This window comes from Ascaphus truei, unplaced genomic scaffold (assembly GCF_040206685.1).
Source record: "Ascaphus truei isolate aAscTru1 unplaced genomic scaffold, aAscTru1.hap1 HAP1_SCAFFOLD_1387, whole genome shotgun sequence".
Lineage (NCBI taxonomy): Eukaryota > Metazoa > Chordata > Amphibia > Anura > Ascaphidae > Ascaphus > Ascaphus truei.
In genome coordinates this window covers 1-71,126 of record NW_027454267.1, presented here as the reverse complement: position 1 = coordinate 71,126, position 71,126 = coordinate 1, and the positions used below count along the sequence as shown (strand labels likewise).

Genomic DNA, 71,126 nt, shown 5'->3' with positions numbered 1-71,126 from the left:
CGCCCCATTCCCCCCGCACATTCCCCCCCGCACATTCCCCCCCCACATTCCCCCCCGCACATTCCCCCCCGCACATTCCCCCCGCACATTCCCCCCCCACATTCCCCCCGCACATTCCCCCCGCACATTCCCGCCCCACATTCCCCCCGCACATTCCCCCCGCACATTCCCCCCCCACATTCCCGCCCCACATTCCCCCCCCACATTCCCCCCGCACATTCCCCCCGCACATTCCCCCCGCACATTCCCCCCGCACATTCCCCCCCCACATTCCCGCCCCACATTCCCCCCCCACATTCCCGCCCCACATTCCCCCCGCACATTCCCCCCCCACATTCCCCCCCACATTCCCCCCCCACATTCCCCCCCGCACATTCCCCCCGCACATTCCCCCCGCACATTCCCCCCGCACATTCCCCCCCCCCCGCACATTCCCCCCGCACATTCCCCCCGCACATTCCCCCCGCACATTCCCGCCCCACATTCCCGCCCCACATTCCCCCCGCACATTCCCCCCGCACATTCCCCCCGCACATTCCCCCCGCACATTCCCCCCGCACATTCCCCCCGCACATTCCCCCCGCACATTCCCCCCCACATTCCCGCCCCACATTCCCGCCCCACATTCCCCCCACACATTCCCCCCGCACATTCCCCCCGCACATTCCCGCCCCACATTCCCCCCGCACATTCCCCCCGCACATTCCCCCCGCACATTCCCGCCCCACATTCCCCCCGCACATTCCCGCCCCACATTCCCCCTGTGTTCTGTGTTCCCTCTCTTGTGGGTGAGGATAGCGTTGGCATTACTGATTGGCCTGTAGTCCTTGAGGTCTGTGCCCCCTCTCTTGTGGGTGGGAGTAACGTTGGCATTACTGATTGGCCTGTAGTCCTTGAGGTCTTTGTCCCCTCTCTTGTGGATGGGGATAGCGTTGGCATTACTGATTGGCCTGTAGTCCTTGAGGTCTGTGTCCCCTTTCTTGTGGGTGGGGATAACGTTGCCATTACTGATTGGCCTGTAGTCCTTGAGGTCTGTGTTCCCTCTCTTGTGGGTGAGGATAGCGTTGGCATTACTGATTGGCCTGTAGTCCTTGAGGTCCGTGTCCCCTCTCTTGTGGGTGGGGATAGCGTTGGCATTACTGATTGGCCTGTAGTCCTTGAGGTCCGTGTCCCCTCTCTTGTGGGTGAGGATAGCGTTGGTATTACTGATTGGCCTGTAGTCCTTGAGGTCCGTGTCCCCTCTCTTGTGGGTGGGGATAGCGTTGGCATTACTGATTGGCCTGTAGTCCTTGAGGTCCGTGTCCCCTCTCTTGTGGGTGAGGATAGCGTTGGTATTACTGATTGGCCTTTAGTCCTTGAGGTCTTTGTCCCCTTTCTTGTGGGTGGGGATAGCGTTGGTATTACTGATTGGCCTGTAGTCCTTGAGGTCCGTGTCCCCTCTCTTGTGGGTGAGGATAGCGTTGGTATTACTGATTGGCCTGTAGTCCTTGAGGTCCGTGTCCCCTCTCTTGTGGGTGGGGATAGCGTTGGCATTACTGATTGGCCTGTAGTCCTTGAGGTCCGTGTCCCCTCTCTTGTGGGTGAGGATAGCGTTGGCATTACTGATTGGCCTGTAGTCCTTGAGGTCTTTGTCCCCTCTCTTGTGTGTGGGATAACGTTGGCATTACTGATTGGCCTGTAGTCCTTGAGGTCTGTGTTCCCTCTCTTGTGGGTGAGGATAGCGTTGGCATTACTGATTGGCCTGTAGTCCTTGAGGTCCGTGTCCCCTCTCTTGTGGGTGAGGATAGCGTTGGCATTACTGATTGGCCTGTAGTCCTTGAGGTCTGTGTCCCCTCCCTTGTGGGTGGGATAACGTTGGCATTACTGATTGGCCTGTAGTCCTTGAGGTCTTTGTCCCCTCTCTTGTGGGTGAGGATAGCGTTGGCATTACTGATTGGCCTGTAGTACTTGAGGTCCGTGTCCCCTCTCTTGTGGGTGGGATAACGTTGGCATTACTGATTGGCCTGTAGTCCTTGAGGTCTGTGTCCCCTCTCTTGTGGGTGGGATAGCGTTGGCATTACTGATTGGCCTGTAGTCCTTGAGGTCTGTGTCCCCTTTCTTGTGGGTGGGGATAACGTTGCCATTACTGATTGGCCTGTAGTCCTTGAGGTCTGTGTTCCCTCTCTTGTGGGTGAGGATAGCGTTGGCATTACTGATTGGCCTGTAGTCCTTGAGGTCTGTGTCCCCTCTCTTGTGGGTGAGGATAGCGTTGGTATTACTGATTGGCCTGTAGTCCTTGAGGTCCGTGTCCCCTCTCTTGTGGGTGAGGATAGCGTTGGTATTACTGATTGGCCTGTAGTCCTTGAGGTCCGTGTCCCCTCTCTTGTGGGTGGGGATAGCGTTGGCATTACTGATTGGCCTGTAGTCCTTGAGGTCCGTGTCCCCTCTCTTGTGGGTTAGGATAGCGTTGGTATTACTGATTGGCCTGTAGTCCTTGAGGTCTTTGTCCCCTTTCTTGTGGGTGGGGATAGCGTTGGCATTACTGATTGGCCTGTAGTCCTTGAGGTCTTTGTCCCCTCTCTTGTGTGTGGGATAACGTTGGCATTACTGATTGGCCTGTAGTCCTTGAGGTCTGTGTTCCCTCTCTTGTGGGTGAGGATAGCGTTGGCATTACTGATTGGCCTGTAGTCCTTGAGGTCCGTGTCCCCTCTCTTGTGGGTGAGGATAGCATTGGCATTACTGATTGGCCTGTAGTCCTTGAGGTCTGTGTCCCCTCCCTTGTGGGTGGGATAACGTTGGCATTACTGATTGGCCTGTAGTCCTTGAGGTCTTTGTCCCCTCTCTTGTGGGTGAGGATAGCGTTGGCATTACTGATTGGCCTGTAGTCCTTGAGGTCCGTGTCCCCTCTCTTGTGGGTGGGGATAGCGTTGGCATTACTGATTGGCCTGTAGTCCTTGAGGTCTGTGTTCCCTCTCTTGTGGGCGAGGATAGCGTTGGCATTACTGATTGGCCTGTAGTCCTTGAGGTCCGTGTCCCCTCTCTTGTGGGTGAGGATAGCGTTGGCATTACTGATTGGTCTGTAGTCCTTGAGGTCCGTGTCCCCTCTCTTGTGGGTGAGGATAGCGTTGGCATTACTGATTGGCCTGTAGTCCTTGAGGTCTTTGTCCCCTCTCTTGTGGGTGAGGATAGCGTTGGCATTACTGATTGGCCTGTAGTCCTTGAGGTCCGTGTCCCCTCTCTTGTGGGTGGGGATAGCGTTGGCATTACTGATTGGCCTGTAGTCCTTGAGGTCTGTGTTCCCTCTCTTGTGGGCGAGGATAGCGTTGGCATTACTGATTGGCCTGTAGTCCTTGAGGTCCGTGTCCCCTCTCTTGTGGGTGAGGATAACGTTGGTATTACTGATTGGCCTGTAGTCCTTGAGGTCCGTGTCCCCTCTCTTGTGGGTGGGGATAGCGTTGGCATTACTGATTGGCCTGTAGTCCTTGAGGTCTGTGTTCCCTCTCTTGTGGGCGAGGATAGCATTGGCATTACTGATTGGCCTGTAGTCCTTGAGGTCTTTGTCCCCTCTCTTGTGGGTGGGGATAGCGTTGGCATTACTGATTGGCCTGTAGTCCTTGAGGTCTGTGTCCCGTCCCTTGTGGGTGGGGATAACGTTGGCGTTACTGATTGGCCTGTAGTCCTTGAGGTCCGTGCCCCCTCTCTTGTTGGTGGGGATAGCGTTGGTATTACTGATTGGCCTGTAGTCCTTGAGGTCCGTGCCCCCTCTCTTGTGGGTGGGGATAGCGTTGGTGTTACTGATTGGCCTGTAGTCCTTGAGATCTTTGTCCTGTCCCTTGTGGGCGAGGATAGCGTTGGCATTACTGATTGGCCTGTAGTCCTTGAGGTCTGTGTTCCCTCTCTTGTGGGCGAGGATAGCGTTGGCATTACTGATTGGCCTGTAGTCCTTGAGGTCTTTGTCCCCTCTCTTGTGGGTGGGGATAGCGTTGGCATTACTGATTGGCCTGTAGTCCTTGAGGTCTGTGTCCCCTCTCTTGTGGGTGGGGATAGCGTTGGTATTACTGATTGGCCTGTAGTCCTTGAGGTCTGTGTCCCGTCCCTTGTGGGTGGGGATAACGTTGGCGTTACTGATTGGCCTGTAGTCCTTGAGGTCCGTGCCCCCTCTCTTGTGGGTGGGGATAGCGTTGGTATTACTGATTGGCCTGTAGTCCTTGAGGTCCGTGCCCCCTCTCTTGTGGGTGGGGATAGCGTTGGTGTTACTGATTGGCCTGTAGTCCTTGAGATCTTTGTCCTGTCCCTTGTGGGCGAGGATAGCGTTGGCATTACTGATTGGCCTGTAGTCCTTGAGGTCTGTGTTCCCTCTCTTGTGGGCGAGGATAGCGTTGGCATTACTGATTGGCCTGTAGTCCTTGAGGTCTGTGTTCCCTCTCTTGTGGGTGGGGATAACGTTGGTATTACTGATTGGCCTGTAGTCCTTGAGGTCTGTGTCCCGTCCCTTGTGGGTGGGGATAACGTTGGTATTACTGATTGGCCTGTAGTCCTTGAGGTCTGTGTCCCGTCCCTTGTGGGTGGGATAACGTTGGCGTTACTGATTGGCCTGTAGTCCTTGAGGTCTGTGTCCCATTCCTTGTGGGTGGGGATAGCGTTGGCATTACTGATTGGCCTGTAGTCCTTGAGGTCTGTGTCCCCTCTCTTGTGGGTGGGTATAGCATTGGTATTACTGATTGGCCTGTAGTCCTTGAGGTCTGTGTCCCCTCTCTTGTGGGTGGGGATAGCGTTGGTATTACTGATTGTCCTGTAGTCCTTGAGGTCTGTGCCCCCTCTCTTGTATGCGGGGATAGCGTTGGCATTACTGATTGGCCTGTAGTCCTTGAGGTCTATGTCCCCTCTCTTGTGAGTGGGGATAGCGTTGGCATTACTGATTGGCCTGTAGTCCTTGATCTCTGTCCCCTCTCTTGTGGGTGAGGATAACGTTGGCATTACTGATTGGTCTGTAGTCCTTGAGGTCTGTGTCCCCTCTCTTGTGGGTGGGATAACGTTGGCATTACTGATTGGCCTGTAGTCCTTGATCTCTGTCCCCTCTCTTGTGGGTGAGGATAACGTTGGCATTACTGATTGGCCTGTAGTCCTTGAGGTCTGTGTCCCCTCCCTTGTGGGTGAGGATAGCGTTGGCATTACTGATTGGTCTGTGTCCCTTCTCTTGTGGGTGGGATAACGTTGGCATTACTGATTGGCCTGTAGTCCTTGAGGTCTGTGTCCCCTCTCGTGTGTGAGGATAGCGTTGGCATTACTGATTGGCCTGTAGTCCTTGAGGTCTGTGCCCCGTCTCTTGTGGGTGGGGATAGCGTTGGCATTACTGATTGGCCTGTAGTCCTTGAGGTCTGTGCCCCCTCTTGTGTGTGGGATAACGTTGGCATTACTGATTGGCCTTTAGTCCTTGAGGTCTGTGTCCCCTCTCTTGTGGGTGGGGATAACGTTGGCATTACTGATTGGCCTTTAGTCCTTGAGGTCTGTGTCCCATCTCTTGTGGGTGGGGATAGCGTTGGTGTTACTGATTGGCCTGTAGTCCTTGAGATCTTTGTCCTGTCCCTTGTGGGTGGGGATAGCGTTGGCGTTACTGATTGGCCTGTAGTCCTTGAGGTCTGTGTCCCGTCCCTTGTGGGTGGGATAACGTTGGTATTACTGATTGGCCTGTAGTCCTTGAGGTCTGTGTCCCCTCTTGTGTGTGGGATAACGTTGGCATTACTGATTGGCCTGTAGTCCTTGAGGTCTGTGTCCCCTCTCGTGTGTGAGGATAGCGTTGGCATTACTGATTGGCCTGTAGTCCTTGAGGTCTGTGTCCCCTCTCTTGTGGGTGGGGATAGCGTTGGCATTACTGATTGGCCTGTAGTCCTTGAGCTCTTTGTCCCCTCCCTTGTGGGTGGGGATAGCGTTGGAATTACTGATTGGCCTGTAGTCCTTGAGGTCTGTGTCCCCTCTCTTGTGGGTGGGGATAGCGTTGGTATTACTGATTGGCCTGTAGTCCTTGAGGTCTTTGTCCCCTCTCTTGTGGGTGAAGATAGCGTTGGCATTACTGATTGGCCTGTAGTCCTTGAGGTCTGTGTCCCCTCTCTTGTGGGTGGGATAACGTTGGCATTACTGATTGGCCTGTAGTCCTTGAGGTCTGTGTCCCCTTTCTTGTGGGTGGGATAACGTTGGCATTACTGATTGGCCTGTAGTCCTTGAGGTCTGTGTCCCCTCTCTTGTGGGTGGGATAACGTTGGCATTACTGATTGGCCTGTAGTCCTTGAGGTCTGTGTCCCCTTTCTTGTGGGTGGGATAACGTTGGCATTACTGATTGGCCTGTAGTCCTTGAGGTCTGTGTCCCCTCCCTTGTGGGTGAGGATAGCGTTGGCATTACTGATTGGCCTGTAGTCCTTGAGGTCTTTGTCCCCTCTCTTGTGGGTGAGGATAGCGTTGGCATTACTGATTGGCCTGTAGTCCTTGAGGTCTGTGTCCCCTCCCTTGTGGGTGAGGATAGCGTTGGCATTACTGATTGGCCTGTAGTCCTTGAGGTCTGTGTCGCCTCTCTTGTGGGTGGGATAGCATTGGCATTACTGATTGGCCTGTAGTCCTTGAGGTCTTTGTCCCCTCCCTTGTGGGTGAGGATAGCGTTGGCATTACTCCAAAATAAACAATACAAATCGGCGCCGATATAGTCCAAAGGTGGAAATAAATGTCCAATGGTATTAGAGTCTCTAAGGGTGGATATCTGTTTGTAAGGCTTCCCAGCTTTTCCTCAGAATGTCACTCCATACATGCAGAAAAGTGTTACCCCGAGATAGATAGTAGCTAGTGATTTGTATCTTGAGTGTTGTATGTTGTGTATGTTAGGTTGTTGTGTGCGATAGGGTCGTTACATTTACCTATCACTGGACGAAGTTTTATGGAGAATCATTATTCTCATCACAAGAGATAAGTGCTAGTGATACGGGTTCTGCATTTCTCTCTGCTCACCCCCCTTATATACCCCTTATATGCACCCGTCCCCCCCATATTACAGGCAGATGCGAGAGCTCGTCCCCCATATCCCCTTAGATATCGGTCTTTATTGTATGAACACTCATTGTAAATTACATGGACTTTGAATGCAGTATGTTGCTTTATCATGATAATTTGTTATTAAAGACACCAGTCATTGATTAAGGATGTCGTGTGTGTGTGTGTGTGTTTTCAAGCTAAATGTTCACTTAGAACAGTGTTTATAAACCAGGGTTCCAAGGCACCCTTAAAGGGTTCCCTGTAATTTTGGGGTAATTTCAAAATTGTACCAAATACAGAAGAATTTACAATGCTATTAGAGAGGGTTGGGGTTCCTTACAATGCATCGGATCTCAGGCGCGCTATTAGAGAGGGTCGGGGTTCCTTACAATGCATCGGATCTCAGGCGCGCTATTAGAGAGGGTCGGGGTTCCTTACAATGCATCTGATCTCAGACACGCTATTAGAGAGGGTTGGGGTTCCTTACACTGCATCTGATCTCAGAAGCGCTATTAGAGAGGGTTGGGGTTCCTTACAATGCATCTGATCTCAGACGCGCTATTAGAGAGGGTTGGGGTTCCTTACAATGCATCTGATCTCAGACGCGCTATTAGAGAGGGTTGGGGTTCCTTACAATGCATCTGATCTCAGACGCGCTATTAGAGAGGGTTGGGGTTCCTTACAATGCATCTGATCTCAGACGCGCTATTAGAGAGGGTCGGGGATCCTTACAATGCATCTGATCTCAGACGCGCTATTAGAGAGGGTCGGGGTTCCTTACAATGCATCTGATCTCAGACGCGCTATTAGAGAGGGTCGGGGTTCCTTACAATGCATCTGATCTCAGACGCGCTATTAGATAGGGTCAGGGTTTCTTACAATGCATCTGATCTCAGACGCGCTATTAGAGGGGGTTGGGGTTCCTTACAATGCATCTGATCTCAGACGCGCTATTAGAGAGGGTTGGGGTTCCTTACAATGCATCTGATCTCAGACGCGCTATTAGAGAGGGTTGGGGTTCCTTACAATGCATCTGATCTCAGACGCGCTATTAGAGAGGGTCGGGGTTCCTTACAATGCATCTGATCTCAGACGCGCTATTAGAGAGGGTCGGGGTTCCTTACAATGCATCTGATCTCAGACACGTTATTAGAGAGGGTTGGGGTTCCTTACAATGCATCTGATCTCAGACGCGCTATTAGAGAGGGTTGGGGTTCCTTACAATGCATCTGATCTCAGCCGCGCTATTAGAGAGAGTTGGGGTTCCTTACAATGTATCTGATCTCAGACGCGCTATTAGAGAGGGTTGGGGTTCCTTACAATGCATCTGATCTCAGACGCGCTATTAGAGAGGGTTGGGGTTCCTTACAATGCATCTGATCACAGACGCACTATTAGAGAGGGTTGGGGTTCCTTACAATGCATCTGATCACAGACGCACTATTAGAGAGGGTTGGGGTTCCTTACAATGCATCTGATCTCAGACGCGCTATTAGAGAGGGTTGGGGTTCCTTACAATGCATCTGATCTCAGACGCGCTATTAGAGAGAGTTGGGGTTCCTTACAATGCATCTGATCTCAGACGCGCTATTAGAGAGGGTTGGGGTTCCTTACAATGCATCTGATCACAGACGCGCTATTAGAGAGGGTTGGGGTTCCTTACAATGCATCTGATCACAGACGCGCTATTAGAGAGGGTTGGGGTTCCTTACAATGCATCTGATCACAGACACACTATTAGAGAGGGTTGGGGTTCCTTACAATATATCTGATCTCGGACGCGCTATTAGAGAGGGTTGGGGTTCCTTACAATGCATCTGATCACAGACGCGCTATTAGAGAGGGTTGGGGTTCCTTACAATGCATCTGATCACAGACGCGCTATTAGAGAGGGTCGGGGTTCCTTACAATGCATCTGATCTCAGACGCGCTATTAGAGAGGGTTGGGGTTCCTTACATCTGATCTCAGATGCGCTTTTAGAGAGGATTGGGGTTCCTTACAATGCATCTGATCACAGACGAGCTATTAGAGAGGGTTGGGGTTCCTTACAATGTATCTGATCTCAGACGCGCTATTAGAGAGGGTTGGGGTTCCTTACATCTGATCTCAGACGCGCTATTAGAGAGGGTTGGGGTTCCTTACAATGTATCTGATCTCAGATGCGCTATTAGAGAGGGTTGTTTTTTTTTACAATGCATCTGATCTCAGACGCGCTATTAGAGAGGGTTGGGGTTCCTTACAATGTATCTGATCTCAGACGCGCTATTAGAGAGGGTCGGGGTTCCTTACAATGCATCTGATCTCAGACGCGCTATTAGAGAGGGTTGGGGTTCCTTACATCTGATCTCAGACGCACTATTAGAGAGGGTTGGGGTTCCTTACAATGCATCTGATCTCAGACGCGCTATTAGAGAGGGTTGGGGTTCCTTACAATGCATCTGATCTCAGACACGCTGTTAGAGAGGGTCGGTGCTCCTTACAATGTATCTGATCTCAGACGCGCTATTAGAGAGGGTCGGGGTTCCTTACAATGCATCTGATCTCAGACGCGCTATTAGAGAGGGTTGGGGTTCCTTACAATGTATCTGATCTCAGACGCGCTATTAGAGAGGGTCGGGGTTCCTTACAATGCATCTGATCTCAGACGCGCTATTAGAGAGGGTTGGGGTTCCTTACAATGTATCTGATCTCAGACGCGCTATTAGAGAGGGTTGGGGTTCCTTACAATGCATCTGATCACAGACGAGCTATTAGAGAGGGTTGGGGTTCCTTACAATGTATCTGATCTCAGACGCGCTATTAGAGAGGGTTGGGGTTCCTTACATCTGATCTCAGACGCGCTATTAGAGAGGGTTGGGGTTCCTTACAATGTATCTGATCTCAGATGCGCTATTAGAGAGGGTTGTTTTTTTTTACAATGCATCTGATCTCAGACGCGCTATTAGAGAGGGTTGGGGTTCCTTACAATGTATCTGATCTCAGACGCGCTATTAGAGAGGGTCGGGGTTCCTTACAATGCATCTGATCTCAGACGCGCTATTAGAGAGGGTTGGGGTTCCTTACATCTGATCTCAGACGCACTATTAGAGAGGGTTGGGGTTCCTTACAATGCATCTGATCTCAGACGCGCTATTAGAGAGGGTTGGGGTTCCTTACAATGTATCTGATCTCAGACGCGCTATTAGAGAGGGTCGGGGTTCCTTACAATGCATCTGATCTCAGACGCGCTATTAGAGAGGGTTGGGGTTCCTTACAATGTATCTGATCTCAGACGCGCTATTAGAGAGGGTCGGGGTTCCTTACAATGCATCTGATCTCAGACGCGCTATTAGAGAGGGTTGGGGTTCCTTACAATGTATCTGATCTCAGACGCGCTATTAGAGAGGGTTGGGGTTCCTTACAATGCATCTGATCTCAGACGCGCTATTAGAGAGAGTTGGGGTTCCTTACAATGCATCTGGTCTCAGACGCGCTATTAGAGAGGGTTGGGGTTCCTTACAATGCATCTGATCACAGACGCGCTATTAGAGAGGGTTGGGGTTCCTTACAATGCATCTGATCACAGATGCGCTATTAGGGTTGGGGTTCCTTACAATGCATCTGATCACAGACGCGCTATTAGAGAGGGTTGGGGTTCCTTACAATGCATCTGATCTCAGACGCGCTATTAGAGAGGGTTGGGGTTCCTTACAATGCATCTGATCACAGACGCGCTATTAGAGAGGGTTGGGGTTCCTTACAATGCATCTGATCACAGATGCGCTATTAGGGTTGGGGTTCCTTATAATGCATCTGATCACAGACGCGCTATTAGAGAGGGTTGGGGTTCCTTACAATGCATCTGATCACAGATGCGCTATTAGGGTTGGGGTTCCTTACAATGCATCTGATCACAGACGCGCTATTAGAGAGAGTTGGGGTTCCTTACAATGCATCTGGTCTCAGACGCGCTATTAGAGAGGGTTGGGGTTCCTTACAATGCATCTGATCACAGACGCGCTATTAGAGAGGGTTGGGGTTCCTTACAATGCATCTGATCACAGATGCGCTATTAGGGTTGGGGTTCCTTACAATGCATCTGATCACAGACGCGCTATTAGAGAGGGTTGGGGTTCCTTACAATGCATCTGATCACAGACGCGCTATTAGAGAGGGTTGGGGTTCCTTACAATGCATCTGATCACAGACGCGCTATTAGAGAGGGTTGGGGTTCCTTACAATTTATCTGATCTCAGACTCGCTATTAGAGGGGGTTGGGGTTCCTTACAATGCATCTGATCTCAGGCGCGCTATTAGAGGGGGTTGGGGTTCCTTACACTGCATCTGATCACAGACGCGCTATTAGAGAGGGTTGGGGTTCCTTACAATGCATCTGATCACAGACGCGCTATTAGAGAGGGTTGGGGTTCCTTACAATTTATCTGATCTCAGACTCGCTATTAGAGGGGGTTGGGGTTCCTTACAATGCATCTGATCTCAGGCGCGCTATTAGAGGGGGTTGGGGTTCCTTACACTGCATCTGATCTCAGGCGCGCTATTAGAGGGGGTTGGGGTTCCTTACACTGCATCTGATCTCAGGCGCGCTATTAGAGGAGGTTGGGGTTCCTTACAATGTATCTGATCTCAGACGCGCTATTAGAGGGGGTTGGGGTTCCTTACAATGCATCTGATCTCAGACGCGCTATTAGAGAGGGTTGGGGTTCCTTACAATGCATCTGATCTGATATGGGATTAATCCAATTGCCAATTCTTGGAGTCAGGAAAGAATTAATTTTTCCCCTTAATGGGTTTTTTTTGTTTGCCTTCCTCTGGATCAATAAGTAAGTATAGATATAGGATAAAGTATCTGTTGTCTAAATTTAGCATAAGTTGAACTTGATGGACCTACGTCTTTTTTTCAACCTCATCTACTATGTAACTACGATATGTAGTGTGTGCAGCATGGGATCTGGTATGTAGTGTGTGCAGCGTGGGATCTGGTATGTAGTGTGTGCAGCGTGGGATCTGGTATGTAGTGTGTGCAGCATGGGATCTGATATGTAGTGTGTGCAGCGTGGGATCTGGTATGTAGTGTGTGCAGCGTGGGATCTGGTATGTAGTGTGTGCAGCGTGGGATCTGGTATGTAGTGTGTGCAGCATGGGATCTGATATGTAGTGTGTGCAGCGTGGGATCTGGTATGTAGTGTGTGCAGAGTGGGATCTGATATGTAGTGTGTGCAGCATGGGATCCGATATGTAGTGTGTGCAGCGTGGGATCTGGTATGTAGTGTGTGCAGCGTGGGATCTGATATGTAGTGTGTGCAGCGTGAGTAATATGCAGTGTGTGCAGCATGGGATCTGATATGTAGTGTGTGCAGCGTGGGATCTGGTATGTAGTGTGTGCAGCGTGGGATCTGGTATGTAGTGTGTGCAGCGTGGGATCTGGTATGTAGTGTGTGCAGCGTGTGATCTGGTATGTAGTGTGTGCAGCGTGGGATCTGGTATGTAGTGTGTGCAGCGTGGGATCTGGTATGTAGTGTGTGCAGCGTGGGATCTGGTATGTAGTGTGTGCAGCGTGGGATCTGGTATGTAGTGTGTGCAGCGTGGGATCTGGTATGTAGTGTGTGCAGCGTGGGATCTGGTATGTAGTGTGTGCAGCGTGGGATCTGGTATGTAGTGTGTGCAGCGTGGGATCTGGTATGTAGTGTGTGCAGCGTGGGATCTGGTATGTAGTGTGTGCAGCGTGGGATCTGGTATGTAGTGTGTGCAGCGTGGGATCTGGTATGTAGTGTGTGCAGCGTGGGATCTGGTATGTAGTGTGTGCAGCGTGGGATCTGGTATGTAGTGTGCAGCGTGGGATATGATATGTAGTGTGTGCAGCGTGGGATCTGATATGTAGTGTGTGCAGCGTGGGATCTGGTATGTAGTGTGTGCAGCGTGGGATCTGATATGTAGTGTGTGCAGCGTGGGATCTGGTATGTAGTGTGTGCAGAGTGGGATCTGATATGTAGTGTGTGCAGCATGGGATCCGATATGTAGTGTGTGCAGCGTGGGATCTGGTATGTAGTGTGTGCAGCGTGGGATCTGATATGTAGTGTGTGCAGCGTGAGTAATATGCAGTGTGTGCAGCATGGGATCTGATATGTAGTGTGTGCAGCGTGGGATCTGGTATGTAGTGTGTGCAGCGTGGGATCTGGTATGTAGTGTGTGCAGCGTGGGATCTGGTATGTAGTGTGTGCAGCGTGGGATCTGGTATGTAGTGTGTGCAGCGTGGGATCTGGTATGTAGTGTGTGCAGCGTGGGATCTGGTATGTAGTGTGTGCAGCGTGGGATCTGGTATGTAGTGTGTGCAGCGTGGGATCTGGTATGTAGTGTGTGCAGCGTGGGATCTGGTATGTAGTGTGTGCAGCGTGGGATCTGGTATGTAGTGTGTGCAGCGTGGGATCTGGTATGTAGTGTGTGCAGCGTGGGATCTGGTATGTAGTGTGCAGCGTGGGATATGATATGTAGTGTGTGCAGCGTGGGATCTGATATGTAGTGTGTGCAGCGTGGGATCTGGTATGTAGTGTGTGCAGCGTGGGATCTGATATGTAGTGTGTGCAGCGTGGGATCTGATATGTAGTGTGTGCAGCGTGGGATCTGATATGTAGTGTGTGCAGCGTAGGATCTGGTATGTAGTGTGTGCAGCGTGGGATCTGATATGTAGTGTGTGCAGCGTGGGATCTGATATGTAGTGTGTGCAGCGTAGGATCTGGTATGTAGTGTGTGCAGCGTGGGATCTGATATGTAGTGTGTGCAGCGTGGGATCTGGTATGTAGTGTGTGCAGCGTGGGATCTGGTATGTAGTGTGTGCAGCGTGGGATCTGATATGTAGTGTGTGCAGCGTGGGATCTGGTATGTAGTGTGTGCAGCGTGGGATCTGGTATGTAGTGTGTGCAGCGTGGGATCTGGTATGTAGTGTGTGCAGCGTGGGATCTGGTATGTAGTGTGTGCAGCGTGGGATCTGGTATATAGTGTGTGCAGCGTGGGATCTGGTATGTAGTGTGTGCAGCGTGGGATCTGGTATGTAGTGTGTGCAGCGTGGGATCTGGTATGTAGTGTGTGCAGCGTGGGATCTGGTATGTAGTGTGTGCAGCGTGGGATCTGGTATGTAGTGTGTGCAGCGTGGGATCTGGTATGTAGTGTGTGCAGCGTGGGATCTGGTATGTAGTGTGTGCAGCGTGGGATCTGGTATGTAGTGTGTGCAGCGTGGGATCTGGTATGTAGTGTGTGCAGCGTGGGATCTGGTATGTAGTGTGTGCAGCGTGGGATCTGGTATGTAGTGTGTGCAGCGTGGGATCTGGTATGTAGTGTGTGCAGCGTGGGATCTGGTATGTAGTGTGTGCAGCGTGGGATCTGGTATGTAGTGTGCAGCGTGGGATATGATATGTAGTGTGTGCAGCGTGGGATCTGATATGTAGTGTGTGCAGCGTGGGATCTGGTATATAGTGTGTGCAGCGTGGGATCTGGTATATAGTGTGTGCAGCGTGGGATCTGGTATATAGTGTGTGCAGCGTGGGATCTGATATGTAGTGTGTGCAGCGTGGGATCTGATATGTAGTGTGTGCAGCGTGGGATCTGGTATGTAGTGTGTGCAGCGTGGGATCTGGTATGTAGTGTGTGCAGCGTGGGATCTGGTATGTAGTGTGTGCAGCGTGGGATCTGGTATGTAGTGTGTGCAGCGTGGGATCTGATATGTAGTGTGTGCAGCGTGGGATCTGGTATGTAGTGTGTGCAGCGTGGGATCTGATATGTAGTGTGTGCAGCGTGGGATCTGATATATAGTGTGTGCAGCGTAGGATCTGGTATGTAGTGTGTGCAGCGTGGAATCTGATATGTAGTGTGTGCAGCGTGGGATCTGATATGTAGTGTGTGCAGCGTAGGATCTGGTATGTAGTGTGTGCAGCGTGGGATCTGATATGTAGTGTGTGCAGCGTGGGATCTGGTATGTAGTGTGTGCAGCGTGGGATCTGGTATGTAGTGTGTGCAGCGTGGGATCTGATATGTAGTGTGTGCAGCGTTGGATCTGATATGTAGTGTGTGCAGCGTTGGATCTGATATGTAGTGTGTGCAGCGTGGGATCTGATATGTAGTGTGTGCAGCGTGGGATCTGGTATGTAGTGTGTGCAGCGTGGGATCTGGTATGTAGTGTGTGCAGCGTGGGATCTGATATGTAGTGTGTGCAGCGTTGGATCTGATATGTAGTGTGTACAGAGTGGGATCTGGTATGTAGTGTGTGCAGCGTGGGGTCTATGTAGTGTGTGCAGCGTGGGATCTGATATTTAGTGTGTGCAGCGTGGGATCTGGTATGTTGTGTGTGCAGCGTGGGATCTGGTATGTTGTGTGTGCAGCGTGGGATCTACGATATGTAGTGTGTGCAGCGTGGGATCTGATATGTAGTGTGTGCAGAGTGGGATCTGGTATGTAGTGTGTGCAGTGTGGGGTCTATAGTGTGTGCAGCGTGGGATCTGGTATGTAGTGTGTGCAGCGTGGGGTCTATAGTGTGTGCAGCGTGGGATCTGATATGTAGTGTGTGCAGCGTGGGATCTGGTATGTAGTGTGTGCAGCGTGGGATCTGGTATATAGTGTGTGCAGCGTGGGATCTGGTATGTAGTGTGTGCAGCGTGTGATCTGGTATGTAGTGTGTGCAGCGTGGGATCTGGTATGTAGTGTGTGCAGCGTGGGATCTGGTATGTAGTGTGTGCAGCGTGGGATCTGGTATGTAGTGTGTGCAGCGTGGGATCTGGTATGTAGTGTGTGCAGCGTGGGATCTGGTATGTAGTGTGTGCAGCGTGGGATCTGGTATGTAGTGTGTGCAGCGTGGGATCTGGTATGTAGTGTGTGCAGCGTGGGATCTGGTATGTAGTGTGTGCAGCGTGGGATCTGGTATGTAGTGTGTGCAGCGTGGGATCTGGTATGTAGTGTGTGCAGCGTGGGATCTGGTATGTAGTGTGTGCAGCGTGGGATCTGGTATGTAGTGTGTGCAGCGTGGGATCTGGTATGTAGTGTGTGCAGCGTGGGATCTGGTATGTAGTGTGCAGCGTGGGATATGATATGTAGTGTGTGCAGCGTGGGATATGATATGTAGTGTGTGCAGCGTGGGATCTGGTATGTAGTGTGTGCAGCGTGGGATCTGGTATATAGTGTGTGCAGCGTGGGATCTGGTATGTAGTGTGTGCAGCGTGGGATCTGATATGTAGTGTGTGCAGCGTGGGATCTGGTATATAGTGTGTGCAGCGTGGGATCTGGTATGTAGTGTGTGCAGCGTGGGATCTGGTATGTAGTGTGTGCAGCGTGGGATCTGGTATGTAGTGTGTGCAGCGTGGGATCTGGTATGTAGTGTGTGCAGCGTGGGATCTGGTATGTAGTGTGTGCAGCGTGGGATCTGATATGTAGTGTGTGCAGCGTGGGATCTGATATGTAGTGTGTGCAGCGTAGGATCTGGTATGTAGTGTGTGCAGCGTGGGATCTGATATGTAGTGTGTGCAGCGTGGGATCTGATATGTAGTGTGTGCAGCGTAGGATCTGGTATGTAGTGTGTGCAGCGTGGGATCTGATATGTAGTGTGTGCAGCGTGGGATCTGGTATGTAGTGTGTGCAGCGTGGGATCTGGTATGTAGTGTGTGCAGCGTGGGATCTGATATGTAGTGTGTGCAGCGTTGGATCTGATATGTAGTGTGTGCAGCGTTGGATCTGATATGTAGTGTGTGCAGCGTGGGATCTGATATGTAGTGTGTGCAGCGTGGGATCTGGTATGTAGTGTGTGCAGCGTGGGATCTGGTATGTAGTGTGTGCAGCGTGGGATCTGGTATGTAGTGTGTGCAGCGTTGGATCTGATATGTAGTGTGTACAGAGTGGGATCTGATATGTAGTGTGTACAGAGTGGGATCTGGTATGTAGTGTGTGCAGCGTGGGGTCTATGTAGTGTGTGCAGCGTGGGATCTGATATTTAGTGTGTGCAGCGTGGGATCTGGTATGTTGTGTGTGCAGCGTGGGATCTGGTATGTTGTGTGTGCAGCGTGGGATCTACGATATGTAGTGTGTGCAGCGTGGGATCTGATATGTAGTGTGTGCAGAGTGGGATCTGGTATGTAGTGTGTGCAGCGTGGGGTCTATAGTGTGTGCAGCGTGGGATCTGGTATGTAGTGTGTGCAGCGTGGGGTCTATAGTGTGTGCAGCGTGGGATCTGATATGTAGTGTGTGCAGAGTGGGATCTGGTATGTAGTGTGTGCAGCGTGGGATCTGGTATGTAGTGTGTGCAGCGTGGGATCTGGTATGTAGTGTGTGCAGCGTGGGATCTGGTATGTAGTGTGTGCAGCGTGGGATCTGGTATGTAGTGTGTGCAGCGTGGGATCTGGTATGTAGTGTGTGCAGCGTGGGATCTGGTATGTAGTGTGTGCAGCGTGGGATCTGGTATGTAGTGTGTGCAGCGTGGGATCTGGTATGTAGTGTGTGCAGCGTGGGATCTGGTATGTAGTGTGTGCAGCGTGGGATCTGGTATGTTGTGTGTGCAGCGTGGGATATGATATGTAGTGTGTGCAGCGTGGGATCTGATATGTAGTGTGTGCAGCGTGGGATCTGGTATATAGTGTGTGCAGCGTGGGATCTGGTATGTAGTGTGTGCAGCGTGGGATCTGATATTTAGTGTGTGCAGCGTGGGATCTGGTATATAGTGTGTGCAGCGTGGGATCTGGTATGTAGTGTGTGCAGCGTGGGATCTGATATGTAGTGTGTGCAGCGTGGGATCTGGTATGTAGTGTGTGCAGCGTGGGATCTGGTATGTAGTGTGTGCAGCGTGGGATCTGGTATGTAGTGTGTGCAGCGTGGGATCTGGTATGTAGTGTGTGCAGCGTGGGATCTGATATGTAGTGTGTGCAGCGTGGGATCTGATATGTAGTGTGTGCAGCGTGGGATCTGGTATGTAGTGTGTGCAGCGTGGGATCTGGTATGTAGTGTGTGCAGCGTGGGATCTGGTATGTAGTGTGTGCAGCGTGGGATCTGGTATGTAGTGTGTGCAGCGTGGGATCTGGTATGTAGTGTGTGCAGCGTGGGATCTGGTATGTAGTGTGTGCAGCGTGGGATCTGGTATGTAGTGTGTGCTGCGTGGGATCTGGTATGTAGTGTGTGCAGCGTGGGATCTGGTATGTAGTGTGTGCAGCGTGGGATCTGGTATGTAGTGTGTGCAGCGTGGGATCTGGTATGTAGTGTGTGCAGCGTGGGATCTGGTATGTTGTGTGTGCAGCGTGGGATATGATATGTAGTGTGTGCAGCGTGGGATCTGATATGTAGTGTGTGCAGCGTGGGATCTGGTATATAGTGTGTGCAGCGTGGGATCTGGTATGTAGTGTGTGCAGCGTGGGATCTGATATGTAGTGTGTGCAGCGTGGGATCTGGTATGTAGTGTGTGCAGCGTGGGATCTGGTATGTAGTGTGTGCAGCGTGGGATCTGATATGTAGTGTGTGCAGCGTGGGATCTGGTATGTAGTGTGTGCAGCGTGGGATCTGATATGTAGTGTGTGCAGCGTGGGATCTGGTATGTAGTGTGTGCAGCGTGGGATCTGGTATGTAGTGTGTGCAGCGTGGGATCTGGTATGTAGTGTGTGCAGCGTGGGATCTGATATGTAGTGTGTGCAGCGTGGGATCTGGTATGTAGTGTGTGCAGCGTGGGAACTGATATGTAGTGTGTGCAGCGTGGGATCTGGTATGTAGTGTGTGCAGCGTGGGATCTGGTATGTAGTGTGTGCAGCGTGGGATCTGGTATGTAGTGTGTGCAGCGTGGGATCTGGTATGTAGTGTGTGCAGCGTGGGAACTGATATGTAGTGTGTGCAGCGTGGGATCTGGTATGTAGTGTGTGCAGCGTGGGATCTGGTATGTAGTGTGTGCAGCGTGGGATCTGGTATGTAGTGTGTGCAGCGTGGGATCTGGTATGTAGTGTGTGCAGCGTGGGATCTGGTATGTAGTGTGTGCAGCGTGGGATCTGGTATGCAGTGTGTGCAGCGTGGGGTCTGATATGTAGTGTGTGCAGCGTGGGGTCTGATATGTAGTGTGTGCAGCTTGGGATCTGGTATGTAGTGTGTGCAGCGTGGGAACTGATATGTAGTGTGTGCAGCTTGGGATCTGGTATGTAGTGTGTGCAGCGTGGGATCTGATATGTAGTGTGTGCAGCGTGGGATCTGGTATGCAGTGTGTGCAGCGTGGGGTCTGATATGTAGTGTGTGCAGCGTGGGGTCTGATATGTAGTGTGTGCAGAGTGGGATCTGATATGTAGTGTGTGCAGCGTGGGATCTGATATGTAGTGTGTGCAGCGTGGGATCTGATATGTAGTGTGTGCAGCGTGGGATCTGGTATGTAGTGTGTGCAGCGTGGGATCTGGTATGTAGTGTGTGCAGCGTGGGATCTGGTATGTAGTGTGTGCAGCGTGGGATCTGGTATGTAGTGTGTGCAGCGTGGGATCTGGTATGTAGTGTGTGCAGCGTGGGATCTGGTATGTAGTGTGTGCAGCGTGGGATCTGGTATGTAGTGTGTGCAGCGTGGGATCTGGTATGTAGTGTGTGCAGCGTGGGATCTGGTATGTAGTGTGTGCAGCGTGGGATCTGGTATGTAGTGTGTGCAGCGTGGGATCTGGTATGTAGTGTGTGCAGCGTGGGATCTGGTATGTAGTGTGTGCAGCGTGGGATCTGGTATGTAGTGTGTGCAGCGTGGGATCTGGTATGTAGTGTGTGCAGCGTGGGATCTGGTATGTAGTGTGTGCAGCGTGGGATCTGGTATGTAGTGTGTGCAGCGTGGGATCTGGTATGTAGTGTGTGCAGCGTGGGATCTGATATGTAGTGTGTGCAGCGTGGGATCTGGTATATAGTGTGTGCAGCGTGGGATCTGGTATGTAGTGTGTGCAGCGTGGGATCTGGTATATAGTGTGTGCAGCGTGGGATCTGGTATGTAGTGTGTGCAGCGTGGGATCTGATATGTAGTGTGTGCAGCGTGGGATCTGGTATATAGTGTGTGCAGCGTGGGATCTGGTATGTAGTGTGTGCAGCGTGGGATCTGGTATGTAGTGTGTGCAGCGTGGGATCTGGTATGTAGTGTGTGCAGCGTGGGATCTGGTATGTAGTGTGTGCAGCGTGGGATCTGGTATGTAGTGTGTGCAGCGTGGGATCTGGTATGTAGTGTGTGCAGCGTGGGATCTGATATGTAGTGTGTGCAGCGTGGGATCTGGTATGTAGTGTGTGCAGCGTGGGATCTGATATGTAGTGTGTGCAGCGTGGGATCTGATATGTAGTGTGTGCAGCGTGGGATCTGATATGTAGTGTGTGCAGCGTGGGATCTGATATGTAGTGTGTGCAGCGTAGGATCTGGTATGTAGTGTGTGCAGCGTGGGATCTGGTATGTAGTGTGTGCAGCGTGGGATCTGATATGTAGTGTGTGCAGCGTGGGGTCTATGTAGTGTGTGCAGCGTGGGATCTGGTATGTAGTGTGTGCAGCGTGGGATCTGGTATGTAGTGTGTGCAGCGTGGGATCTGGTATGTAGTGTGTGCAGCGTGGGATCTGGTATGTAGTGTGTGCAGCGTGGGATCTGATATGTAGTGTGTGCAGCGTGGGATCTGGTATGTAGTGTGTGCTGCGTGGGATCTACGATATGTAGTGTGTGCAGCGTGGGATCTGATATGTAGTGTGTGCAGAGTGGGATCTGGTATGTAGTGTGTGCAGCGTGGGGTCTATAGTGTGTGCAGCGTGGGATCTGGTATGTAGTGTGTGCAGCGTGGGATCTGGTATGTAGTGTGTGCAGTGTGGGATCTGGTATGTAGTGTGTGCAGCGTGGGATCTGGTATGTAGTGTGTGCAGCGTGGGATCTGATATGTAGTGTGTGCAGAGTGGGATCTGGTATGTAGTGTGTGCAGCGTGGGATCTGGTATGTAGTATGTGCAGCGTGGGATCTGGTATGTAGTATGTGCAGCGTGGGATCTGGTATGTAGTGTGTGCAGCGTGGGATCTGATATGTAGTGTGTGCAGCGTGGGATCTGATATGTAGTGTGTGCAGCGTGGGGTCTATGTAGTGTGTGCAGCGTGGGATCTGGTATGTAGTGTGTGCAGCGTGGGATCTGATATGTAGTGTGTGCAGCGTGGGATCTGATATGTAGTGTGTGCAGCGTGGGGTCTATGTAGTGTGTGCAGCGTGGGATCTGGTATGTAGTGTGTGCAGCGTGGGATCTGGTATGTAGTGTGTGCAGTGTGGGATCTGGTATGTAGTGTGTGCAGCGTGGGATCTGGTATGTAGTGTGTGCAGTGTGGGATCTGGTATGTAGTGTGTGCAGAGTGGGATCTGGTATGTAGTGTGTGCAGCGTCGGATCTGGTATGTAGTGTGTGCAGCGTGGGATCTGGTATGTAGTGTGTGCAGCGTGGGATCTGGTATGTAGTGTATGTAGTGTGTGCAGCGTGGGATCTGATATGTAGTGTGTGCAGCGTGGGATCTGATATGTAGTGTGTGCAGCGTGGGATCTGGTATGTAGTGTGTGCAGCGTGGGATCTGGTATGTAGTGTGTGCAGCGTGGGATCTGATATGTAGTGTGTGCAGCGTGGGATCTAGTATGGAGTGTGTGCAGAGTGGGATCTGGTATGTAGTGTGTGCAGAGTGGGATCTGGTATGTAGTGTGTGCATCGTGAGTAATATGTAGTGTGTGCAGCGTGGGATCTGGTATGTAGTGTGTGCAGAGTGGGATCTGGTATGTAGTGTGTGCATCGTGAGTAATATGTAGTGTGTGCAGCGTGGGATCTGGTATGTAGTGTGTGCAGCGTGGGATCTGATATGTAGTGTGTGCAGCGTGGGGTCTGATATGTAGTGTGTGCAGCGTGGGATCTAGTATGGAGTGTGTGCAGAGTGGGATCTGGTATGTAGTGTGTGCAGAGTGGGATCTGGTATGTAGTGTGTGCATCGTGAGTAATATGTAGTGTGTGCAGCGTGGGATCTGGTATGTAGTGTGTGCAGCGTGGGATCTGGTATGTAGTGTGTGCCGCGTGGGATCTGATATGTAGTGTGTGCAGCGTGGGATCTGATATGTAGTGTGTGCAGCGTGGGATCTGGTATGTAGTGTGTGCAGCGTGGGATCTGATATGTAGTGTGTGCAGCATGGGATCTGGTATGTAGTGTTTGCAGCGTGGGATCTGGTATGTAGTGTGTGCAGCGTGGGATCTGGTATGTAGTGTGTGCAGCGTGGGATCTGATATGTAGTGTGTGCAGCGTGGGATCTGATGTGTAGTGTGGGATCTGATATGTAGTGTGTGCAGCGTGGGATCTGGTATGTAGTGTGTGCAGCGTGGGATCTGATATGTAGTGTGTGCAGCGTGGTATCTGGTATGTAGTGTGTGCAGCGTGGTATCTGGTATGTAGTGTGTGCAGCGTGGGATCTGGTATGTAGTGTGTGCAGCGTGGGATCTGATGTGTAGTGTGGGATCTGGTATGTAGTGTGTGCAGCGTGGGATCTGGTGTGTAGTGTGTGCAGCGTGGGATCTGGTATGTAGTGTGTGCAGCGTGGGATCTGGTATGTTGTGTTTGCAGCGTGGGATCTGGTATGTAGTGTGTGCAGCGTGGGATCTGGTATGTAGTGTGTGCAGCGTGGGATCTGATATGTAGTGTGTGCAGCGTGGGATCTGATATGTAGTGTGTGCAGCGTGGGATCTGATGTGTAGTGTGGGATCTGATATGTAGTGTGTGCAGCGTGGGATCTGGTATGTAGTGTGTGCAGCGTGGGATCTGATATGTAGTGTGTGCAGCGTGGTATCTGGTATGTAGTGTGTGCAGCGTGGTGTCTGGTATGTAGTGTGTGCAGCATGGGATCTGGTATGTAGTGTGTGCAGCGTGGGATCTGGTATGTAGTGTGTGCAGCGTGGTATCTGGTATGTAGTGTGTGCAGCGTGGGATCTGATGTGTAGTGTGGGATCTGATATGTAGTGTGTGCAGCGTGGGATCTGGTATGTTGTGTTTGCAGCGTGGGATCTGGTATGTAGTGTGTGCAGCGTGGGATCTGGTATGTAGTGTGTGCAGCGTGGGATCTGATGTGTAGTGTGGGATCTGATATGTAGTGTGTGCAGCGTGGGATCTGGTATGTAGTGTGTGCAGCGTGGGATCTGGTATGTAGTGTATGTAGTGTGTGCAGCGTGGGATCTGATATGTAGTGTGTGCAGCGTGGGATCTGATATGTAGTGTGTGCAGCGTGGGATCTGGTATGTAGTGTGTGCAGCGTGGGATCTGATATGTAGTGTGTGCAGCGTGGGGTCTGATATGTAGTGTGTGCAGCGTGGGATCTGGTATGGAGTGTGTGCAGAGTGGGATCTGGTATGTAGTGTGTGCAGAGTGGGATCTGGTATGTAGTGTGTGCATCGTGAGTAATATGTAGTGTGTGCAGCGTGGGATCTGGTATGTAGTGTGTGCAGCGTGGGATCTGGTATGTAGTGTGTGCAGCGTGGGATCTGATATGTAGTGTGTGCAGCATGGGATCTGGTATGTAGTGTTTGCAGCGTGGGATCTGGTATGTAGTGTGTGCAGGGTTGGATCTGGTATGTAGTGTGTGCAGCGTGGGATCTGATATGTAGTGTGTGCAGCGTGGGATCTGATGTGTAGTGTGGGATCTGATATGTAGTGTGTGCAGCGTGGGATCTGGTATGTTGTGTTTGCAGCGTGGGATCTGGTATGTAGTGTGTGCAGCGTGGGATCTGGTATGTAGTGTGTGCAGCGTGGGATCTGATATGTAGTGTGTGCAGCGTGGGATCTGATGTGTAGTGTGGGATCTGATATGTAGTGTGTGCAGCGTGGGATCTGGTATGTAGTGTGTGCAGCGTGGGATCTGATATGTAGTGTGTGCAGCGTGGTATCTGGTATGTAGTGTGTGCAGCGTGGGATCTGATATGTAGTGTGTGCAGCGTGGTATCTGGTATGTAGTGTGTGCAGCGTGGTATCTGGTATGTAGTGTGTGCAGCGTGGGATCTGATATGTAGTGTGTGCAGCGTGGTATCTGGTATGTAGTGTGTGCAGCGTGGGATCTGGTATGTAGTGTGTGCAGCGTGGGATCTGGTATGTAGTGTGTGCAGCGTGGGATCTGATATGTAGTGTGTGCAGCGTGGGATCTGGTATGTAGTGTGTGCAGCGTGGGATCTGGTATGTAGTGTGTGCAGCGTGGGATCTGATATGTAGTGTGTGTGCAGCGTGGGATCTGGTATGTAGTGTGTGCAGCGTGGGATCTGATATGTAGTGTGTGTGCAGCGTGGGATCTGGTATGTAGTGTGTGCAGCGTGGGATCTGGTATGTAGTGTGTGCAGCGTGGGATCTGATATGTAGTGTGTGCAGCGTGGGATCTGATATGTAGTGTGTGCAGCGTGGGATCTGATATGTAGTGTGTGCAGCGTGGGATCTGATATGTAGTGTGTGCAGCGTGGGATCTGATATGTAGTGTGTGCAGCGTGGGATCTGATATGTAGTGTGTGCAGCGTGGGATCTGGTATATAGTGTGTGCAGCGTGGGATCTGGTATGTAGTGTGTGCAGCGTGGGATCTGATATGTAGTGTGTGCAGCGTGGGATCTGGTATGTAGTGTGTGCAGCGTGGGATCTGGTATGTAGTGTGTGCAGCGTGGGATCTGGTATGTAGTGTGTGCAGCGTGGGATCTGGTATGTAGTGTGTGCAGCGTGGGATCTGGTATGTAGTGTGTGCAGCGTGGGGTCTATAGTGTGTGCAGCGTGGGATCTGGTATGTAGTGTGTGCAGCGTGGGATCTGATATGTAGTGTGTGCAGCGTGGGATCTGGTATGTAGTGTGTGCAGTGTGGGATCTGATATGTAGTGTGTGCAGCGTGGGATCTGATATGTAGTGTGTGCAGCGTGGGATCTGGTATGTAGTGTGTGCAGCGTGGGATCTGATATGTAGTGTGTGCAGCGTGGGATCTGGTATGTAGTGTGTGCAGCGTGGGATCTGGTATGTAGTGTGTGCAGCGTGGGGTCTATAGTGTGTGCAGCGTGGGATCTGGTATGTAGTGTGTGCAGCGTGGGATCTGATATGTAGTGTGTGCAGCGTGGGATCTGGTATGTAGTGTGTGCAGCGTGGGATCTGATATGTAGTGTGTGCAGCGTGGGATCTGATATGTAGTGTGTGTGCAGCGTGGGATCTGGTATGTAGTGTGTGCAGCGTGGGATCTGGTATGTAGTGTGTGCAGCGTGGGATCTGGTATGTAGTGTGTGCAGCGTGGGATCTGGTATGTAGTGTGTGCAGCGTGGGATCTGGTATGTAGTGTGTGCAGCGTGGGATCTGATATGTAGTGTGTGCAGCGTGGGATCTGGTATATAGTGTGTGCAGCGTGGGATCTGGTATGTAGTGTGTGCAGCGTGGGATCTGATATGTAGTGTGTGCAGCGTGGGATCTGGTATGTAGTGTGTGCAGCGTGGGATCTGGTATGTAGTGTGTGCAGCGTGGGATCTGGTATGTAGTGTGTGCAGCGTGGGATCTGGTATGTAGTGTGTGCAGCGTGGGATCTGGTATGTAGTGTGTGCAGCGTGGGATCTGATATGTAGTGTGTGCAGCGTGGGATCTGGTATGTAGTGTGTGCAGCGTGGGATCTGGTATGTAGTGTGTGCAGCGTGGGATCTGGTATGTAGTGTGTGCAGCGTGGGATCTGGTATGTAGTGTGTGCAGCGTGGGATCTGGTATGTAGTGTGTGCAGCGTGGGATCTGGTATGTAGTGTGTGCAGCGTGGGATCTGGTATGTAGTGTGTGCAGCGTGGGATCTGATATGTAGTGTGTGCAGCGTGGGATCTGATATGTAGTGTGTGCAGCGTTGGATCTGATATGTAGTGTGTGCAGCGTGGGATATGATATGTAGTGTGTGCAGAGTGGGATCTGGTATGTAGTGTGTGCAGCGTGGGATCTGATATGTAGTGTGTGCAGCGTGGGATCTGGTATGTAGTGTGTGCAGCGTGGGATCTGGTATGTAGTGTGTGCAGCGTGGGATCTGGTATGTAGTGTGTGCAGCGTGGGATCTGGTATGTAGTGTGTGCAGCGTGGGATCTGGTATGTAGTGTGTGCAGCGTGGGATCTGGTATGTAGTGTGTGCAGCGTGGGATCTGGTATGTAGTGTGTGCAGCGTGGGATCTGGTATGTAGTGTGTGCAGCGTGGGATCTGATATGTAGTGTGTGCAGCGTGGGATCTGATATGTAGTGTGTGCAGCGTGGGATCTGGTATGTAGTGTGCAGCGTTGGATCTGATATGTAGTGTGTGCAGCGTGGGATCTGGTATGTAGTGTGTGCAGCGTTGGATCTGATATGTAGTGTGTGCAGCGTGGGATCTGATATGTAGTGTGTGCAGAGTGGGATCTGGTATGTAGTGTGTGCAGCGTGGGGTCTGATATGTAGTGTGTGCAGAGTGGGATCTGGTATGTAGTGTGTGCAGCGTGGGGTCTGATATGTAGTGTGTGCAGAGTGGGATCTGGTATGTAGTGTGTGCAGCGTGGGATCTGATATGTAGTGTGTGCAGAGTGGGATCTGGTATGTAGTGTGTGCAGCGTTGGGTCTGGTATGTAGTGTGTGCAGTGTGGGATCTGATATGTAGTGTGTGCAGCGTGGGATCTGATATGTAGTGTGTGCAGCGTGGGATCTGGTATGTAGTGTGTGCAGCGTGGGATCTGATATGTAGTGTGTGCAGCGTGGGATCTGGTATGTAGTGTGTGCAGCGTGGGATCTGGTATGTAGTGTGTGCAGCGTGGGATCTGGTATGTAGTGTGTGCAGCGTGGGATCTGGTATGTAGTGTGTGCAGCGTGGGATCTGGTATGTAGTGTGTGCAGCGTGGGATCTGGTATGTAGTGTGTGCAGCGTGGGATCTGGTATGTAGTGTGTGCAGCGTGGGATCTGGTATGTAGTGTGTGCAGCGTGGGATCTGATATGTAGTGTGTGAAGCGTGGGATCTGATATGTAGTGTGTGCAGCGTGGGATCTGGTATGTAGTGTGTGCAGCGTGGGATCTGATATGTAGTGTGTGAAGCGTGGGATCTGGTATGTAGTGTGTGCAGCGTGGGATCTGGTATGTAGTGTGTGCAGCGTGGGATCTGGTATGTAGTGTGTGCAGCGTGGGATCTGATATGTAGTGTGTGCAGCGTGGGATCTGATATGTAGTGTGTGCAGCGTGGGATCTGGTATGTAGTGTGTGCAGCGTGGGATCTGGTATGTAGTGTGTGCAGCGTGGGATCTGATATGTAGTGTGTGCAGCGTGGGATCTGGTATGTAGTGTGTGCAGCGTGGGATCTGATATGTAGTGTGTGCAGCGTGGGATCTGATATGTAGTGTGTGCAGCGTGGGATCTGGTATGTAGTGTGTGCAGCGTGGGATCTGATATGTAGTGTGTGCAGAGTGGGATCTGGTATGTAGTGTGTGCAGCGTGGGATCTGGTATGTAGTGTGTGCAGCGTGGGATCTGGTATGTAGTGTGTGCAGCGTGGGATCTGGTATGTAGTGTGTGCAGCGTGGGGTCTGGTATGTAGTGTGTGCAGCGTGGGATCTGGTATGTAGTGTGTGCAGCGTGGGATCTGGTATGTAGTGTGTGCAGCGTTGGGTCTGGTATGTAGTGTGTGCAGCGTGGGATCTGGTATGTAGTGTGTGCAGCGTGGGATCTGGTATGTAGTGTGTGCAGCGTTGGGTCTGGTATGTAGTGTGTGCAGCGTGGGATCTGGTATGTAGTGTGTGCAGCGTGGGATCTGGTATGTAGTGTGTGCAGCGTGGGGTCTGGTATGTAGTGTGTGCAGCGTGGGATCTGGTATGTAGTGTGTGCAGCGTGGGGTCTGGTATGTAGTGTGTGCAGCGTGGGATCTGGTATGTAGTGTGTGCAGCGTGGGATCTGGTATGTAGTGTGTGCAGCGTGGGATCTGGTATGTAGTGTGTGCAGCGTGGGATCTGGTATGTAGTGTGTGCAGCGTGGGATCTGGTATGTAGTGTGTGCAGCGTGGGATCTGGTATGTAGTGTGTGCAGCGTGAGTAATATGTACTATAGCGGCTGGGGACCTCCTGCTTCATCTCTCTCACCTCAGCCATATGAGCCACTTCCAGGTATTCTGTTGAGACCTCTGACAAGTAAACTCTCTTTCTCCTGGAAATGGCGTCCTCCAGCAGGATAAGGGACTTGCTGGGAGGTCTCCTCTCCTGCAGGTTCTGACCCGGTATGTCTCTCCTGCAGGTTCTGACCCGGTATGTCTCTCCTGCAGGTTCTGACCCGGTATGTCTCTCCTGCAGGTTCTGACCCGGTATGTCTCTCCTGCAGGTTCTGACCCGGTATGTCTCTCCTGCAGGTTCTGACCCGGTATGTCTCTCCTGCAGGTTCTGACCCGGTATGTCTCTCCTGCAGGTTTTGACCCGGTATGTCTCTCCTGCAGGTTCTGACCCGGTATGTCTCTCCTGCAGGTTCTGACCCGGTATGTCTCTCCTGCAGGTTCTGACCCGGTATGTCTCTCCTGCAGGTTCTGACCCGGTATGTCTCTCCTGCAGGTTCTGACCCGGTCTGTCTCTCCTGCAGGTTCTGACCCGGTATGTCTCTCCTGCAGGTTCTGACCCGGCCCGTCCACCCATGGAGCAGTCCATTCTCAGTCGTTGTGTGGCCTCTCTGCAGCTCTGTCATCACTGGCTGAGGAGCCGCACTCAACACCACGTGGCAATGGGAGCCCCCGGCCCTCTACTACTGCTCACCCACGGAGACCTGCCTGTGAGTAACACACACACACACACACACACACACAGACCTGCCTGTGAGTAACACTGTTCTCTGTCTTTGATACTCTACTCAGACCACCCTCAGCTGCCTCTCCTTCCTCCATCTCCGCTCAGGACTTTGCTGACTATTTTAAGGAAAAGGTGGAATCCATACGTCAGAACATGCCCTCTGTTTCTTCCCCCCATCCTACACCTCTTCCTAACTCTCCTCCTTTCTTCCTTGATTCTTTTTCCACTGTCTCAGAGGAGGATGTGTCGCTGTTGATCGCCACTTCTCCCTCTACCACTTGCCCTCTTGACCCCATTCCCTCCCATCTCATAAAACCTCTAGCTCCTACTATAATCCCTACGCTCACACACATGTTTAACACCTAACTCTATTCTGGAACCTTTCCATCCTCCTTCAAACATGCAACAGTCATACCATTACTCAAAAACAGCAAGCTTGACCCTACCTGTCTTTCTAACTATCGACCTGTCTCCCTCCTGCCTTTTGCCTCTAAACTCCTTGAACGTCTTGTATTCTCTCGCTTGCTCCATTTTCTCAACACCTATTCTCTCCTAGACCCTCTACAATCTGGCTTCCGCACTGCTCACTCCACGGAAACAGCCCTCACTAAAATAACTAATGACCTCCATGCTGCCAAAGACAGAGGTCATTACACTCTGCTCATATTACTCGACCTCTCTGCAGCATTTGACACCGTGGACCACCCTCTTCTCCTTCACATTCTCCATACTCTTGGTATTCGGAACAAAGCTCTATCCTGGATCTCATCCTACCTCTCCCATCGTACTTTCAGTGTCTCTTCTGCTAACACCTCCTCCTCCTCTATTGATCTCTCTGTGGAGGTACCCCAGGGCTCTGTCCTGGGACCTCTTCTCTTTTCTCTGTACACACTCTCTCTAGGTGACCTAATAACATCTTTTGGGTTTAATTATCACCTCTATGCTGACGACACACAAATATACTTTTCAACACCTGACCTTACACCTGCTATACAGACCAAAGTTTCTGAATGTCTCTCTGCTATATCATCCTGGATGGCCCTCCGTCGCCTTAAACTCAACATGGCTAAAACAGAGCTCCTCATACTACCTCCCAAACCTGACCCTACTACCTCCTTCCACATTAATGTTGGAACTACGATCATCCACCCAGTAGCCCAAGCACGCTGCCTAGGGGTCACACTCGACTCCTCTCTCTCATTCGCCCCTCACATTCAAAACATTTCTAAAACTTGTTGCTTTTTCCTCCGAAATATAAAACAAAGATACGCCCTTTCCTCTGTTGCTCGACTGCTAAAACTCTGACTCAGGCCCTCATTCTCTCCCGTCTTGATTACTGTAACCTCCTGCTGTCCAGCCTTCCTGCCTCTCACCTGTCTCCCCTACAATCTATCCTAAACGCTGCTGCCAGAATCACTCTACTCTTTCCTAGATCTGTCTCAGCATCTCCCCTCATGAAATCCCTCTCCTGGCTTTCAATCAAATCCCGCATCTCACACTCCATTCTTCTCCTCACTTTTAAAGCTTTACATTCTTCTCCCCCTCCTTACATCTCAGCCCTAATTTCTCGCTATGCACCATCCAGACTCTTGCGTTCTGCTCAAGGATGTCTTCTTTCTACCCCCTTTGTATCTAAAGCCCTCTCCCGCCTTAAACCTTTTTCACTGACTGCCCCACACCTCTGGAATGCCCTTCCCCTCAGTACCCGACTAGCACCCTCTCTATCCACCTTTAAGACCCACCTTAAGACACACTTGCTTAAAGAAGCATACGAATAGCACTGTGGATATTCTGAACACAGGATACATAAAGCTTGGCCCCCTGCAGATGCACTTACCAGAACTCCCTCCTACTGTCTCTGTACGTTCTCCCTACCTACCAATTAGACTGTAAGCTCCTCGGGGCAGGGACTCCTCTTCCTTAATGTTACGTTTATGTCTAAAGCACTTATTCCCATGATCTGTTATTTATATTATCTGTTATTTATTTGATTACCACACGTATTACTACTGTGAAGCGCTATGTACATTAATGGCGCTATATAAATAAAGACACACAATACAATACAACACACACACACTCAATACCACGTGTCAATGGGAGCCCCCGGCCCTCTACTACTGCTCACCCACGGAGACCTGCCTGTGAGTAACACACACACCACACACCACACACCACACACACACACACACACCTGCCTGTGAGTAGCACACACACCACGTGGCAATGGGATCTTTCGGCCCTCTACTACTGCTCACCCACGGAGACCTGCCTGGGAGTAGCACACACACACACCACGTGGTAGTGGGAGCACTCGGCCCTCTACTACTGCTCACACACGGAGACCTGCCTGTGAGTAGCACACACACACCACGTGGCAGTGGGATCTTCTGGCCCTCTACTACTGCTCACCTACGGAGACCTGCCTGTGAGTTACACACACACACACACACACACCACACACACCACACACACCACACACACACACACACCACGTGTCAATGGGAGCACTCGGCCCTCTACTACTGCTCACACACGGAGACCTGCCTGTGAGTTACACACACACACACACACCACGTGGCAGTGGGAGTACTCGGCCCTCTACTACTGCTCACCCACGGAGACCTGCCTGTGAGTAGCACACACACCACGTGGCAATGGGATCTTTTGGCCCTCTACTACTGCTCACACACGGAGACCTGCCTGGGAGTAGCACATAGATCTGCCTGTGTGGAGCACACACACACAGGTATCTGCCTGTGAGGAGCGCACACACACACTCATACACACACAGGGATCTGCCTGTGAGGAGCACACACACACAGGGATCTGCCTGTGAGGAGCACACACACACACACACACAGATCTGCCTGTGAGGAGCGCACACACACACTCATACACACACGGGGATCTGCCTGTGAGGAGCACACACACACAGGGATCTGCCTATGAGGAGCACACACACACAGGTATCTGCCTGTGAGGAGCGCACACACACACTCATACACACACAGGGATCTGCCTGTGAGGAGCACACACACACACAGGGATCTGCCTGTGAGGAGCACACACACACACACACACAGATCTGCCTGTGAGGAGCACACACACACAGATCTGCCTGTGAGGAGCACACACACACAGATCTGTCTGTGAGGAGCAAGCACACACACACACACACACACACAGAGATCTGCCTGTGAGGAGCACACACACAGGGATATGCCTTTGAGGAGCACACACACACACAGTGATCTGCCTGTGAGGCGCGCACACACACACACACACACACACACACACCTGCCTGCCTGCCTGTGAGGCGCGCACACACACACAGGGACCTGCCTGTGAGGAGCACACACACACAGATCTGTCTGTGAGGAGCAAGCACACACACACACACACACACACACACACAGAGATCTGCCTGTGAGGAGCACACACACAGGGATATGCCTTTGAGGAGCGCACACACACACACAGGGATCTGCCTGTGAGGAGCACACACACAGGGATATGCCTTTGAGGAGCACACACACACACAGTGATCTGCCTGTGAGGCGCGCACACACACACACACACACACACACCTGCCTGCCTGTGAGGCGCGCACACACACACAGGGACCTGCCTGTGAGGAGTGTGTTTATCCTCCTGTGTAACGTCTGTCGTCTTCTTGGTCTTTTAATCTCTCTTAGAATCCACTCGCGTTCCATCCTTGTCCAACAATGATAATTTCTTCTTGTGATGTGTCCAGCTCACCGCCATTTTAGTTTCTTCACCTGTTTCAGACCCATTCATTCTTTTTCCTGACTCTTCGGGTGTCACGGTAGGGTCAGGGTTATAATACACACCTTCTAATCCGGGTTGAATTGAATGAGACTGTAATATAATAAAGAGATTTTATTCCTTACAGTTCAGGTGGACACACAAGGCACGAAATACAGTAAACCTACAACAATTTATACATATTAAAATATTCTGTTCGGTTAATCTGAGAGGGCTGAAAATTACCATGCCATCATGCCGGAGGCATAACTACATGGTGTCCAAATTTCAGCCTTCCAGCTATCACCGAACCAGAGATCGCAATATTGGGTTTTAGAACCTCATGTTACACAAACCACATTTCTCCGCCATTGGAGTCAATGGCGACAACCACACTTTATACAGTTAACCATACTCCGTTTGATTAGCCTGAGAGGGCTGGGAATGGCCATGCAACCATGCTGGAGGTGTGACTACCTGATGGCCAAATCTCAGTCCTCTAGCCCTCACCTAACCGGAGATAAGGATTTCTGTTTTTATACAATATTTTAAACCGGCATCCTATTTTCCCTCATGGCGGCCAATAGCGACGACCGTAACTATATACATATGAAATACCCTCCGTTCGGTTAGTCTGAGAGGGCTGGAAACTGCCATGCAATCATGCCGGAGGCATGACTACCCGGTGGCCAAATTCCAGCCTTCCAGCTATCGCCGAACCAGAGACAGGAATATCAGGTTTTAAACATATTTTAAACCTAGCATTTTTTTTCCGCCATTGATGTCAATGGCAGCGACCATCATGGCGGGTGCGACCCTTTCTCGCGGACTTTGCCCGTCGGACCTGGTTGGGGTCGAGAGAGGGGTTACCCACAAGCTAGGGGCAGAAAGAATTTTATCGCTAGCTGCCCCAGAACCAAAGTTATAAACTTTAATAGGTGTTGAACTTGGCAGTAACCGAGTTCTCACGGCAATTGAGTGATCAAAGCTCCTTCCATGAAACAGTAGCGGCACTCGGATGCTGTGGTTTTGGCCGCCAGCCAACACCGCTACATTAGGGCTTCCCCTGACTCGCTACAGTTACCAGCGGCCATTTCTAGGAATCCTAAGATTAATGGAGAGAGGTGGAACGAGAGTAACGGAGAGAGGGGGAACGAGAGTAACGGAGAGGGGGGGAACGAGAGTAACGGAGAGGGGGGGAACGAGAGTAACGGAGAGGGGGGGAACGAGAGTAACGGAGAGGGGGGGAACGAGAGTAACGGAGAGGGGGGGAACGAGAGTAACGGAGAGGGGGGGAACGAGAGTAACGGAGAGGGGGGGAACGAGAGTAACGGAGAGGGGGGGAACGAGAGTAACGGAGAGGGGGGGAACGAGAGTAACGGAGAGGGGGGGAACGAGAGTAACGGAGAGGGGGGGAACGAGAGTAACGGAGAGAGGGGGAACGAGAGTAACGGAGAGAGGTGGAACGAGAGTAACGGAGAGGGGGGGAACGAGAGTAACGGAGAGGGGGGGAACGAGAGTAACGGAGAGGGGGGGAACGAGAGTAACGGAGAGGGGGGGAACGAGAGTAACGGAGAGGGGGGGAACGAGAGTAACGGAGAGGGGGGGAACGAGAGTAACGGAGAGGGGGGGAACGAGAGTAACGGAGAGGGGGGGAACGAGAGTAACGGAGAGGGGGGGAACGAGAGTAACGGAGAGGGGGGGAACGAGAGTAACGGAGAGGGGGGGAACGAGAGTAACGGAGAGGGGGGGAACGAGAGTAACGGAGAGGGGGGGAACGAGAGTAACGGAGAGAGGTGGAACGAGAGTAACGGAGAGAGGTGGAACGAGAGTAACGGAGGGAGGGGGAACGAGAGTAACGGAGAGGGGGGGAACGAGAGTAACGGAGAGGGGGGGAACGAGAGTAACGGAGAGGGGGGGAACGAGAGTAACGGAGAGGGGGGGAACGAGAGTAACGGAGAGGGGGGGAACGAGAGTAACGGAGAGGGGGGGGAACGAGAGTAACGGAGAGGGGGGGGAACGAGAGTAACGGAGAGGGGGGGGAACAAGAGTAACGGAGAGGGGGGGGGGAACGAGAGTAACGGAGGGGGGGGGGAACGAGAGTAACGGAGGGGGGGGGGAACGAGAGTAACGGAGAGGGGGGGGGGAACGAGAGTAACGGAGAGGGGGGGGAACGAGAGTAACGGAGAGAGGGGGGGGGGGAACGAGAGTAACGGAGAGGGGGGGGGGGAACGAGAGTAACGGAGGGGGGGGGGGAACGAGAGTAACGGAGGGGGGGGGGAACGAGAGTAACGGAGAGGGGGGGGAACGAGAGTAACGGAGAGGGGGGGGGAACGAGAGTAACGGAGAGGGGGGGAACGAGAGTAACGGAGAGGGGGGGAACGAGAGTAACGGAGAGGGGGGGGGGAACGAGAGTAACGGAGGGGGGGGGGGAACGACGAGAGTAACGGAGGGGGGGGGGGGAACGAGAGTAACGGAGGGGGGGGGAACGAGAGTAACGGAGGAGGGGGGGGAACGAGAGTAACGGAGGAGGGGGGGGAACGAGAGTAACGGAGAGGGGGGGGAACGAGAGTAACGGAGAGGGGGGGAACGAGAGTAACGGAGAGGGGGGGGAACGAGAGTAACGGAGAGGGGGGGGGAACGAGAGTAACGGAGAGGGGGGGAACGAGAGTAACGGAGAGGGGGGGAACGAGAGTAACGGAGAGGGGGGGAACGAGAGTAACGGAGAGGGGGGGGAACGAGAGTAACGGAGAGGGGGGGGAACGAGAGTAACGGAGAGGGGGGGAACGAGAGTAACGGAGAGGGGGGGAACGAGAGTAACGGAGAGAGGGGGGAACGAGAGTAACGGAGAGGGGGGGAACGAGAGTAACGGAGAGGGGGGGAACGAGAGTAACGGAGAGGGGGGGAACGAGAGTAACGGAGAGGGGGGGGAACGAGAGTAACGGAGAGGGGGGGGAACGAGAGTAACGGAGAGGGGGGGAACGAGAGTAACGGAGAGGGGGGGAACGAGAGTAACGGAGAGGGGGGGAACGAGAGTAACGGAGAGGGGGGGGAACGAGAGTAACGGAGAGGGGGGGGAACGAGAGTAACGGAGAGGGGGGGAACGAGAGTAACGGAGAGGGGGGGAACGAGAGTAACGGAGAGGGGGGAACGAGAGTAACGGAGAGAGGTGAACGAGAGTAACGGAGGAGGGGGGAACGAGAGTAACGGAGAGGGGGGGAACGAGAGTAACGGAGAGGGGGGGAACGAGAGTAACGGAGAGGGGGGGAACGAGAGTAACGGAGAGGGGGGGGAACGAGAGTAACGGAGAGGGGGGGAACGAGAGTAACGGAGAGGGGGGGGAACGAGAGTAACGGAGAGGGGGGAGGGGGGGAACGAGAGTAACGGAGAGGGGGGGGAACGAGAGTAACGGAGAGGGGGGGGGAACGAGAGTAACGGAGAGGGGGGGGGGAACGAGAGTAACGGAGGGGGGGGGGAACGAGAGTAACGGAGAGGGGGGGGAACGAGAGTAACGGAGAGGGGGGGAACGAGAGTAACGGAGAGGGGGGGAACGAGAGTAACGGAGAGGGGGGGAACGAGAGTAACGGAGAGGGGGGGGGGGAACGAGAGTAACGGAGAGGGGGGGGGGGAACGAGAGTAACGGAGGGGGGGGGGAACGAGAGTAACGGAGAGGGGGGGGAACGAGAGTAACGGAGAGGGGGGGGAACGAGAGTAACGGAGAGGGGGGGAACGAGAGTAACGGAGAGGGGGGGAACGAGAGTAACGGAGAGGGGGGGAACGAGAGTAACGGAGGGGGGGGGGGAGGGAACGAGGAGTAACGGAGGGGGGGGGGGGGGAACGAGAGTAACGGAGGGGGGGGGGAACGAGAGTAACGGAGGGGGGGGAACGAGAGTAACGGAGGGGGGGGGGAACGAGAGTAACGGAGGGGGGGGGGAACGAGAGTAACGGAGAGGGGGGGGAACGAGAGTAACGGAGAGGGGGGGAACGAGAGTAACGGAGAGGGGGGGAACGAGAGTAACGGAGAGGGGGGGAACGAGAGTAACGGAGAGGGGGGGGAACGAGAGTAACGGAGAGGGGGGGGAACGAGAGTAACGGAGAGGGGGGGAACGAGAGTAACGGAGAGGGGGGGAACGAGAGTAACGGAGAGGGGGGGAACGAGAGTAACGGAGAGGGGGGGAACGAGAGTAACGGAGAGGGGGGGAACGAGAGTAACGGAGAGGGGGGGAACGAGAGTAACGGAGGGGGGGGGGGAACGAGAGTAACGGAGGGGGGGGGGGAACGAGAGTAACGGAGAGGGGGGGAACGAGAGTAACGGAGAGGGGGGGAACGAGAGTAACGGAGAGGGGGGGAACGAGAGTAACGGAGAGGGGGGGGAACGAGAGTAACGGAGAGGGGGGGGAACGAGAGTAACGGAGAGGGGGGGGAACGAGAGTAACGGAGAGGGGGGGAACGAGAGTAACGGAGAGGGGGGGGAACGAGAGTAACGGAGAGGGGGGGGAACGAGAGTAACGGAGAGGGGGGGAACGAGAGTAACGGAGGGGGGGGGGAACGAGAGTAACGGAGGGGGGGGGGAACGAGAGTAACGGAGAGGGGGGGGAACGAGAGTAACGGAGAGGGGGGGAACGAGAGTAACGGAGAGGGGGGGAACGAGAGTAACGGAGAGGGGGGAACGAGAGTAACGGAGAGGGGGGGGAACGAGAGTAACGGAGAGGGGGGGGAACGAGAGTAACGGAGAGGGGGGGAACGAGAGTAACGGAGAGGGGGGGGAACGAGAGTAACGGAGAGGGGGGGAACGAGAGTAACGGAGAGGGGGGGAACGAGAGTAACGGAGAGGGGGGGAACGAGAGTAACGGAGAGGGGGGGAACGAGAGTAACGGAGGGGGGGGGGGAACGAGAGTAACGGAGGGGGGGGGGGAACGAGAGTAACGGAGGGGGGGGGAACGAGAGTAACGGAGAGGGGGGGAACGAGAGTAACGGAGAGGGGGGGGAACGAGAGTAACGGAGAGGGGGGGAACGAGAGTAACGGAGAGGGGGGGAACGAGAGTAACGGAGAGGGGGGGAACGAGAGTAACGGAGAGGGGGGGAACGAGAGTAACGGAGAGGGGGGGAACGAGAGTAACGGAGAGGGGGGGAACGAGAGTAACGGAGAGGGGGGGAACGAGAGTAACGGAGAGGGGGGGAACGAGAGTAACGGAGAGGGGGGGAACGAGAGTAACGGAGAGGGGGGGAACGAGAGTAACGGAGAGGGGGGGAAGAGAGTAACGGAGGGGGGGGAACGAGAGTATCGGGAGAGAGGGGGAACGAGAGTATCGGAGAGAGGGGGAACGAGAGTATCGGAGAGAGGGGGAACGAGAGTATCGGAGACAGGGGGAACGAGAGTATCGGAGAGGGGGGGAACGAGAGTATCGGAGAGGGGGGAGTGTATGATTGTTAGAAAAAATCTATTGGGTATAACATTTACATTTTTCAGTTAGATAGAAAAAAAATCTGAAAGTAAATTGTGGGGGAAAGGGTGTGGGAGAGGGGCAAGCAGAAGGTTCGCCTAGGGCGCCAAATGGCCGTGCACCGGCCCTGTGAGTGCGCCAGGAGACACCGTCACCAAAGCTTGTCACTGCCACAATTGAAGAATTGTTCAAGACATTGGATTGGGAAGAAAAAGGAATAAAAAACAATGGTGAATATTTGAGTCATTTACGATTTGCAGAAGACATTGTTATTTTTGCCACAAGTCCAGAAGTCCTCCAGCAACAACTCAGAGAAGTCGCCGAAGCAAGTAAGCATGGGGCCTCCATAAGAATCTCAGCGAGACCAAAGTGATGTTCAACAAATGTGTCAAACCTGCAAAGATCGAAATAATAAGTGGAATACAACTAGAAGAAGTGGAAGTTTATGTCTACCTTGGCCGGCAAATAACAGTGGATGGGACACTCTTGAATGAAATCAGTCGGAGAATGAAGATGGGATGGAGGCATTTGGAAGAAATAAGATCATATTTCAAGGGAACCTTTCACAGCCTCAGGAATAAGGTTTTTGACCTGTGTAACCTTCCCGTGTTCACGTATGTGAAACTTGGACCCTAAATGCGAAGATAATTCAGAAGCTTCAGACAACGCAAAGAGTATGGAGCGATGCATGCTGGGTATTACCCGAAGAGACAGGAAAAAGAATGAATGTGTTCAAAACCAAACAAAAGTCTGTGACATCATTTCATGAGTCAAGAAATTAAAATGGCGGTGGGCCAGACATATCGCAGGAAGAAATGACCATCGTTGGACAAAGATGGTGCACGACTGGATTCCAAGAGAGATTAAAAGACCAAGACAATGACCAAAAGTAAGATGGGAGCGAGGTGGAGAAGAGAGGCTGTAACCGCAGGGCATGGGAGATCACTGGGGAGACTTCATCCAGCAGTGGGGAGACACGGGCTGGAGAGGATGGGATGAGGGAATGTGTGGGAGCGACGTGAAGAAGAGAGGCTGTAACCGCAGGACCTGGGAGATCACTGGGGAGGCTTCATCCAGCAGTGGGGAGACACGGGCTGGAGAGGATGGGATGAGGGAATGTGTGGGAGCGACGTGAAGAAGAGAGGCTGTAACCGCAGGACCTGGGAGATCACTGGGGACGCTTCATACAGCAGTAGCGAGACACGGGCTGGAGAGGATGGGATGAGGGAATGTGTGGGAGCGATGTGGAGAAGAGAGGCTGTAACCGCAGGACCTGGGAGATCACTGGGGAGGCTTCATCCAGCAGTGGGGAGACACGGCTGGAGAGGATGGGATGAGGGAATGTGTGGGAGCGACGTGGAGAAGAGAGGCTGTAACCGCAGGACCTGGGAGATCACTGGGGAGGCTTCATCCAGCAGTGGGGAGACACAGGCTGGAGAGGATGGGAGGAGGGAATGTGTGGGAGCGACTTGGAGAAGAGAGTCTGTAACCGCAGGACGTGGAAGATCACTGGGGAGGCTTCATCCAGCAGTGGGGAGACACGGGCTGGGGAGGATGGGATGAGGGAATGTGTGGGAGCGATGTGGAGAAGAGAGGCTGTAACTGCAGGCCCTGGGAGATCACTGGGGAGGCTTCATCCAGCAGTGGGGAGACACGGGCTGGGGAGGATGGGATGAGGGAATGTGTGGGAGCGACGTGGAGAAGAGAGACTGTAACCGCAGGACCTGGGAGATCACTGGGGAGGCTTCATCCAGCAGTGGGGAGACACGGCTGGAGAGGATGGGATGAGGGAATGTGTGGGAGCGATGTGGAGAAGAGAGGCTGTAACCGCAGGACCTGGGAGATCACTGGGGAGGCTTCATCCAGCAGTGGGGAGACACAGGCTGGAGAGGATGGGAGGAGGGAATGTGTGGGAGCGACGTGGAGAAGAGAGGCTGTAACCGCAGGACCTGGAAGATCACTGGGGAGGCTTCATCCAGCAGTGGGGAGACACGGGCTGGGGAGGATGGGATGAGGGAATGTGTGGGAGCGATGTGGAGAAGAGAGGCTGTAACCGCAGGCCCTGGGAGATCACTGGGGAGGCTTCATCCAGCAGTGGGGAGACACGGGCTGGGGAGGATGGGATGAGGGAATGTGTGGGAGCGACGTGGAGAAGAGAGACTGTAACCGCAGGACCTGGGAGATCACTGGGGAGGCTTCATCCAGCAGTGGGGAGACACGGGCTGGAGAGGATGGGATGAGGGAATGTGTGGGAGCGACGTGGAGAAGAGAGGCTGTAACCGCAGGACCTGGGAGATCACTGGGGAGGCTTCATCCAGCAGTGGGGAGACACGGGCTGGAGAGGATGGGATGAGGGAATGTGTGGCAGCGAAGTGGAGAAGAGAGGCTGTAACCGCAGGACCTGGAGATCATTGGGGAGGCTTCATCCAGCAGTGGGGAGACACGGGCTGGAGAGGATGGGATGGGGGAATGTGTGGGAGCGACGTGGAGAAGAGAGGCTGTAACCGCAGGCCCTGGAGATCATTGGGGATGCTTCATCCAGCAGTGGGGAGACACGGGCTGGAGAGGATGGGATGAGGGAATGTGTGGGTGCGACGTGGAGAAGAGAGGCTGTAACCGCAGGACCTGGGAGATCACTGGGGAGGCTTCATCCAGCAGTGGGGAGACACGGGCTGGAGAGGATGGGATGAGGGAATGTGTGGGAGCGATGTGGAGAAGAGAGGCTGTAACCGCAGGACCTGGGAGATCACTGGGGAGGCTTCATCCAGCAGTGGGGAGACACGGGCTGGGGAGGATGAGGGAATGTGTGGGAGCGACGTGGAGAAGAGAGGCTGTAACCGCAGGACCTGGGAGATCACTGGGGAGACTTCATCCAGCAGTGGGGAGACACGGGCTGGAGAGGATGGGATGAGGGAATGTTTGGCAGCGAAGTGGAGAAGAGAGGCTGTAACCGCAGGACCTGGGGGATCACTGGGGAGGCTTCATCCAGCAGTGGGGAGACACGGGCTGGAGAGGATGGGATGAGGGAATGTGTGGGAGCGACGTGGAGAAGAGAGGCTGTAACCGCAGGACCTGGGGGATCACTGGGGAGGCTTCATCCAGCAGTGGGGAGACACGGGCTGGGGAGGATGGGATGAGGGAATGTGTGGGAGCGACGTGGAGAAGAGAGGCTGTAACCGCAGGACCTGGGGGTCACTGGGGAGGCTTCATCCAGCAGTGGGGAGACACGGGCTGGAGAGGATGGGATGAGGGAATGTTTGGCAGCGAAGTGGGGAAGAGAGGCTGTAACCGCAGGACCTGGGGGATCACTGGGGAGGCTTCATCCAGCAGTGGGGAGACACGGGCTGGGGAGGATGGGATGAGGGAATGTGTGGGAGCGACGTGGAGAAGAGAGGCTGTAACCGCAGGACCTGGGAGATCACTGGGGCGGCTTCATCCAGCAGTGGGGAGACACGGGCTGGAGAGGATGGGATGAGGGAATGTTTGGCAGCGAAGTGGGGAAGAGAGGCTGTAACCGCAGGACCTGGGAGATCACTGGGGAGGCTTCATCCAGCAGTGGGGAGACACGGGCTGGAGAGGATGGGATGAGGGAATGTGTGGGAGCGACGTGGAGAAGAGAGGCTGTAACCGCAGGACCTGGGAGATCACTGGGGCGGCTTCATCCAGCAGTGGGGAGACACGGGCTGGAGAGGATGGGAGGAGGGAATGTGTGGGAGCGACGTGGAGAACAGAGGCTGTAACCGCAGGACCTGGGAGGTCACTGGGGAGGCTTCATCCAGCAGTGGGGAGACACGGGCTGGGGGGGATGGGATGGGGGAATGTGTGGGAGCGACGTGGAGAAGAGAGGCTGTAACCACAGGACCTGGGAGATCACTGGGGAGGCTTCATCCAGCAGTGGGGAGACACGGGCTGGGGAGGATGGGATGAGGGAATGTGTGGGAGCGACGTGGAGAAGAGAGGCTGTAACCGCAGGACCTGGGAGATCACTGGGGAGACTTCATCCAGCAGTGGGGAGACACGGGCTGGAGAGGATGGGATGAGGGAATGTGTGGGAGCGACGTGGAGAAGAGGGGCTGTAACCGCAGGACCTGGGAGATCACTGGGGAGACTTCATCCAGCAGTGGGGAGACACGGGCTGGAGAGGATGGGATGAGGGAATGTGTGGGAGCGACGTGGAGAAGAGAGGCTGTAACCGCAGGACCTGGGAGATCACTGGGGAGACTTCATCCAGCAGTGGGGAGACACGGGCTGGAGAGGATGGGATGAGGGAATGTGTGGGAGCGACGTGGAGAAGAGGCTGTAACCGCAGGAACTGGGAGATCACTGGGGCGGCTTCATCCAGCAGTGGGGAGACACGGGCTGAAGGTGATTATATATGTACACATGTACTGTAGCGCCGACGAGTATTCTAAAACAAATCTGGGGCAATCACCAACAAACCCAGGTACATGCTGCAACATTTCCCTGACATTTCTGCAGACAGACTAATGGCCCATTGGATTAACAGCGGGAGTCCCTGGCAGTCCCATTCAAAGGCCCTGGTGTGTTAATTTGATGGGTCATTAGTCTGTCTGCAGAAATGTCACTGAAATGTACCCAGCATGTACCCAGGGAAAACAAAAACAGAGCAGCGCCCAAAATAGTAATGAAATGTCCACTGAGTCCAAGATATAGCCCAGTCAGTGGTGATGTATGGTCAGGCTCCACTTAGTAGATTGGTCCCATGCAGAAAGATGAAAAGAAAATAATCATAGTCTGTATTGTCAACACAACAGACAAAAAAACAATACTAACAACAAATAACACACAACATGTAACACAGAAACTGATGACATATAAACTAATTTATTTAAACAAGGATGCCTGTTGCAGCGGATCATCAGGGGTTAAAACCCAAAACCCTACTTACAACAGGACCGGAAAAACAAGCGTGTGAACACCAGGCAATGGCCAATCCCTCCGGACGAAGAAAGTCCTCTGCAGACACCTGCACAAGTGGGGGGTAGCAGCGCCCTCCTCCCGCTGGCCACAAGGAACCCAACGAATAGCCCAGCAACACACAGGGACCGTTCACCGACCTTAAACTTGAGTCAGCCCAGGAACCCACAACATAATAGTCTTCAATTTTTGCACCATCAAAAAAAAGCCAAAAAGGTGGAACAAAACACTGAGCATCTTTCAGTAGCTACTAGTAATCAATACCATATATTGTCAGAAATAGAATCAGAGAGTGAAATTGAAAGCACAGGGTATACCCCCCCCTCCCAACCCCTAGAGTAAAGAGGCCTTCTCTTTTTTAGAGTGGAGGAGGGAGAGGGAGCATCTCTTTCCAGAGATAGAGATTCAGAATCCCCCTTTAGATTTACAGCCCCTAAATCTGAAAGAAAGAACGAACTAGAGGGAAAAGAGGGGGAGCTAGAAGAAGAAAGAAGGAACTAGAGGGAAAAGAGGGGGGAGCTAGAAGAAGAAAGAACGAACTAGAGGGAAAAGAGGGGGAGCTAGAAGAAGAAAGAGAAATGGTTCAGAGCACCATGTAAGTATCTTCCATATCAGTAGCCACGAACTAACTGCCGCTGAAAGAAAAGTGCTTGGCAAAGGTCTGACTTTTGCACCTGTTTGTGACCCGAATAATTTTAATTTGTATATTAATGTTCACAGATTCGCGAGAAAATGGCTCTCAAAAAATACTTTGTAAGAGATGCTCCTACTATCCAAGCAAGTCCATCTGCTGAGGGTATAACTAAACACAACCAAGGAAAATGTTTTCAAAAATCAGTCCACGGTTTATCCCAAACATATACAGGGACAGGGACATCTAGTGAATACATTTGTTGAAATGGTTACTAAGGACCTTGAGGAATCAAGTCGGACATTCAAAATCTGGCATGACAATTTGAGTAAAATAGAAAAAGACGCCTTGATCCAGCTAGAGGGCAACGAAAATATAGTGATCAAACCCGCCGATAAGGGGGGGGGGGGGCATTGTAATAATGGATCAGGTGTTTTACGTCCAGGAGTCTCTTCGACTCCCGAGCGACACCAACACTTACCTCCCCCTTTTAGGCGATCCCTTAATTCAATTTAAGCAAGAGATGTTGGCTTTGTTGAATAAAGGGTTGGCCAATCTAGCTATTACTGCCGATGAGTTCGATTTTTTAAGGATAGCATTCCCACGCACGCCTTTATTTTATTCCGAAAATTCACAAGCACCTCACTCAACTACCGGATAGACCTATTATTTCTGGGATTAAATCACTTACTTCTAATTTATCACAGTTTATTGATTTTCCTCTTCAACCGTTTGTATGCACTAATAAATCTCATTTACGTGACACTACACATGTCTTACATGTACTTCGAGATGTAGAATGGCGGCCCGGGTACATTTGGGTGACAGCAGATGTAACTTCTTTGTATACCGTCATCCAGCATGACCTCGGCTGCCAGGCTGTATCTCGAGTACTGGACTCTGACACCGATATGGCACCAGGTTTGAAAATGTTTTTGTTGGAAAGTATTCAGCATATTCTTACGCACAATTATTTTTGTTTTGATTCACAGTTTTTCTTACAAGTATGTGGGACGGCCATGGGCACGAGATTTGCACCAAGTTATGCTAACCTCTTCATGGGCATGTGGGAGAGGATTACATATGGAACTGCCCACTTGGTGCTATGGCGTCGCTACATCGACGACGTGGTGTTTATTTGGTCTGGGGGTGTCCAATTATTGGATGAGTTCATCATATATTTAAATAATAATGACAGAAATTTAAAGTTTTCCTGTCACTATGATGAACAACAAGTTAATTTTTTGGATTTAAATTTGTATATTGTTAATGATATGATCCAAACTAAAACTTTCTTCAAACCTGTCCAGGCCAATAACTATCTAATGGCAGACAGCCACCATAATCCCCAGGGGATCAGAAATATACCCAAGGGGCAGCTCACACGCCTGAAGCGTAACTGTTCTGACCCTCAGGCATTTGCCAGTCAGGCTGAAGAGCTGAAACAAAAGTTTGTTCAACGAAAATACCCTGCCGAGCAGTTAGATCATGTTATGGAACAGGGTGACCGCACGGATAGATCTGCACTGCCGAGCAGTTAGATCATGTTATGGAACAGGGTGACCGCACGGATAGATCTGCACTGCCGAGCAGTTAGATCATGTTATGAACCAGGCTGACCGCACGGATAGATCTGCACTGCCGAGCAGTTAGATCATGTTATGGAACAGGCTGACCGCACGGATAGATCTGCACTGCCGAGCAGTTAGATCATGTTATGGAACAGGGTGACCGCACGGATAGATCTGCACTGCCGAGCAGTTAGATCATGTTATGGACCAGGCTGACCGCACGGATAGATCTGCACTGCCGAGCAGTTAGATCGTGTTATGGAACAGGCTGACCGCACGGATAGATCTGCACTGCCGAGCAGTTAGATCGTGTTATGGAACAGGCTGACCGCACGGATAGATCTGCACTGCCGAGCAGTTAGATCGTGTTATGGAACAGGCTGACCGCACGGATAGATCTGCACTGCCGAGCAGTTAGATCGTGTTATGGAACAGGCTGACCGCACGGATAGATCTGCACTGCCGAGCAGTTAGATCGTGTTATGGAACAGGCTGACCGCACGGATAGATCTGCACTGCCGAGCAGTTAGATCGTGTTATGGAACAGGCTGACCGCACGGATAGATCTGCACTGCCGAGCAGTTAGATCGTGTTATGGAACAGGCTGACCGCACGGATAGATCTGCACTGCCGAGCAGTTAGATCATGTTATGGAACAGGCTGACCGCACGGATAGATCTGCACTGCCGAGCAGTTAGATCATGTTATGGAACAGGCTGACCGCACGGATAGATCTGCACTGCCGAGCAGTTAGATCGTGTTATGGAACAGGCTGACCGTACGGATAGATCTGCACTGCCGAGCAGTTAGATCGTGTTATGGAACAGGCTGACCGCACGGATAGATCTGCACTGCCGAGCAGTTAGATCGTGTTATGGAACAGGCTGACCGCACGGATAGATCTGCACTGCCGAGCAGTTAGATCGTGTTATGGAACAGGCTGACCGCACGGATAGATCTGCACTGCCGAGCAGTTAGATCATGTTATGGAACAGGCTGACCGCACGGATAGATCTGCACTGCCGAGCAGTTAGATCATGTTATGGACCAGGCTGACCGCACGGATAGATCTGCACTGCCGAGCAGTTAGATCGTGTTATGGAACAGGCTGACCGCACGGATAGATCTGCACTGCCGAGCAGTTAGATCATGTTATGGAACAGGCTGACCGCACGGATAGATCTGCACTGCCGAGCAGTTAGATCGTGTTATGGAACAGGCTGACCGCACGGATAGATCTGCACTGCCGAGCAGTTAGATCGTGTTATGGAACAGGCTGACCGCACGGATAGATCTGCACTGCCGAGCAGTTAGATCATGTTATGGAACAGGCTGACCGCACGGATAGATCTGCCCTGCCGAGCAGTTAGATCGTGTTATGGAACAGGCTGACCGCACGGATAGATCTGCACTGCCGAGCAGTTAGATCATGTTATGGAACAGGCTGACCGCACGGATAGATCTGCACTGCCGAGCAGTTAGATCGTGTTATGGAACAGGGTGACCGCACGGATAGATCTGCACTGCCGAGCAGTTAGATCGTGTTATGGAACAGGCTGACCGCACGGATAGATCTGCACTGCCGAGCAGTTAGATCGTGTTATGGAACAGGCTGACCGCACGGATAGATCTGCACTGCCGAGCAGTTAGATCATGTTATGGAACAGGCTGACCGCACGGATAGATCTGCACTGCCGAGCAGTTAGATCATGTTATGGAACAGGGTGACCGCACGGATAGATCTGCACTGCCGAGCAGTTAGATCGTGTTATGGACCAGGCTGACCGCACGGATAGATCTGCACTGCCGAGCAGTTAGATCGTGTTATGGAACAGGCTGACCGCACGGATAGATCTGCACTGCCGAGCAGTTAGATCGTGTTATGGACCAGGCTGACCGCACGGATAGATCTGCACTGCCGAGCAGTTAGATCATGTTATGGACCAGGCTGACCGCACGGATAGATCTGCACTGCCGAGCAGTTAGATCATGTTATGGAACAGGGTGACCGCACGGATAGATCTGCACTGCCGAGCAGTTAGATCGTGTTATGGACCAGGCTGACCGCACGGATAGATCTGCACTGCCGAGCAGTTAGATCGTGTTATGGAACAGGGTGACCGCACGGATAGATCTGCACTGCCGAGCAGTTAGATCGTGTTATGGAACAGGCTGACCGCACGGATAGATCTGCACTGCCGAGCAGTTAGATCATGTTATGGACCAGGGTGACCGCACGGATAGATCTGCACTGCCGAGCAGTTAGATCATGTTATGGAACAGGCTGACCGCACGGATAGATCTGCACTGCCGAGCAGTTAGATCGTGTTATGGAACAGGCTGACCGCACGGATAGATCTGCACTGCCGAGCAGTTAGATCGTGTTATGGAACAGGCTGACCGCACGGATAGATCTGCACTGCCGAGCAGTTAGATCGTGTTATGGAACAGGGTGACCGCACGGATAGATCTGCACTGCCGAGCAGTTAGATCGTGTTATGGAACAGGCTGACCGCACGGATAGATCTGCACTGCCGAGCAGTTAGATCGTGTTATGGAACAGGGTGACCGCACGGATAGATCTGCACTGCCGAGCAGTTAGATCGTGTTATGGACCAGGGTGACCGCACGGATAGATCTGCACTGCCGAGCAGTTAGATCGTGTTATGGAACAGGGTGACCGCACGGATAGATCTGCACTGCCGAGCAGTTAGATCGTGTTATGGAACAGGCTGACCGCACGGATAGATCTGCACTGCCGAGCAGTTAGATCATGTTATGGACCAGGCTGACCGCACGGATAGATCTGCACTGCCGAGCAGTTAGATCGTGTTATGGAACAGGCTGACCGCACGGATAGATCTGCACTGCCGAGCAGTTAGATCATGTTATGGAACAGGGTGACCGCACGGATAGATCTGCACTGCCGAGCAGTTAGATCATGTTATGGAACAGGCTGACCGCACGGATAGATCTGCACTGCCGAGCAGTTAGATCATGTTATGGAACAGGCTGACCGCACGGATAGATCTGCACTGCCGAGCAGTTAGATCGTGTTATGGAACAGGCTGACCGCACGGATAGATCTGCACTGCCGAGCAGTTAGATCGTGTTATGGAACAGGCTGACCGCACGGATAGATCTGCACTGCCGAGCAGTTAGATCATGTTATGGAACAGGCTGACCGCACGGATAGATCTGCACTGCCGAGCAGTTAGATCATGTTATGGACCAGGCTGACCGCACGGATAGATCTGCACTGCCGAGCAGTTAGATCATGTTATGGACCAGGCTGACCGCACGGATAGATCTGCACTGCCGAGCAGTTAGATCGTGTTATGGAACAGGCTGACCGCACGGATAGATCTGCACTGCCGAGCAGTTAGATCATGTTATGGAACAGGCTGACCGCACGGATAGATCTGCACTGCCGAGCAGTTAGATCGTGTTATGGAACAGGCTGACCGCACGGATAGATCTGCACTGCCGAGCAGTTAGATCATGTTATGGAACAGGCTGACCGCACGGATAGATCTGCACTGCCGAGCAGTTAGATCGTGTTATGGACCAGGCTGACCGCACGGATAGATCTGCACTGCCGAGCAGTTAGATCGTGTTATGGAACAGGCTGACCGCACGGATAGATCTGCACTGCCGAGCAGTTAGATCATGTTATGGACCAGGCTGACCGCACGGATAGATCTGCACTGCCGAGCAGTTAGATCGTGTTATGGAACAGGCTGACCGCACGGATAGATCTGCACTGCCGAGCAGTTAGATCATGTTATGGAACAGGCTGACCGCACGGATAGATCTGCACTGCCGAGCAGTTAGATCATGTTATGGAACAGGCTGACCGCACGGATAGATCTGCACTGCCGAGCAGTTAGATCGTGTTATGGAACAGGCTGACCGCACGGATAGATCTGCACTGCCGAGCAGTTAGATCATGTTATGGACCAGGCTGACCGCACGGATAGATCTGCACTGCCGAGCAGTTAGATCGTGTTATGGAACAGGCTGACCGCACGGATAGATCTGCACTGCCGAGCAGTTAGATCATGTTATGGACCAGGCTGACCGCACGGATAGATCTGCACTGCCGAGCAGTTAGATCGTGTTATGGAACAGGGTGACCGCACGGATAGATCTGCACTGCCGAGCAGTTAGATCGTGTTATGGAACAGGCTGACCGCACGGATAGATCTGCACTGCCGAGCAGTTAGATCGTGTTATGGAACAGGGTGACCGCACGGATAGATCTGCACTGCCGAGCAGTTAGATCGTGTTATGGAACAGGCTGACCGCACGGATAGATCTGCACTGCCGAGCAGTTAGATCATGTTATGGAACAGGCTGACCGCACGGATAGATCTGCACTGCCGAGCAGTTAGATCATGTTATGGAACAGGCTGACCGCACGGATAGATCTGCACTGCCGAGCAGTTAGATCGTGTTATGGAACAGGCTGACCGCACGGATAGATCTGCACTGCCGAGCAGTTAGATCATGTTATGGAACAGGCTGACCGCACGGATAGATCTGCACTGCCGAGCAGTTAGATCATGTTATGGAACAGGGTGACCGCACGGATAGATCTGCACTGCCGAGCAGTTAGATCGTGTTATGGAACAGGCTGACCGCACGGATAGATCTGCACTGCCGAGCAGTTAGATCGTGTTATGGAACAGGGTGACCGCACGGATAGATCTGCACTGCCGAGCAGTTAGATCGTGTTATGGAACAGGGTGACCGCACGGATAGATCTGCACTGCCGAGCAGTTAGATCATGTTATGGAACAGGCTGACCGCACGGATAGATCTGCACTGCCGAGCAGTTAGATCATGTTATGGAACAGGGTGACCGCACGGATAGATCTGCACTGCCGAGCAGTTAGATCGTGTTATGGAACAGGCTGACCGCACGGATAGATCTGCACTGCCGAGCAGTTAGATCATGTTATGGACCAGGCTGACCGCACGGATAGATCTGCACTGCCGAGCAGTTAGATCATGTTATGGAACAGGCTGACCGCACGGATAGATCTGCACTGCCGAGCAGTTAGATCGTGTTATGGAACAGGGTGACCGTACGGATAGATCTGCACTGCCGAGCAGTTAGATCATGTTATGGAACAGGCTGACCGCACGGATAGATCTGCACTGCCGAGCAGTTAGATCATGTTATGGAACAGGCTGACCGCACGGATAGATCTGCACTGCCGAGCAGTTAGATCGTGTTATGGAACAGGCTGACCGCACGGATAGATCTGCACTGCCGAGCAGTTAGATCGTGTTATGGACCAGGCTGACCGCACGGATAGATCTGCACTGCCGAGCAGTTAGATCATGTTATGGAACAGGGTGACCGCACGGATAGATCTGCACTGCCGAGCAGTTAGATCATGTTATGGAACAGGGTGACCGCACGGATAGATCTGCACTGCCGAGCAGTTAGATCATGTTATGGAACAGGGTGACCGCACGGATAGATCTGCACTGCCGAGCAGTTAGATCGTGTTATGGAACAGGGTGACCGCACGGATAGATCTGCACTCTTGGAGTATCATAGTAAATCTAGATCCCGTGGGGATGAACGTATAGCCTTTGTTACAGAATATAATGAAATGGCGCCACGTATCAGACATACTTTGATGAAGTATTGGCCAATTGTATTAAGAGATGACACTCTGGCACAGGTACTGACCCCCACTCCAAGTATTATCTTTACCAAGGCCAATAATCTGAAGTCTATGGTAGCACCCAGCTGTCCTTTATCCCGGAAAAAATCCAACTCGTCTAATGCAGTGAAAGGCTTCTTTACGTGCACAAGGTGTACCGCCTGTGCCTATGGCGCGGCGGGAGTAACATTTAATTCTAATGTCACCTGCAAGGTCTACTCAATTAAATCTTTTATTAATTGCCGTTCAACATATGTGGTCTATTTACTCACTTGTCCCTGTGGCCTAATATGTGGGGCGGACAGGGAGGTCCCTGCAAAGAAGAGTCTATGAGCACATCTATAATATTAAAAAGGGCTTAATAACACACCGTGTGTCTCATCACCTTTTGATGTGTCATAACCAGACCCCTAAGGGACTGAAGTGTCAGGCTATTGAATCTGCCACTACCAGTTGGCGGGGGGGTGATAAGCTCAACCAGATCAGAGGCGAGAAGCCTTCTGGATCTATGAGCTTAGGACCCTCTCTCCTAATTGGTTAAATATTGACTTCGATCTTGGGGTCTTTCTGAGATGAGGTGAAGTGGTGTAAGCGGTCACAGCGATAGGAACTCAGCCATAAGGATAAATGAATAAAATCAGCTTTATTAAACTTGAATGCTGCACATCACAGAGAACACCTCTGACGCGTTTCGTTCCATTGTAGAACTTTATCAAAGAGTAAAAAGTCTCTCAACACTGGATGTATTTCCTGGTACACCACATCATTTGTATTATTTTATAAATATTTATTATATTTCATTATGGGTCCATCTGCATGCTCGGCTGCCCTTATACAGGTGTTTGAAGGCTAATGACAGTTCTTTGACGGTTGTTCCATTGTTTTACATAAATGGCAACAATCGTTATTCACTTCACCTACTACTACTATTTTTTGCTGGAGCACGCAGGCAACTACTTGCTGACAGGGGAGCCGTGTCTCCCTTACAACGTGAGCGCCCGGGGCCGCCCCCCAGGGTTACCAAGGAGCGCTGGAGCGCACATCACGCTGTTACCGTCCCAGTATTACAATTCTTCCTGGCGATGACGTTATCCAAAAGCGCGGCGCTTGTTCATCTGGGACCGGCAGGACTACACGTGCAGTGAAGACACCAGGTCGGGTAAGGGCAGCAGGTGATAGTATCCGTGAGTACACGAGAGGGGCATCCGTTGGCTGCTTCTGTTCCTGTCTCTATCTATCCCCTGCGTATTAGCCCCCCACCCAGGTATTTAGTCTGTTTCCCGTGTCGATTATGACTTTATTTTACATTGCTTGTGTCAGCAGAGTTGCCATTTTATCATCATATTGGTCAGACACTGCCTACATACTACAAAACCCAGTCCTGTGTGTGGGTGTTGAGCATCAGACGTTGTGGGGTTCATTCCCCCTGCTGCACACTCTTTCTGAGATGAGAATGGGTTACATTCTTTAATGTTGGTGAACTAATACCACTGAGGAAGTCTGAATTAACTTTCTTACGTTTATTTGGTCAGGTCTTTTTAATTTGCTCTCATTTTATGCTTAGTTGATATTACATTGGTCTAGTACTAATGTATTTTATTTTCTATTAATGCATTTTATTAATTATTAACTTTTAGCAGTATCTTCACATATGTTAGTTCATAGTATGTTCTTTGTCTTTTGTTGATCTGTAGGGTTCACTGTTGTTAACCCTTGTGTGTAATTGTCCAGTTAGTCTCACCAGAAGCTGTTGCTTTAAACTACATTTGATTGTGGCTTTAGTTTGCTCCAATCATTGCCATCAGAGGTGTATATATGGGAACTTCACCTCTATTTATTCAGACCCCTGAGGAAGTGACGTTATCACGAAACACGTCGGGTCAGAGGTCACGGCGCCTTGGAAGAAGCCGGAAGTGCGTCACGTGGTGGATCTTCTCACAGTTCTCTGAGATTGTGAAGGAACGGTCGGTCCCTGTGTGTTGCTGGGCTATTCGTTGGGATTCTTGTGGCCAGCGGGAGGAGGGTGCTTCTACCCCCACTTGTGCAGGTGTCTGCCGAGGACTTTCTTCGTCCGGAGGGATTCGCCATTGCCTGGTGTTCACACGCTTGTTTTTCCGGTCCTGTTGTAAGTAGGGTTTTGGGTTTTAACCCCTGATGATCTGCTGCAACAGGCTGTAGAGGGAGAGGGAGGATTGGCCCGGTATTAAATGGGTTGCACCCCATATGGCCACCCCCTGACCTCACCAGGGAGGCAAGAGGTTGACTGGACTGCGGTCCAGGAATGTGGCTTACACCTTCTCATGTCAGGAAAATGTATGTTCCCCTGTTCCCATGTTTCATTATAATCCTGTATTTTAATGTTTTAAAGTGCATTTCTGTATCTCCGGTTCTGGAGGTCGCAGAGAGTTGAAATTTGGCCAATATGTAGCATCACTGTAGGCATTAGAAACTGGCAAATTTCGACCCACTGGGCCCCCCAGAACGGAACTTATTAATATGTGAAAATATTAAAGTGTATATGGTATTTTGGATCTGCTCTGAAAATGCAGACTCCATCTGCTATGCTAATAGGTCAGGAAGGGCAGCCGAATGATTTAGCATAAGCCCTGTGATCAAAAGTTAACTGCCCTGATTGTTTACACTAGGAACCAAGTCCTGATCAACAGACTCTGCCACTCTAATTGTTACCTGAGGGCGGAGACGCATCAAACTGGAGTGGTTTGTAAGTGTTCTATCTACACCTACAAACAATGAAGCTCCTACCAGATACTTCATTTGGTAGACTGGTCGTCGCCCCTGATTTAATTATGGGGCTAGAGAAATAAGACCCTCAGACTCCCAGTACACATGGGCTAACTAGCTGGGGGGCATGGGTTAATCTGTGTCTCCACGTTAGGGATTGGATACAGATAATTGTTCACCAATAGTCTGTATTCAATGTTAAGAATAGGGTTACAAAGGTATATAAACTGTGTCAACCCTACAGTTTTTAGTTGTTCTTCTGATACCATCTTGAATGTCACCGGATTGATGGAGAATTGCTAGCTGCTACTTCTCCATCCCCCAACCCTAAGTAAGTGTTACCTTCTTGTCTATTAATTGTACTATATTGCTGTGTTCACCTTATTTAAGGAATAAATATATTTTATTATATCTAAGCCTCGTTCAGTTCAACCCAGATATTTGGTGTTCGTTATATCTTGTCATAAGTTACCGTGACACAGGCATCCTTGTTTTAATAAATTAGTTTATATGTCACCAGCTTCTGTGTTACATGTTGTGTGTTATTTGTTGTTAGTTAGTATTGTTTTTTTGTCTGTTGTGTTTACAGTACACACTATGATTATTTTCTTTTTATCTTTCTGCATGGGACCAATCTACTGAGTGGAGCCTGACCATACATCACCACTGACTGGGCTATATCTTGGACTCAGTGGACATTTCATTACTATTTTGGGCGCTGCTCTGTATTTGTTTTCCTTGTGCTATTTCTGGTGCTGGTTCTACCGGTCCATTCCTGGCTGCACTGTCAGTATTATTTTTTGTATTAGTATATTTTATTGTTGTTATTACTGGTATATTGTATCACTACCATTTTGGGATTAGCGCTGTGTAAGCACATTCTTTTCGTTATCCCAACATGTACTCAGCACGTACCCAGCATGTACCCAGCATGCACCTGGGTCTTGTTGGTGATAGCCCCAGATTTTCCAAGGCAAGTTTAAGGCAAGTTTTAGAATACTTGTCGGCGCTCCTGTATACCCATATACGTATCACACACTCCTGTGTGTCTGTGGTTAGAAGTCTCCCTCTCTGTCTCTCTCGCACACTCCTGTGTGTCTGTGGTTAGAAGTCTCCCTCTCTGTCTCTCTCTCGCACACTCCTGTGTGTCTGTGGTTAGAAGTCTCCCTCTCTGTCTCTCTCTCGCACACTCCTGTGTGTCTGTGGTTAGAAGTCTCCCTCTCTGTCTCTCTCGCACACTCCTGTGTGTCTGTGGTTAGAAGTCTCCCTCTCTGTCTCTCTCTCGCACACTCCTGTGTGTCTGTGGTTAGAAGTCTCCCTCTCTGTCTCTCTCTCGCACACTCCTGTGTGTCTGTGGTTAGAAGTCTCCCTCTCTGTCTCTCTCGCACACTCCTGTGTGTCTGTGGTTAGAAGTCTCCCTCTCTGTCTCTCTCTCGCACACTCCTGTGTGTCTGTGGTTAGAAGTCTCCCTCTCTGTCTCTCTCTCGCACACTCCTGTGTGTCTGTGGTTAGAAGTCTCCCTCTGTCTCTCTCTCGCACACTCCTGTGTGTCTGTGGTTAGAAGTCTCCCTCTGTCTCTCTCTCGCACACTCCTGTGTGTCTGTGGTTAGAAGTCTCCCTCTCTGTCTCTCTCGCACACTCCTGTGTGTCTGTGGTTAGAAGTCTCCCTCTCTGTCTCTCTCTCGCACACTCCTGTGTGTCTGTGGTTAGAAGTCTCCCTCTCTGTCTCTCTCTCGCACACTCCTGTGTGTCTGAGAGTAGACCTCTCTCTCGCACACACTCTTGTCTGTGGTTAGGTGTCTCCTACACGTGTGTCTGTGGATAGAAGTGTCTGTCTCTCTCACACTCCTGTCTGTCTGTCTGTGTGTAGGTGTTACAGACGGAGTCAGAGAGACTCTGCTGCTCGGTCACTGAGAGTCCGGACTTCCTCGCCAGGAACCAGCAACTGTGTTTGCAGATACAGACAGCCGCAGACACCATCAGGGTGAGGCCTGAGTGTCACTTCCTGCTCTCTCTGTCTCGCTTATGCCCTCTCATTCGCTTATGCCCCCTCATTCGCTTATGCCCCCTTGTCTCATACCCTTCCTCCCCCTCTTTCACACGCCCCCCTCTTTCACACGCCCCCTCTTTCACACGCACCCCTCTCTCACACGCGCCCCTCTTTCACACGCGCCCCTCTTTCACACGCCCCCCTCTTTCACACGCCCCCCTCTTTCACACGCCCCCCTCTTTCACACGTCCTCTCTTTCACACGCCCCCTCTTTCACACGCCCCCTCTTTCACACGCCCCCTCTTTCACACGCCCCCCCTTCACACGCCCCCCCTTTCACCCCCCCTCTCACACGCCCACCCCCCTCTCACACGCCCCCCCTCTCACGCCCCCCACTCTCACACGCCCCCTCTCACACGCCCCCTCTCTCACACGCCCCCCTCTCTCACACGCCCCCCTCTCTCACACGCCCCCCTCTCTCCACACGCGCCCCTCTCTCCACACGCGCCCCTCTCTCCACACGCGCCCCTCTCTCCACACGCGCCCCTCTCTCCACACGCGCCCCCTCCCTTCACGTGCCCCCTCCCTTCACGCGCCCCCTCCCTTCACGCGCCCCCTCCCTTCACGCGCCCCCTCCTTTCACGCGCCCCCCCTTTCATGCGCCCCTCCTTTCTCACATGCCCTCCCCCTCTCTCGCATGCCCTCGCCCTCCCGCATGCCCTTGCCCTCCCCCTCTCTCGCATGCCCTCGCCCTCCCCCTCTCGCATGCCTTCGCCCTCCCCCTCTCTCGCATGCCCTCGCCCTCCCTCTCTCTCTCATGCCCCCCCTCTCTCTCTCACGCCCCCCCTCTCTCGCTCACGCCCCCCCTCCCTCTCACGCCCCCCCCTCCCTCTCTCACGCCCCCCCTCCCTCTCTCACGCCCTCCCTCCCTCTCTCACGCCCTCCCTCCCTCTCTCACGCCCTCCCTCCCTCTCTCATGCCCTCCCTCCCTCTCACGCCCTCCCTCCCTCTCACGCCCTCCCTCCCTCTCTCACGCCCTCCCTCCCTCTCACGCCCTCCCTCTCTCACGTTCTCCCTCCCTCTCTCACGCTCCCCCTCCCTCTCTCACGCCCCCCCTCCCTCTCTCACGCCCTCCCTCCCTCACGCCCTCCCTCCCTCTCTCACGCTCTCCCTCCCTCTCTCACGCCCTCCCTCCCTCTCTCACGCCCTCCCTCCCTCTCTCACGCCCTCCCTTCCTCTCTCACGCCCTCCCTCCCTCTCTCACGCCCTCCCTCTCTCACGCCCTCCCTCTCTCACGCCCTCCCTCCCTATCTCATGCTCCCCCTCCCTCTCTCATGCTCCCCCTCCCTCTCTCACGCCCTCCCTCCCTCTCTCACGCTCCCCCTCCCTCTCTCACGCTCCCCCTCCCTCTCTCACGCTCCCCCTCCCTCTCTCACGCTCCCCCTCCCTCTCTCACGCCCCCCTCCCTCTCTCACGCCCTCCCTCCCTCTCTCACGCCCTCCCTCTCTCACGCCCTCCCTCTCTCACGCCCTCCCTCTCTCACGCCCTCCCTCCCTCTCTCACGCCCTCCCTCCCTCTCTCACGCCCTCCCTCCCTCTCTCACGCCCTCCCTCCCTCTCTCACGCCCTCCCTCTCTCTCTCATGCTCCCCCTCCCTCTCTCACGCCCACCCTCCCCCTCTCTCTCATGCTCCCCCTCCCTCTCTCACGCCCCCCCTCCCCCTCTCTCTCTCATGCTCCCCCTCCCTCTCTCACGCCCCCCTCCCTCTCTCGCCCCCCCCCCTCTCAGGACCTGGCCGTTACCCTGCCTCACACTCTGAGCGCTGCCTGCAGACAGGTGGCGCAGGGCGTGTTCCGGCAGCAGATGCCCGCGGGGCGACACTGGAGAGGGAAGTTCCCGGCAGGTACAAACCCCGTAATGTATGTGGGGTGAGCGAGGCCGGGGAGGGATACACCCGTCAGAAAAGTGTGTGTGTGTGTGTGTGTGTGTATCAGGCCCCGGTGTGGCCCCCAGTGACTATGGTGTGTGTGTGTATCAGGCCCCAGTGTGGCCCCCAGTGACACTGCTGTGTATTTCAGGCCCCGGTGTGGCCCCCAGTGACACTGCTGTGTATTTCAGGTCCCGGAGTGGCCCCCAGTGACTATGCTGTGTATTTCAGGCCCCGGTGTGGCCCCCAGTGACACTGCTGTGTATTTCAGGTCCCGGAGTGGCCCCAAGTGACTGTGCTGTGTATTTCAGGCCCCGGTGTGGCCCCCAGTGACACTGCTGTGTATTTCAGGTCCCGGAGTGGCCCCCAGTGACTGTGCTGTGTATTTCAGGTCCCGGAGTGGCCCCCAGTGACTGTGCTGTGTGTGTGTGTGTGTGTGTATCAGGTCCCGGTGTGTGTGTGTGTGTGTGTGTATCAGGCCCCGGTGTGGCCCCCAGTGACTGTGCTGTGTATTTCAGGCCCCGGTGTGGCCCCCAGTGACACTGCTGTGTATTTCAGGTCCCGGAGTGGCCCCCAGTGACTGTGCTGTGTATTTCAGGTCCCGGAGTGGCCCCCAGTGACACTGCTGTGTATTTCAGGTCCCGGAGTGGCCCCCAGTGACTGTGCTGTGTATTTCAGGTCCCGGAGTGGCCCCCAGTGACACTGCTGTGTATTTCAGGTCCCGGAGTGGCCCCCAGTGACTGTGCTGTGTATTTCAGGTCCCGGAGTGGCCCCCAGTGACACTGCTGTGTATTTCAGGTCCCGGAGTGGCCCCCAGTGACTGTGCTGTGTATTTCAGGTCCCGAAGTGGCCCCCAGTGACTGTGCTGTGTATTTCAGGTCCCGGAGTGGCCCCCAGTGACTATGCTGTGTATTTCAGGTCCCGGAGTGGCCCCCAGTGACTATGCTGTATGTGTGTGTGTGTATTTCAGGTCCCGGAGTGGCCCCCAGTGACTGTGCTGTGTATTTCAGGTCCCGGAGTGGCCCCCAGTGACTGTGCTGTGTGTGTGTATCAGGTCCCGGAGTGGCCCCCAGTGACTGTGCTGTGTATTTCAGGTCCCGGAGTGGCCCCCAGTGACTGTGCTGTGTATTTCAGGTCCCGGAGTGGCCCCCAGTGACTGTGCTGTGTATTTCAGGCCCCGGTGTGGCCCCCAGTGACTATGCTGTGTATTTCAGGTCCCCGAGTGGCCCCCAGTGACTGTGCTGTGTATTTCAGGTCCCGGAGTGGCCCCCAGTGACTGTGCTGTGTATTTCAGGTCCCGGAGTGGCCCCCAGTGACTATGCTGTGTATTTCAGGTCCCGGTGTGGCCCCCAGGGACACTGCTGTGTATTTCAGGTCCCGGAGTGGCCCCCAGTGACTATGCTGTGTATTTCAGGTCCCGGAGTGGCCCCCAGTGACTATGCTGTGTATTTCAGGCCCCGGAGTGGCCCCCAGTGACTATGCTGTGTATTTCAGGTCCCGGAGTGGCCCCCAGTGACTATGCTGTGTATTTCAGGTCCCGGAGTGGCCCCCAGTGACTATGCTGTGTATTTCAGGCCCCGGTGTGGCCCCCAGTGACTATGCTGTGTATTTCAGGTCCCGGAGTGGCCCCCAGTGACTGTGCTGTGTATTTCAGGTCCCGGAGTGGCCCCCAGTGACTATGCTGTGTATTTCAGGTCCCGGAGTGGCCCCCAGTGACTGTGCTGTGTATTTCAGGTCCCGGAGTGGCCCCCAGTGACACTGCTGTGTATTTCAGGTCCCGGAGTGGCCCCCAGTGACTGTGCTGTGTATTTCAGGTCCCGAAGTGGCCCCCAGTGACTGTGCTGTGTATTTCAGGTCCCGGAGTGGCCCCCAGTGACTATGCTGTGTATTTCAGGTCCCGGAGTGGCCCCCAGTGACTATGCTGTATGTGTGTGTGTGTATTTCAGGTCCCGGAGTGGCCCCCAGGGACTGTGCTGTGTATTTCAGGTCCCGGAGTGGCCCCCAGTGACTGTGCTGTGTGTGTGTATCAGGTCCCGGAGTGGCCCCCAGTGACTGTGCTGTGTATTTCAGGTCCCGGAGTGGCCCCCAGTGACTGTGCTGTGTATTTCAGGTCCCGGAGTGGCCCCCAGTGACTGTGCTGTGTATTTCAGGCCCCGGTGTGGCCCCCAGTGACTATGCTGTGTATTTCAGGTCCCCGAGTGGCCCCCAGTGACTGTGCTGTGTATTTCAGGTCCCGGAGTGGCCCCCAGTGACTGTGCTGTGTATTTCAGGTCCCGGAGTGGCCCCCAGTGACTATGCTGTGTATTTCAGGTCCCGGTGTGGCCCCCAGGGACACTGCTGTGTATTTCAGGTCCCGGAGTGGCCCCCAGTGACTATGCTGTGTATTTCAGGTCCCGGAGTGGCCCCCAGTGACTATGCTGTGTATTTCAGGCCCCGGAGTGGCCCCCAGTGACTATGCTGTGTATTTCAGGTCCCGGAGTGGCCCCCAGTGACTATGCTGTGTATTTCAGGTCCCGGAGTGGCCCCCAGTGACTATGCTGTGTATTTCAGGCCCCGGTGTGGCCCCCAGTGACTATGCTGTGTATTTCAGGTCCCGGAGTGGCCCCCAGTGACTATGCTGTGTATTTCAGGTCCCGGAGTGGCCCCCAGTGACTATGCTGTGTATTTCAGGCCCCGGAGTGGCCCCCAGTGACTGTGCTGTGTATTTCAGGCCCCGGAGTGGCCCCCAGTGACTGTGCTGTGTATTTCAGGCCCCGGTGTGGCCCCCAGTGACTGTGCTGTGTATTTCAGGCCCCGGTGTGGCCCCCAGTGACTGTGCTGTGTATTTCAGGCCCCGGAGTGGCCCCCAGTGACTATGCTGTGTATTTCAGGTCCCGGTGTGGCCCCCAGTGACTATGCTGTGTATTTCAGGTCCCGGAGTGGCCCCCAGTGACACTGCTGTGTATTTCAGGTCCCGGAGTGGCCCCCAGTGACTATGCTGTGTATTTCAGGCCCCGGTGTGGCCCCCAGTGACTATGCTGTGTATTTCAGGTCCCGGAGTGGCCCCCAGTGACTATGCTGTGTGTGCAGCCCGTGCTGTGCTGGTCCCGGTTCTGGACGGGATCCGTGTGTTGCCGCTGGACTGTCGGATGCCGGCGCTGTCCGCGGTTATCAGCGCGTTTATGGAGGCCTGGATGGGACATATCCTGCACGAAGGGCTGAGATTCAGGTGACAGGGGCCACAGGACGGGGGCGGGGTCACAGGACGGGGGCGGGGTCACAGGACGGGGGCGGGCTCACAGGACGGGGGCGTGCCACAGGACGGGGGCGGGGTCACAGGACGGGGGCGGGGTCACAGGACGGGGGCGGGCTCACAGGACGGGGGCGGGGTCACAGGACGGGGGCGGGGTCACAGGACGGGGGCGGGGTCACAGGACGGGGGCGGGGTCACAGGACGGGGGCGGGCTCACAGGACGGGGGCGGGGTCACAGGACGGGGGCGGGCTCACAGGACGGGGGCGGGGTCACAGGACGGGGGCGGGGTCACAGGACGGGGGCGGGGTCACAGGACGGGGGCGGGGCCACAGGACGGGGGCGGGCTCACAGGACGGGGGCGGGGTCACAGGACGGGGGCGGGCTCACAGGACGGGGGCGGGCTCACAGGACGGGGGCGGGGTCACAGGACGGGGGCGGGGTCACAGGACGGGGGCGGGCTCACAGGACGGGGGCGGGGTCACAGGGTGACAGGACGGGGCGGGGTCTGCGTGTCTGTCACTCAGTCTCTGCCTCCCAGTCTCTGCGTGTGACTGAGATTCAGGTGACAGGGACGTCACAGTCACAGGACGGGGCGGGGTCTGCGTGTCTGTCACTCAGTCTCTGCCTCCCAGTCTCTGCGTGTGACTGAGATTCAGGTGACAGGGACGTCACAGTCACAGGACGGGGCGGGGTCTGCGTGTCTGTCACTCAGTCTCTGCCCCCCAGTCTCTGCGTGTGACTGAGATTCAGGTGACAGGGACGTCACAGTCACAGGACGGGGCGGGGTCTGTGTGTCTGTCACTCACTCAGTCTCTGCCTCCCAGTCTCTGCGTGTGACTGAGATTCAGGTGACAGGGACGTCACAGTCACAGGACGGGGCGGGGTCTGCGTGTCTGTCACTCAGTCTCTGCCTCCCAGTCTCTGCGTGTGACTGAGATTCAGGTGACAGGGACGTCACAGTCACAGGACGGGGCGGGGTCTGCGTGTCTGTCACCCAGTCTCTGCCTCCCAGTCTCTGCGTGTGACTGAGATTCAGGTGACAGGGACGTCACAGTCACAGGACGGGGCGGGGTCTGCGTGTCTGTCACTCAGTCTCTGCCTCCCAGTCTCTGCGTGTGACTGAGATTCAGGTGACAGGGACGTCACAGTCACAGGACGGGGCGGGGTCTGCGTGTCTGTCACTCAGTCTCTGCCTCCCAGTCTCTGCGTGTGACTGAGATTCAGGTGACAGGGACGTCACAGTCACAGGACGGGGCGGGGTCTGTGTGTCTGTCACTCAGTCTCTGCCTCCCAGTCTCTGCGTGTGACTGAGATTCAGGTGACAGGGACGTCACAGTCACAGGACGGGGCGGGGTCTGCGTGTCTGTCACTCAGTCTCTGCCTCCCAGTCTCTGCGTGTGACTGAGATTCAGGTGACAGGGACGTCACAGTCACAGGACGGGGCGGGGTCTGCGTGTCTCTCACTCAGTCTCTGCCTCCCAGTCTCTGCGTGTGACTGAGATTCAGGTGACAGGGACGTCACAGTCACAGGACGGGGCGGGGTCTGCGTGTCTGTCACCCAGTCTCTGCCTCCCAGTCTCTGCGTGTGACTGAGATTCAGGTGACAGGGACGTCACAGTCACAGGACGGGGCGGGGTCTGCGTGTCTGTCACTCAGTCTCTGCCCCCCAGTCTCTGCGTGTGACTGAGATTCAGGTGACAGGGACGTCACAGTCACAGGACGGGGCGGGGTCTGCGTGTCTGTCACCCAGTCTCTGCCTCCCAGTCTCTGCGTGTGACTGAGATTCAGGTGACAGGGACGTCACAGTCACAGGACGGGGCGGGGTCTGCGTGTCTGTCACTCAGTCTCTGCCCCCCAGTCTCTGCGTGTGACTGAGATTCAGGTGACAGGGACGTCACAGTCACAGGACGGGGCGGGGTCTGCGTGTCTCTCACTCAGTCTCTGCCTCCCAGTCTCTGCGTGTGACTGAGATTCAGGTGACAGGGACGTCACAGTCACAGGACGGGGCGGGGTCTGCGTGTCTGTCACTCAGTCTCTGCCCCCCAGTCTTTGCGTGTGACTGAGATTCAGGTGACAGGGACGTCACAGTCACAGGACGGGGCGGGGTCTGTGTGTCTGTCACTCAGTCTCTGCCTCCCAGTCTCTGCGTGTGACTGAGATTCAGGTGACAGGGACGTCACAGTCACAGGACGGGGCGGGGTCTGTGTGTCTGTCACTCAGTCTCTGCCTCCCAGTCTCTGCGTGTGACTGAGATTCAGGTGACAGGGACGTCACAGTCACAGGACGGGGCGGGGTCTGCGTGTCTGTCACTCAGTCTCTGCCCCCCAGTCTCTGCGTGTGACTGAGATTCAGGTGACAGGGACGTCACAGTCACAGGACGGGGCGGGGTCTGCGTGTCTCTCACTCAGTCTCTGCCTCCCAGTCTCTGCGTGTGACTGAGATTCAGGTGACAGGGACGTCACAGTCACAGGACGGGGCGGGGTCTGCGTGTCTGTCACTCAGTCTCTGCCCCCCAGTCTTTGCGTGTGACTGAGATTCAGGTGACAGGGACGTCACAGTCACAGGACGGGGCGGGGTCTGTGTGTCTGTCACTCAGTCTCTGCCTCCCAGTCTCTGCGTGTGACTGAGATTCAGGTGACAGGGACGTCACAGTCACAGGACGGGGCGGGGTCTGTGTGTCTGTCACTCAGTCTCTGCCTCCCAGTCTCTGCGTGTGACTGAGATTCAGGTGACAGGGACGTCACAGTCACAGGACGGGGCGGGGTCTGCGTGTCTGTCACTCAGTCTCTGCCTCCCAGTCTCTGCGTGTGACTGAGATTCAGGTGACAGGGACGTCACAGTCACAGGACGGGGCGGGGTCTGCGTGTCTGTCACTCAGTCTCTGCCTCCCAGTCTCTGCGTGTGACTGAGATTCAGGTGACAGGGACGTCACAGTCACAGGACAGGGCGGGGTCTGCGTGTCTGTCACTCAGTCTCTGCCCCCCAGTCTCTGCGTGTGACTGAGATTCAGGTGACGGGGACGTCACAGTCACAGGACGGGGCGGGTCTGCGTGTCTGTCACTCAGTCTCTGCCTCCCAGTCTCTGCGTGTGACTGAGATTCAGGTGACAGGGACGTCACAGTCACAGGACGGGGCGGGGTCTGTGTGTCTGTCACTCAGTCTCTGCCTCCCAGTCTCTGCGTGTGACCTGAGATTCAGGTGACAGGGACGTCACAGTCACAGGACGGGGCGGGGTCTGTGTGTCTGTCACTCAGTCTCTGCCTCCCAGTCTCTGCGTGTGACTGAGATTCAGGTGACAGGGACGTCACAGTCACAGGACGGGGCGGGGTCTGCGTGTCTGTCACTCAGTCTCTGCCTCCCAGTCTCTGCGTGTGACTGAGATTTCAGGTGACAGGGACGTCACAGTCACAGGACGGGGCGGGGTCTGTGTGTCTGTCACTCAGTCTCTGCCTCCCAGTCTCTGCGTGTGACTGAGATTCAGGTGACAGGGACGTCACAGTCACAGGACGGGGCGGGGTCTGCGTGTCTGTCACTCAGTCTCTGCCTCCCAGTCTCTGCGTGTGACTGAGATTCAGGTGACAGGGACGTCACAGTCACAGGACAGGGCGGGGTCTGCGTGTCTGTCACTCAGTCTCTGCCTCCCAGTCTCTGCGTGTGACTGAGATTCAGGTGACAGGGACGTCACAGTCACAGGACGGGGCGGGGTCTGCGTGTCTGTCACTCAGTCTCTGCCTCCCAGTCTCTGCGTGTGACTGAGATTCAGGTGACAGGGACGTCACAGTCACAGGACGGGCGGGTCTGCGTGTCTGTCACCCAGTCTCTGCCTCCCAGTCTCTGCGTGTGACTGAGATTCAGGTGACAGGGACGTCACAGTCACAGGACGGGGCGGGGTCTGTGTGTCTGTCACTCAGTCTCTGCCTCCCAGTCTCTGCGTGTGACTGAGATTCAGGTGACAGGGACGTCACAGTCACAGGACGGGGCGGGGTCTGCGTGTCTGTCACTCAGTCTCTGCCTCCCAGTCTCTGCGTGTGACTGAGATTCAGGTGACAGGGACGTCACAGGACGGGGCGGGGTCTGCGTGTCTGTCTCTCACTCAGTCTCTGCCTCCCAGTCTCTGCGTGTGACTGAGATTCAGGTGACAGGGACGTCACAGTCACAGGACGGGGCGGGGTCTGCGTGTCTGTCACTCAGTCTCTGCCTCCAGTCTCTGCGTGTGACTGAGATTCAGGTGACAGGGACGTCACAGTCACAGGACGGGGCGGGGTCTGTGTGTCTGTCACTCAGTCTCTGCCCCCCCAGTCTCTACGTGTGACTGAGATTCAGGTGACAGGGACGTCACAGTCACAGGACGGGGCGGGGTCTGCGTGTCTGTCACTCAGTCTCTGCCTCCCAGTCTCTGCGTGTGACTGAGATTCAGGTGACAGGGACGTCACAGTCACAGGACGGGGCGGGGTCTGCGTGTCTGTCACTCAGTCTCTGCCTCCCAGTCTCTGCGTGTGACTGAGATTCAGGTGACAGGGACGTCACAGTCACAGGACGGGGCGGGGTCTGTGTGTCTGTCACTCAGTCTCTGCCCCCCCAGTCTCTACGTGTGACTGAGATTCAGGTGACAGGGACGTCACAGTCACAGGACGGGGCGGGGTCTGCGTGTCTGTCACTCAGTCTCTGCCCCCCAGTCTCTACGTGTGACTGAGATTCAGGTGACAGGGACGTCACAGTCACAGGACGGGGCGGGTCTGCGTGTCTGTCACTCAGTCTCTGCCCCCCAGTCTCTGCGTGTGACTGAGATTCAGGTGACAGGGACGTCACAGTCACAGGACGGGGCGGGGTCTGCGTGTCTGTCACTCAGTCTCTGCCTCCCAGTCTCTGCGTGTGACTGAGATTCAGGTGACAGGGACGTCACAGTCACAGGACGGGGCGGGGGTCTGCGTGTCTGTCACTCAGTCTCTGCCCCCCAGTCTCTGCGTGTGACTGAGATTCAGGTGACAGGGACGTCACAGTCACAGGACGGGGCGGGGTCTGCGTGTCTGTCACTCAGTCTCTGCCTCCCAGTCTCTGCGTGTGACTGAGATTCAGGTGACAGGGACGTCACAGTCACAGGACGGGGCGGGGTCTGCGTGTCTGTCACTCAGTCTCTGCCCCCCAGTCTCTGCGTGTGACTGAGATTCAGGTGACAGGGACGTCACAGTCACAGGACGGGGCGGGGTCTGCGTGTCTGTCACTCAGTCTCTGCCTCCCAGTCCTCTGCGTGTGACTGAGATCAGGTGACAGGGACGTCACAGTCACAGGACGGGGCGGGGTCTGCCGTGTCTGTCACTCAGTCTCTGCCCCCCAGTCTCTGCGTGTGACTGAGATTCAGGTGACAGGGACGTCACAGTCACAGGACGGGGCGGGGTCTGCGTGTCTGTCACTCAGTCTCTGGCCTCCCAGTCTCTGCGTGTGACTGAGATTCCAGGTGACAGGGACGTCACAGTCACAGGACGGGGCGGGGTCTGCGTGTCTGTCACTCAGTCTCTGCCTCCCAGTCTCTGCGTGTGACTGAGATTCAGGTGACAGGGACGTCACAGTCACAGGACGGGGGCGGGGTCTGCGTGTCTGTCACTCAGTCTCTGCCTCCCAGTCTCTGCGTGTGACTGAGATTCAGGTGACAGGGACGTCACAGTCACAGGACGGGGCGGGGTCTGCGTGTCTGTCACTCAGTCTCTGCCTCCCAGTCTCTGCGTGTGACTGAGGATTCAGGTGACAGGGACGTCACAGTCACAGGACGGGGCGGGGTCTTGCGTGTCTGTCACTCAGTCTCTGCCCCCAGTCTCTGCGTGTGAATGAGATTCAGGTGACAGGGACGTCACAGTCACAGGACGGGGCGGGGTCTGCGTGTCTGTCACTCAGTCTCTGCCTCCCAGTCTCTGCGTGTGACTGAGATTCAGGTGACAGGGACGTCACAGTCACAGGACGGGGCGGGGTCTGTGTGTCTGTCACTCAGTCTCTGCCCCCCCAGTCTCTACGTGTGACTGAGATTCAGGTGACAGGGACGTCACAGTCACAGGACGGGGGCGGGGTCTGCGTGTCTGTCACTCAGTCTCTGCCTCCCAGTCTCTGCGTGTGACTGAGATTCAGGTGACAGGGACGTCACAGTCACAGGACGGGGCGGGGTCTGCGTGTCTGTCACTCAGTCTCTGCCTCCCAGTCTCTGCGTGTGACTGAGATTCAGGTGACAGGGACGTCACAGTCACAGGACGGGGCGGGGTCTGCGTGTCTGTCACTCAGTCTCTGCCCCCCAGTCTCTGCCGTGTGACTGAGATTCAGGTGACAGGGACGTCACAGTCACAGGACGGGGCGGGGTCTGCGTGTCTGTCACTCAGTCTCTGCCCTCCCAGTCTCTGCGTGTGACTGAGATTCAGGTGACAGGGACGTCACAGTCACAGGACGGGGCGGGGTCTGCGTGTCTGTCACTCAGTCTCTGCCTCCCAGTCTCTGCGTGTGACTGAGATTCAGGTGACAGGGGACGTCACAGTCACAGGACGGGGCGGGGTCTGCGTGTCTGGTCACGCAGTCTCTGCCTCCCAGTCTCTGCGTGTGACTGAGATTCAGGTGACAGGGACGTCACAGTCACAGGACGGGGCGGGGTCTGTGTGTCTGTCACTCAGTCTCTGCCTCCCAGTCTCTGCGTGTGACTGAGATTCAGGTGACAGGGACGTCACAGTCACAGGACGGGGCGGGGTCTGCGTGTCTGTCACTCAGTCTCTGCCCCCCAGTCTCTGCGTGTGACTGAGATTCAGGTGACAGGGACGTCACAGTCACAGGACGGGGCGGGGTCTGCGTGTCTGTCACTCAGTCTCTGCCTCCCAGTCTCTGCGTGTGACTGAGATTCAGGTGACAGGGACGTCACAGTCACAGGACGGGGCGGGGTCTGTGTGTCTGTCACTCAGTCTCTGCCCCCCAGTCTCTACGTGTGACTGAGATTCAGGTGACAGGGACGTCACAGTCACAGGACGGGGGCGGGGTCTGCGTGTCTGTCACTCAGTCTCTGCCTCCCAGTCTCTGCGTGTGACTGAGATTCAGGTGACAGGGACGTCACAGTCACAGGACGGGGCGGGGTCTGCGTGTCTGTCACTCAGTCTCTGCCTCCAGTCTCTGCGTGTGACTGAGATTCAGGTGACAGGGACGTCACAGTCACAGGACGGGGCGGGGTCTGCGTGTCTGTCACTCAGTCTCTGCCTCCCCAGTCTCTGCGTGTGACTGAGATTCAGGTGACAGGGACGTCACAGTCACAGGACGGGGCGGGGTCTGCGTGTCTGTCACTCAGTCTCTGCCTCCCAGTCTCTGCGTGTGACTGAGGTTCAGGTGACAGGGACGTCACAGTCACAGGACGGGGCGGGGTCTGCGTGTCTGTCACTCAGTCTCTGCCTCCCCAGTCTCTGCGTGTGACTGAGATTCAGGTGACAGGGACGTCACAGTCACAGGACGGGGCGGGGTCTGCGTGTCTGTCACCCAGTCTCTGCCTCCCAGTCTCTGCGTGTGACTGAGATTCAGGGTGACAGGGACGTCACAGTCACAGGACGGGGCGGGGTCTGCGTGTCTGTCACCCAGTCTCTGCCTCCCAGTCTCTGCGTGTGACTGAGATTCAGGTGACAGGGACGTCACAGTCACAGGACGGGGCGGGGTCTGCGTGTCTGTCCACTCAGTCTCTGCCCTCACAGTCTCTGCGTGTGACTGAGATTCAGGTGACAGGGACGTCACAGTCACAGGACGGGGCGGGGTCTGCGTGTCTGTCACTCAGTCTCTGCCTCCCAGTCTCTGCGTGTGACTGAGATTCAGGTGACAGGGACGTCACAGTCACAGGACGGGGCGGGGTCTGCGTGTCTGTCACTCAGTCTCTGCCTCCCAGTCTCTGCGTGTGACTGAGATTCAGGTGACAGGGACGTCACAGTCACAGGACGGGGCGGGGTCTGCGTGTCTGTCACTCAGTCTCTGCCTCCCAGTCTCTGCGTGTGACTGAGATTCAGGTGACAGGGACGTCACAGTCACAGGACGGGGCGGGGTCTGCGTGTCTGTCACTCAGTCTCTGCCTCCCAGTCTCTGCGTGTGACTGAGATTCAGGTGACAGGGACGTCACAGTCACAGGACGGGGCGGGTCTGCGTGTCTGTCACTCAGTCTCTGCCTCCCAGTCTCTGCGTGTGACTGAGATTCAGGTGACAGGACGTCACAGTCACAGGACGGGGCGGGGTCTGCGTGTCTGTCACTCAGTCTCTGCCTCCCAGTCTCTGGGTGTGTCTGAGATTCAGGTGACAGGGACGTCACAGTCACAGGACGGGGCGGGGTCTGTGTGTCTGTCACTCAGTCTCTGCCTCCCAGTCTCTGCGTGTGACTGAGATTCAGGTGACAGGGACGTCACAGTCACAGGACGGGGCGGGGTCTGTGTGTCTGTCACTCAGTCTCTGCCTCCCAGTCTCTGCGTGTGACTGAGATTCAGGTGACAGGGACGTCACAGTCACAGGACGGGGCGGGGTCTGCGTGTCTGTCACTCAGTCTCTGCCTCCCCAGTCTCTGCGTGTGACTGAGATTCAGGTGACAGGGACGTCACAGTCACAGGACGGGGCGGGGTCTGCGTGTCTGTCACTCGACTTAGTCTCTGCCTCCCAGTCTCTGCGTGTGACTGAGATTCAGGTGACAGGGACGTCACAGTCACAGGACGGGGCGGGGTCTGCGTGTCTGTCACTCAGTCTCTGCCTCCCAGTCTCTGCGTGTGACTGAGATTCAGGTGACAGGGACGTCACAGTCACAGGACGGGGCGGGGTCTGCGTGTCTGTCACTCAGTCTCTGCCTCCCCAGTCTCTGCGTGTGACTGAGATTCAGGTGACAGGGACGTCACAGTCACAGGACGGGGCGGGGGTCTGCGTGTCTGTCACTCAGTCTCTGCCTCCCAGTCTCTGCGTGTGACTGAGATTCAGGTGACAGGGACGTCACAGTCACAGGACGGGGCGGGGTCTGGTGTCTGTCACTCAGTCTCTGCCTCCCAGTCTCTGCGTGTGACTGAGATTCAGGTGACAGGGACGTCACAGTCACAGGACGGGGCGGGGTCTGCGTGTCTGTCACTCAGTCTCTGCCTCCCAGTCTCTGCGTGTGACTGAGATTCAGGTGACAGGGACGTCACAGTCACAGGACGGGGCGGGGTCTGCGTGTCTGTCTCTCAGTCTCTGCCTCCCAGTCTCTGCGTGTGACTGAGATTCAGGTGACAGGGGACGTCACAGTCACAGGACGGGGCGGGGTCTGCGTGTCTGTCACTCAGTCTCTGCCTCCCAGTCTCTGCGTGTGACTGAGATTCAGGTGACAGGGACGTCACAGTCACAGGACTGGGGCGGGGTCTGCGTGTCTGTCACTCAGTCTCTGCCTCCCAGTCTCTGCGTGTGACTGAGATTCAGGTGACAGGGACGTCACAGTCACAGGACGGGGCGGGGTCTGCGTGTCCTGTCACTCAGTCTCTGCCTCCCAGTCTCTGCGTGTGACTGAGATTCAGGTGACAGGGACGTCACAGTCACAGGACGGGGCGGGGTCTGCGTGTCTGTCACTCAGTCTCTGCCTCCAGTCTCTGCGTGTGACTGAGATTCAGGTGACAGGGACGTCACAGTCACAGGACGGGGCGGGGTCTGCGTGTCTGTCACTCAGTCCTCTGCCTCCCAGTCTCTGCGTGTGACTGAGATTCAGGTGACAGGGACGTCACAGTCACAGGACGGGGCGGGGTCTGCGTGTCTGTCACTCAGTCTCTGCCTCCCAGTCTCTGCGTGTGACTGAGATTCAGGTGACAGGGACGTCACAGTCACAGGACGGGGCGGGGTCTGCTGTCTGTCACCAGTCTCTGCCTCCCAGTCTCTGCGTGTGACTGAGATTCAGGTGACAGGGACGTCACAGTCACAGGACGGGGCGGGGTCTGCGTGTCTGTCACTCAGTCTCTGCCTCCCAGTCTCTGGCGTGTGACTGAGGATTCAGGTGACAGGGACGTCACAGTCACAGGACGGGGCGGGGTCTGCGTGTCTGTCACTCAGTCTCTGCCTCCCAGTCTCTGCGTGTGACTGAGATTCAGGTGACAGGGACGTCACAGTCACAGGACGGGGCGGGGTCTGCGTGTCTGTCACTCAGTCTCTGCCTCCCAGTCTCTGCGTGTGACTGAGATTCAGGTGACAGGGACGTCACAGTCACAGGACGGGGCGGGGTCTGCGTGTCTGTCACTCAGTCTCTGCCTCCCAGTCTCTGCGTGTGACTGAGATTCAGGTGACAGGGACGTCACAGTCACAGGACGGGGCGGGGTCTGTGTGTCTGTCACTCAGTCTCTGCCTCCCAGTCTCTGCGTGTGACTGAGATTCAGGTGACAGGGACGTCACAGTCACAGGACGGGGCGGGGTCTGCGTGTCTGTCACTCAGTCTCTGCCTCCCAGTCTCTGCGTGTGACA

General features: G+C 54.2%; 1 protein-coding gene across 1 annotated transcript; it reads left to right on the top strand.

Moving 5' to 3' along the window:
- The first annotated feature begins 28,133 nt into the window (after window positions 1-28,133).
- LOC142475794 (coiled-coil domain-containing protein 142-like) lies at window positions 28,134-60,656 on the top strand. The gene is made up of 5 exons (XM_075581530.1): window positions 28,134-28,170; window positions 28,579-28,736; window positions 55,399-55,512; window positions 57,306-57,420; window positions 60,475-60,656. The coding sequence occupies exons 1-5, from the start codon at window positions 28,134-28,136 to the stop codon at window positions 60,654-60,656; spliced, it is 606 nt and encodes a 201-aa protein (XP_075437645.1).
- The last annotated feature ends 10,470 nt before the right edge of the window (window positions 60,657-71,126 follow it).

What these genes read in the sequence shown, in the direction of transcription:
- LOC142475794 (XM_075581530.1), top strand. Translation starts at nt 28,134, where the DNA reads ATGGCGTCCTCCAGCAGGATAAGGGACTTGCTGGGAG. An exon ending in GATAAGGGACTTGCTGGGAG is followed by an intron (nt 28,171 to 28,578) that starts GTCTCCTCTCCT and finishes TCTCTCCTGCAG; the next exon opens with GTTCTGACCCGGCCCGTCCA. An exon ending in GAGAGGGAAGTTCCCGGCAG is followed by an intron (nt 57,421 to 60,474) that starts GTACAAACCCCG and finishes TGTGTATTTCAG; the next exon opens with GTCCCGGAGTGGCCCCCAGT.